Genomic DNA, 71,703 nt, shown 5'->3' on the forward strand with positions numbered 1-71,703 from the left:
TGATTGTTTTCCCTCCAAGTAATTCTTGCACTTCCCAACTAAGGCATAAACTAAATTATATAGTTCAGTTTTTGTTTTTTCAAAAGAGGTTTCTTCTACTTGTCCTTCTCTCTTTGTCCACTTAATAACAAGGTTCACTTTAGGTTCTTATCTGAAGTGCCTGCTTGCACTTTCCCTTTTATGTCTCATATGTTCCTGAATGTATGGGCAACATTAAAAGGCATATATGGCCCTAACATATGAATCTTTACAAATTTAATATTCTAAAGATTGAGTAGTGCAGATTTTAAGAAGCACAAACAATTTTGATTACAAGTTCGCAGAATCATAAACGGCTTAAAAGTAATAATTAAGATTAATGTGTGGTTTATGATTGACTTTGGTATATAGAGCTCGAGTAAACTACTTCCTAAAAGATTAATCAACTCCAACCTGACATAATGTACAATGGTCTAAAACTAAACTTAATTCCCTAACTCTCTTATCCATGAAAAATAGCCATGATATAGTCACGTACACTCAGCCACTCTACAAAAATTTGTAAAAGAATATGAGTTCTTATATCGTGTTCCGCTTAATCAGCTCTTTTCTAGTCTGTCTTTGCTGGTTGCTTTTCAAGACACCACAGTTAAAAAACAATGGCGAAAGTAGAAAAAGAAAGAAATTGAATGGACAAACACTTGAAGGAGGGCTTGTAAAGGACTACATACACTGCACAAATATTATAGTAACATGTCTACATCCAAACAACGATACATATACAGATACATACAGATGTTGAAAGGCAGTAATTCAGAGATAGTTCACTAACTTGTGGATGTTTGCTGGTATTTACATGATGACATCCTTAATCTCAGTACGAGGCTCTTTCACTGTATTTATCACCCTCTAAGCCAGAGGCATCGACATCAACCCAAACTTCATTCACACGCCCAATAAACCGGAACGGGGAGTTATACTGTGCAATCGAGTAAGCATAGCTACTTTCTTCTGATGTCGAGTTTGCCCACGGAGACCTGCCAAGGCTGGTAGCAAGTTTCTGCGCTTCTTGCACAATGTTACTATCTCTTGCGAATCCCGAGAACTTCCGGACGGCAATGTAATGATTGTCCCAGTTATAAGGTTCCAAGTCAAGTTCCGGGAGAGGTGTCGGTGGGGAAGCTTGAAACTTCACAGGCAAATAGAATCTCACAAAGTAAGCGGACGAGTGCAGAGGGCCGGCTCCAGGGACTATGCTTGTCAGCACAGGAGCAGTCATTGCAATCCGAGAGGAATTCAAATTGGCACCTTGAATGTACTGGAACAGCCTGAGTTAATCCAACAACCAGAAAACAAAGTGAATTTAGTATACTCAACGACATTTAAAGAGGCCAAGTATACAAGTTAGCTATAGACTGCGGAAAAAAAAAATAGCTAGATTTCAACAGTGTTAAAAAGGTGTATCGAAAGTCACACACATTAGTAAAGCAAGTATAAAACCTAGGATGTGCACCCTGCAACAATATGAATGCCTCCTGGCTCCCTCTCTGATTTTTTTTTCGCATTTTATTAATGTGATCTCCTCTCACTAGTTTCAAGTACTGACAATTCTTGTTCGGTTACATTCAACAACTGAGTTTTGCATATGAACATCCCCTTGTCACAAATTAAATAACCAGCCGAATTCACATAAACTAATGTACTATTTACAATGAATTACCTCCTCTCTGATTTGATATCTCACTAGAATCAACCACATACCCACAATTCAATGAAAACCCAGAAAGTAAAAAACGAAAATGAAGGTGGGTAGTACCTGTGGAAGCCATTTCTGGTGGCTTTTTCAAAGGAGATGTCTTTGACGGGAGCAGACATCCACGCGGCGTCTCGGTATTGTCTGATCTCGAATTCGGATTCCGTGTGCACCACCGTGTACTGCGGCGACTCAATCGCGTCCAGACACGACGGCAGGATCGCCACCACTGAAAATAGCAGCAGCACCATCGGAGTACTCTTCGTCATCTCCGTAGCTCTCTCACTAAAGCCTCGCCGTCAGTTTTTGCTTCTAATTTCCACCTTTACAGCCCCCTATTTATTTTGTTTCGATTATTAAATTATTTATTTATTGACAGCACTCGTAAAAATAATATTTATTAAACACAAACATGTTTTAATTCAAAATTAAATTTTTATAGTACAGTAAAATTTGTTTTTTTTAAGTCACACCGATACTAAACTAGCCCTTATCAAATTTACTTAGTAATCCTTTAGGCACATTTTGTTACAGGCTGCAAACAGTGGTTAATATCTAGTACTTCAAAGTATATACGCGTCTTTCGTTTTAGTATTTATCAGAGGCCTTGACAGACTCGAATAGAAGAATGCCTTTTGTAGTGACCTCATCCTCCATAATCAGCTCTTCATATATTAACCAATAAGGCGGTTCTAAATTGAGATGTTGTGAGAGTAGTTCTAAAGTTTCATACTTTCCCTTCACTGATTGCAAGTGTCCGTCTTGCATTACTGAGAATATCCATAGTGTTGAGAAAAAAACTCAAATGGTGGTATCTCAACATCCACGGTGATGAATTGCACAAAACCCAACTTTCAATAATTCACTGATGAAGGACACAGTTTTTCTTGATTTGGATGATCAAGGAAATGAAGATGGTGAAGATGTGGATTCACCATGGGAAGGGGGCAGTTGTTTACAAGGGAAAACGCTTTGATAACACATGTCGAGCTTGGGTTGCCATCCTTTCAACAGAGGTCTCCAAGTCTGGGGCTTCAGTGATGGGTTTACGTGTTACTAAAGCTGTGAAGGATTATCCAAACGGCACAGCCAGTTCAGATTTCCATTGACCTCACAAGGAGGAAGCAAAAATTGAGGCTTGATAGGATCATTAGAACTGTCATCACACTGACTTGCAACAGGTATGCACCAATTGCATATTCTCCTGTTATGCAGTAATATTATGTTCAATTTTTCATGCCCATGTTTTTGCACTTGAATTGTTTCGAGCTAATTTTAAGAAGCTGTCAAATTTTCTTTTGCTAGTGCTGTTTTGATGCCCTTATGTTGGTTATATCTGATATGACTATACCTCATTCTGGAAAAAAAATATGTCTTTGTCTAATAACACTGTGTATGAGATGGGAGGTTGTAGTCAAATCCCTGTCTGTTGGATCAATTAAGTTGTCCTTAGGTTGGCTTGTTGGCCATCTGAAACTGCAAGCTGTTTTGATCTGATCAACCTGTCTATTAGGAAAAGAAAATCGCCCCTCTATTAGGTCTGTTGTAGATATATGTGGGTAGGGGGCAGATGCTTTGAGGAAACTAGCAATTTTTACACATGTAACATTGAAATTGGGAAGGGAAAATTAAAGAAAAAAAAAAATAGAAACTACTAAGAGGACATTTATTCTGCTCTCCTCCTCATGATTGTTTGTTGTATTTTTAATCAAGTGAGGCAGGTTGGTGTAAATGTTGTGTTGCATTGAAAACTGATAACTAAAGGGGTAAAAGATGAAAGACAATGTAATGATTTCATGCATTTATGTTTATCCAAATAACATTCCGCGTTTGTGTGGAAGGTGTGGTGATCCAGCAGCTGAGTCCATTTTCTCCAATTTCTAACTTCTCCTAACTGATGAACCCGTTGAAGAACTTGATATCATAAATATGGGAGTGATATATGGAGACAATTTTGACATTCATACGGGATTCGATCAACTTTGAGGATCAGCTGTATTTCCGCCCTGAGGACAAAGAAATAGACATATCCAAGCACATAAGAGACTCGGTGCATCTGGAGATTACCATCTCTGTGTCTCAGTTGTGGTAAAAATTTGAATACTAGCAATTGTATTTGTCCTAAGCAGAAGGTAAAGAAGATTACTTTTGGACCTCTTGGAAATTTAAAGAAGCAAATGCAGCAAAAAGAAGCATTTACCTCAAACTGGAGTTCTGTTTGTAAAATGAGATGACCAACTACCAACTTCAAAACTGGAAGGTACCTTTCACTTGATCAATGTGTTATCTACCTATATTTTGGGTATTTGGCACGCCCCCAAGGATTGTTTCAGGACTCATTTTTTTGAAGTTTCCGGTTCATCATTCGCTTTCACAATTATTATAACAATTCAAACATCAATTATAAAAACAACAACAAGTGTGTCACATGATTTATGTAGAAGCCATTGTTCAAGAAACATGCCAAACGCTAATTCCCTCTTGGGTTCTTCCAGCTAGGTGCCTCATCGGCTTCATCAATGGTGTGGACTTAGGAGTTTCAGACATCAATGTGAGCAAATGGTACAGAGTACAGACTAACAAACTAAACTGACTAAGCTTACGTAAGCTTGGTTAATTTATAGTAAGTGAGCGGATGCAATAATCAAGCTTTAATACTTGTGAGAATTTAGTTGACAGAAAATAATACAAGAAATATTAAAGTGGCACGCTCTTCCCTTGATTGGAATGCTTGGTTTCATGCCCAACTGCATTGTCATACTGTGCTAAAAATGGCATTAAGTGGTGCAACTTATTCATCTTTATATGCTGGTTTGTATGGAAGTGGAGGAATAAATTGTTTTTGATCCGTCATTTTTTATGCCTCACTGTTTTGAGAAGTTAATTTGGGATATTGTCTTGGAATGAAGCTAATATGAAAGCTCATGTCTCTTCCATGAATAGTTCTACTATGCACTTCTGGAAAAAGCCTCTTGTGGATTTTTATAAGTTGAATATTGACGGTACTAGATCTATTACTTTTGGAAAAATTGGAGCTGGAGGAGTAATTAGAGATCATGTTGGTTCTTGGTCTGCCGGTTTCCAAATCAATTTGGGAATTGGCTCTATCCTTGATGCTGAGGCATGGGGCCTTTTTTATGGTTTGAAGCTTGAACTGAATTGGGCATTTCTAAGTTGGAAGTTGAATCTGACTCGTCCATTCTTGTTAACTTGATGCAGAGTTCCAATACTGATTTGCACCCTCTTGGTTCTTTGATAAATGGCTGCAAGTTCTTTATGTTGAAAATGGAGGATGTCAAGATCAGGGACCGAAGTTAGGATTTCGAATCAGCCTGGGCTAAATTTCAATTGATAAAATTTTCATTAACATATTGAAAAATTATACAGTTTAAAGTCCAAACTTAAATATAAGAACTTAAAATTTATATATTTGAGATCAGTTCGTACCTAGTTGATTGCAAATACCATAGTTAGTTAGAATGGGTAGACTTTTTCAATTGAGTTACATAGGTCAACTACTCATTAGGTTAAATTTAAGGAATTTATTTTTACTTTTCCGTTAAAAACACACCATATTAAGATTTTTTTTTGATAATTATTGCATTTTTTTACTTCACTTATATAGTGAACAGAAAAAGTTTATTGACCTTCCTTTGCTTGTTCAACAAAAGACCTGGGCTACCATATATAGGGATGCAAGATTTGCCTAATTAACCCTATAAAATTAGAAGAAAATTAAAAAATTACAAAGTGTACTACTATAATCCGTCCCTGGTCAAGATGGTGCATGTTTTTAGAGATTCTAATATGAGAGCTAATGCTCTTGCTAAGGACATCAACCATGAACTTGATTTAATTACTTTTTAAGACCCTCCCATTCATGCTGCTTCTTCCTTTATTGATGATGATCTATGTACTGTGTCTAGAGCTAGAAGAGCTTGCAAATGTTTCAGCATTTAGTCTTTTCTTTCTCTTTATTTGGGTATTTTCAATTTTATCGGATGTCCCCGAAGGGACCTTTTGTCTGGGTCTTTAGGACCCCGGTTGTAACAAAAAAAAAAACAGAAAAAGAAAAAAGAAAAGTGGCACGCTCTGTAATTTTTGATCAACTAGATGGTCCTTTATAAATAGATAGACAAGCGCGGGAAAAAGAGGTTTTATCCCTCGCTTATTAGGTCCACTCTCTACTGCCGCTTTCAGATCTCGACACCCAAATTCGCCCAGAGCAACCAAAAAACCCTAATACCATGAGCGGCTACGATAGCCGGAAACGTGACCGGCAAAACTCGTGGAGCTCCAAGAAGCAGCAGAAGCTCGCCCGCACCGCCGACGAAGACCTCGAGTCTAGGCTCGGCTTCGATCTATTCTCCCAAGGCGAAACTCGCCTGGGCTGGCTTCTCACTTTTGCTTCGGTGAGTTCGATTCTCTGTTCCCCCAATTGCTTCCTCCATTTCGGCCGTTTCAATTATCGCGCTATGGTTGAAATTGTTAATTTGGGATTCCAATGTGTAATTATCATTTCGGAGAGGTTTTTTTTTTTATAGGAAATTAACATTTTCTAGCTGAGTTAGTGAACGGCAATGTTTTATGTGAGGATTTGATAGTTGGTCTGATTGAGTTTTCGATGAAACAAAGACAAGGTAATGTGAAAAATTGAAGTTTGTTTACATTACGAGTGTTTCGTTGTATGTTGCAGTCATCTTGTGAAGATCAAGACACCCGTAAAGTGTACAGCTGCGTTGATCTGTATTTTGTTACGCAGGTAAGATACACTGAGAACAAGTTTTAGTACAAATAGGCTTTGTTTTATGGTTGGTGGATGTTTCGGCAGTTGTTGTAACTAGTTTACTTGCAGGATGGCTCTTCTTTCAAGTCAAAGTACAAGTTTCGGCCTTATTTCTATGCAGCCACAAAGGTGCCTATTTATATCTTTGAATTTTGCTTACGGCAGAGTTTTATCTCAGTAGCGTTAAGAAGTTAAGTTTTATTTACAGGAAAAATTGGAAATGGATGTTGAGGCATATTTGAGACGGCGCTATGAGGGTCGTATTGCTGATATCGAAATAGTGGGGAAAGAAGACCTTGATCTTGTAAGGAACTTTCTATATCACTGGCTTAATATGGTTATATTTTATTTCATTTTGAAAATGCTGACGGTACCGAGTTACATACTCATATTTAATAAGTGCCTTGTCGAGCCTCAAGACATGCCTTTCTTAGTTAGTTACATAGTCCAGCATGTCTATGTATGGCAATACTCTGTCCACGGAAAGCTTTTCCGTTTCTTACTATGCTGACATGCTCTTGGCTAATTAATCATTACTACACATCTCTTACTTTTAAGGTCCATTTTTTTTTTGCTAGCAACTTCACTTGAGGGTGGATTTGCCGTATCCTTGGGGTTAGATTTGCCCCAAGTATTGGGCATGACTGAACTTTTACTTTTTTTGTTGTTTTCTTCTTTTTCATTAAAGCAAAATGTAAGCGGTCAACATAATAGTTTGTGGTCCTTGAGCATTAATGTACTTTTGGCATAGCCTTTCAAGCATTAGTATACTTATGATAAGCTAACCCACAGTACTGAAATGGCTACCATATGGTAAAATGGATCCATACACCACCACATATGTTCTGTGCACCTCCTCTCAATAAAACTGTGAAACTTCGGCTTTACCTTAATTCATACAGTAATTATATAATAAGATATATTTTGAAAGTACAATGCCAATGGCATATGACTTCTGTTAAATATTTCCAATAACCATGTTGTTTAAGATCATAACTAAATGTAATAGGTTCACTTAGATTTATTATTCATATCTTTTATATTTTCGCATAATGATTCTTCAGTTAATTACTCATTCAAATATATATTTCTTCCAATGTATGCATCTTTCTTATGTTTGCTGATAATTTAAAAGTTTTGATGCTGAATTATTCATTCTTGGACAGAAAAACCATTTGTCAGGCCTACACAAGTCCTATTTGAAGTTATCATTTGATACTGTTCAACAATTAATGAATGTCAAGAGTGAGCTAGTGCAAGTAGTTGAAAGAAACCACACAAAATTTGATGCTGCCGAAGCTTATGAGTCAATACTGTTAGGGAGACGGTAAGCTTTATTTGTTTTAATTCTTGTTTCTCTTGGGTATTGAGCTCCATTGTTTGGCCTCAAAAGTTGGGTAGAAAGTTCATTTGTTAAAAGGCTCTCCCTCTTTCTGTTTGGATTTCTTTGCTTTCTGTCGCATTTGAACTTGTGGTTGTTTTCCTGATTCTGTTTTGGTGATTTTTTTTTTGTAGAGAACAAAGGCCTCAAGATTTCCTAGATTGTATTATTGATCTTCGTGAATATGATGTTCCCTACCATGTTCGCTTTGCTATTGACAATGGTAATCTCTCATTACATTCCAATATAATTACATCCTGCTATTCCCTAGAGGGGTCTTTTCTTATTATTTCCAGCAGTCAAAGTTCATCCTCATCCAAACTTTCTTGTTCGTCAGATGTGCGATGTGGCAAGTGGTACGATGTTAGCGTATCCAGTACAGGTGTTATGCTCGAGAGGAGGACAGATCTTCTGCAACATGCTGAAGTTCACGTTTGTGCATTTGATATTGAGACAACTAAGCTGCCTCTAAAATTTCCAGATGCGGAATATGATCAAATAATGATGATTTCATACATGGTTGATGGACAAGGGTACCTGATTATTAACAGAGAGGTCAGATTTGCCTTTTAATTATCTTTGCTTCGTTATGTTAGGCGTTTGATGTTTGTTTCCTGTTGCCAAATGAGAGAGCGTTTGTTCTTAAAGACTACTAGCTGATCTATTTAGTTATTCTAATGCTCCAGTTTATTGTTATTTTTTGACCTTTTTTGGGTCATTATCATACATACAGTTTATGTTCTCATTTAGAAAGGATGTGAGAGTATATGATATGATTTGCGTTAAGTAAGAAGCCATAAAGGCCTTGTATATCAGATTCTCTCTGTATTGTCATGTATCTCAGCTCTTATTTTTTGTGTGGGTTATATTGTTCGTGATCATCTCGTTAAGGTAGGCATCAGTAGCGCTACTTGTTCACTAATCTTATTAAGCTAAAACTTGATATGTTTTTACATCTCCAATTTTCCATTTCGTATCAGTAAGAAAGATATTGAAGTATGCAACTATGCATTGATCATCTTATAGTTTTCCTTATATTCAGTGTGTTGGAGCTGATATAGAATATTTGGAGTACACCCCAAAAGAAGAATTTGTAGGGCATTTCAAGGTCACAAATATGGAAAATGAGGTAACAGTAACACTGATCATCCCTGCCCCACGCATAAAAGATTCTTTAAATAGTTTTATTACGCAAGGGGTCTGTTAAATGGTAATACATGTCAGCTTTGCAGATAACATTGTCATTTTTGCAGAAGGAGCTTCTAAAATTGTGGTTTGCGCATATGCGGGAGGTGAAGCCTGGAATTTATGTCACGTACAATGGTGATTTTTTCGATTGGCCGTTCCTGGAAACCAGAGCTGCACATCATGGCTTCAAAATGAATGATGTATGTTTCTAAATTCTCATGAGTTGCATCTACTTAAGCAGCAATATGAGCCTAGACATTAGCTTGTATCTTTTTCATAACTACCCGGGACTACAACTAAAATGCTATCATCCTGAGGGCCTCCAGAAAGTGCTTGTAATCTGATTCACATATATACATATTATGTCATTTATATATATGTTTCTTAATATTCATTAACAGAAAAGGGGATGTGAATATTATCACTAAATAAACGCTAACCATTGATCCAGTATTAATTGTTAACCAATTAGAAAACTTATGAACAAGTCTGTCAGACTGATTAAATATCTTTATCAATTTACATTTTTTAACTGTATATTAAGCTTTCTGCTCATTTCTTTTCACCATGATTATGTCCAGTTGATTAAAACATCTGTGTAAAAGTGTTATTTATCTTTCTGCCTTCACAATTTTACATCAAATAATAAATTACAGTATATATGTTTGAGTCATCCCCCGATTCTCATTAATTTAAATTTTATTTCTACAGAATTGAAATTTGTATTCCATAGTTATTACCCTTCGAATTTTCTTCAACACAATTGGCTTGTGGGACATTGATTTTATCAGTGTTCCATAGTTATTTCCCCTTCATGTTCTCTGAGATATTCCTGTATTCAGATTTCGATTAAGTACTGCTCCTCTTACATTCCCATTCTCTCTCGCTGCAGGAGGTTGGATTTTTATGTGACAGAAATCAGGGGGAATGTACAGCTAAATTTGCTTGTCATCTCGATTGCTTTGCTTGGGTCAAACGTGATAGTTATCTACCCCAAGGGAGCCAGGGCCTTAAGGTAAGATTTTTCAATTTGATTTTGTGTTTTTTCATCTAGTGTAATTGGTGTTTTCTGTCATTGGTCTTTCATAAATTCATTTGCTTGCCTTACTGTTTGATTTAAATTTCTCTTAATTTCTGCTTCACAATCTGTGTAGCAATTAATTCTCGTTTTATAGTTATATTGGTGACTGTTTTAGCTGAAGCCCCTTAGAGAATATCCTGTAATGTGGTTTGCTAACAAGATTCTCTGTTGCCACTATGGACTACTTAAACATTTTACCTACTAATATACAGTCAAAATACAAGAAAACACTTTCATTTGAATGCTTCAAATACCAATATCTAAAAATCATGGTTGGCCGGGTGTGTTGGTTCATAACTTCACATTTATGTATGCTTGTAATTGAATCAAACTTACCTATAACTCTATAAGGCTATAATGAATACAGGAATATGACAGGCTGAGAGTAAGTAGGTTAAGGGTTTTATAGTCTGGTGCTCTTCACCTCCACTTAAACAAGATATTTTTAGGATTTGCTAAGTCTGGAATAATCTAGCACATTGGCATAATAACTGTGCTAATACATGTTTTTACCAGATGGAAAGTAATTGTTTCACTTTATCTTATTTCAGGCTGTTACGAAGGCAAAGTTGGGTTATGATCCGATAGAGGTGAATCCTGAGGATATGGTTCGCTATGCTAAAGAAGAACCTCAGGTGTGAATGACAAAAATAATAATTCTGTTGTTTGAAAGAATCTTGCTTGCATGGTGTGGTGTAGAATCAATAATGTTGATAATCAGTGATAAATTTGTTGGCTACAACTGTCATGCACTATGATACACGGATACGTTATAAAAGAGGAATGCCCGTATCGTATCCGTATCGGATTCGGGTACGGGCCGGATACGCTACATACATGTATCCTTGACTGAAAATGGAATAGAAGTTACCGAGACTACCAAAGGGAAGGAGATTGGATCGCCGGAGCTCCAGGAACACGCCAAGAAGCTCACCGGTGTCGCTGTCTTGAATTCGATGTCGCCGGAATGTGGCTCGAATCCGACATCCAAGGACTGGGTTGTGTAGAGCTCGTCGAGGGAGAGAGAATGGCGGTGGTGGCGTGCCCTGACGTGGCTGGAAGGCGGCGGCACAGCCGGTCAAAGACTGCAGCTGTGTTGCTGCGTCGGGAAGAGAGAAGAGATGAAGAAGGAAGAAGAGAAGAAAAAAGAAAGGAAGGAGAAGAAAAAAAAGAAGAAAAGAGGGAGAGAGGAAAGGGCTCGGGTCTTAAGATTAAAAACCCAAACTGAAAACTATTATATATATATAATCAAAATTATTAAAAAACGCATCCAAAACACTACATTTAAAAAAAACACGTATCACGTATCATGCCGTACCCGTATCCCGTGTCCGTACCCGTACTCGTGCATCATAGGTCATGCACTTGTTCTCTACAGGGATGAAAGAGGATTATGTGTGATTCATTTTATTAAGTGACAAGTTCATAAATATCATTTCAACATTTTCCTCCTTTGTCTCTTTGTACAATTTCTCCCTTCAGTTGGTATACAACACAGACTAACCTGATAGCTATTAACATGTGAACCATGTAGTCCATGCTTAATTTATTTTCTGGAGAATTGAGTAGATGTATAAACCCAACTGTGGCCACTTACATTGATGGAGTAAATCGCAAATGTCTGAGTAGGGGTTGTATAAATTCACTACTACCCTTAAAGTTAAATGCCAAAGTGTTTGACTAAAATGCTAAACCTTAGGAAAACACATGTTTCCTGATCAATCTATGTCCATTAACAGTACTACCTTCTTGAGTTCTTGTCTATCCAAATTTACATGTCTTATTCTGCGTGGAATTCATCTTGCATTCTAGGTCATATCAGGAAATTCTGTGAAGCCTGATTACAATTGTAATGGTGCTGTGGTACCATAACACAGAATCAACTTGAGTTCTTACTTTTTATCATATACATTAAACTTTATGGATACATGTGCATCTTTCCCATCAAGTCCATGTTAGTAGGCGTCTGCATTTATTCTCAATTGTGATCTGTTTGTTTTTGTACTGTTATTTTGCATGAACATTCTGATAATTTTTCTATTTGGTGAAATTACAGAGGATGGCATCCTATTCGGTTTCTGATGCTGTTGCAACCTATTATTTGTACATGACATATGTTCATCCATTTATCTTCTCTCTTGCAACTATTATTCCAATGTCTCCAGATGAGGTTTTACGCAAGGGTAGTGGAACCCTTTGTGAAATGCTTTTAATGGTTGAGGTAAGTTGTTTTGTACTTATCAGCTAATGCTTCTTTTCAAGCAAGTTCGATGACTACACCCAAAATAGATCCTTCATTTTATGATATGGTTTTTTTTTCCTCAACCAATGTTGCTATTTATACAGGCATACAAGGCAAACGTCATTTGTCCTAACAAACACCAATCTGAACCGGAAAAGTTCTATAAAAATCACCTTCTGGAAAGTGAGACTTACATAGGTGGCCATGTGGAATGCCTTGAAAGTGGTGTTTTCAGATCTGATCTTCCCACTACTTTTAGGCTTGATGCAACTGCCTATGAGGTATGTCTAAAATTCATTCTCCATAGTGCTTCTTTGCTTCAATATACCGTGCACATATTTTCTGGTATTGGTTAACCACTTTTGTGAATCTATCAGTGATTGTGGACTACGGTTTGTCTGACATCACTTCTTTACAAAGAGTAATCACCCCCCACCCCCCATAGTTTTAATGTTTTGTAATCTATAAGTCTATATTGTAGTGAATCGGTCAACAAGTTAGTCAGAGAAACAGAACAAGCACAACAAACCAAGAGAAACAACCACAAAGAAAAGAACACAAGAACACAGATTTAAAGTGGTTCATCAAATAGCTTTGCCTACATCCACCGGACAGAAACACACACTTCCACTATATTAATAATGGGTACACAAGAAAGACTAAGAAAACATGAACTCTTCTCTTCCTATCTTTCTCCTTTCTGCCCTCTCTCACCCTCTAACCGAGAATGGAACACACTATGCTCTTTGTCTCTGTGATGCCTAAACCTAGAGCATAACCCCTCCTTATATAGCCATAAGGACAAACATATTTCCTCACCAAATAGGAATCCTATTCCTAATAGTGGTAGGCTATAAAGCCTCCTCCTTCTACAAGTAAACCATCATCAATAAGGATTCCCTATCCTTACTGGAACACCATACTCTAAGAAACCATCTTAGGAAAAACACATGGGCTGGAAACCCAACATATATGACATCCATAGCTATCTTGATATGCAGAGGCTTTGTACTCAATTTCTCTGGAAGATTATACACCATCAGGAAAAACCCCAATACCCATTAGACAAAAGCTGGTCATAAATGATAGAATGTCGGATGCTTTACAGAGGACAACATCAAATAGATCTTTTTTCTAGAACTCTTGTTTTTATTTATCCTCCAGGAAACAGGTCGTTCAAATCTGTGTATTTAGTTATTGCATGTAAATCTTGTAGTGAATCGGTCAACAAGTTAGTCAGAGAAACAGAACAAGCACAGCAAATCAAGAGAAACAACCACAAAGAAAAGAACACAAGAACACAGATTTAAGGTGGTTCAGCAAATAGCTTTGCCTACATCCACCGGACAGGAACACACACTTCCACTATATTAATAATGGGTACACAAGAAAGACTAAGAAAACAAGGACTCTTCTCTTCCTATCGTTCTCCTCTCTGCCCTCTCTCACCCTCTAACCGAGAATGGAACACACTATGCTCTTTGTCTCTGTGATGCCTAAACCTAGAGCATAACCCCTCCTTATATATAGCCATAAGGACAAACATGTTTCCTCACCAAATAGGAATCCTATTCCTAATAGTGGTAGGCTATAAAGCCTCCTCCTTCTACAAATAAACCATCATCAATAAGGATTCCCTATCCTTACCGGAACACCATACTCTAAGAAACCATCTTAGGAAAAACACATGGGCTGGAAACCCAACAAATCTAATAATTTCTCCCCTCGTAGTCTAAGTAGTTTGGATCTGTAAGATTCAACTTTTACTGTCACAACATAGTAAGTTGTAGGTAGGTTCTCTACAATTGATCCAAAACATCAGTTACTACACAAGATAGTTTGTCAGCAGAGGCACGGGGCAATCTGGTTAACTGATAAAGTACTTGTTCCTTCTAATAAAGGCCGTATATCTGGGAATTGTCTGGCCTATAATCGATTGAATCCTATCTAATATATCAGGTTGAGATTCTTTTGCTTCGGTACATACATCTAGGCTATTTAAAAAAAAAAACAATTTGATTAATTGCTGTTTGTCATATCTCTGATAATCATACTTTTATCCCCCTTGGACCAAAATTTTGCTACTCAACTGGAGTTGCCACATAATGATATATAATTTATCCTTTTGGAATTTTGATTTCCAGCAATTGATTAACAACCTCGATCGAGATCTTCAATATGCTATCAGAGTAGAGGGAAAGATGGACTTGGAAACTGTGTCCAACTATGATGAAGTGAAGAATTCTATTCTGGAAAAGGTGCTGATAATTTTTTTCATTCACACCTTCTCTAGGTAGTATGTACTGTTTCCCATTCATGACTCCCTTTTCTCAATTGCAGCTTGTGAAATTGCGAGATGAACCAATACGAGAAGAATGCCCACTTATTTATCACCTGGATGTAGCTGCAATGTATCCCAATATAATTTTAACAAACAGACTTCAGGTGGGCTGTTTATCTAGTACTCTCATCTGTGCAGATGACAGCTTCATATGATTCATGTATATCATATTTCTCTTTTCGTAATTGATATAAGCCTTTGAGCCAAGTTCAGTTAGAAAGAGTCGTTCTAGTTGGTGAAAATCGGTTCTGATCTTGTTTAGTGTAGAATCATGTCAATAGTTTTGCTATAGTCCAGCTTTCATGAACTGATTAACAGTCTGATGCTGTCAGCCTAATATACTCATTTGCATTCTTGGATTGTTGTTTTCTATAGTTTGGCTACTTGAAGATTTCATAATATATATTGTTATAACTGATTGTTTATTTTTCAGCCCCCATCAATAGTTACAGATGAAGTCTGCACTGCTTGTGATTTCAACCGTCCAGGAAAAACATGTCTACGAAAGCTGGAATGGGTTTGGCGTGGAGAGATATTCATGGCAAAAAGAAGGTATTCTATACCAGTTAATTTTTCTTTCTTCTTTCCCCACATTGTATTCTTTCTCCGGGGTTGATTTCAGTGGTCTACTTATCGTACACATATGAATATTCATTGAACAACTCCAGCGACTATTATCATTTGAAGAAGCAAATTGAGTCTGAGTCTGTTGATGATGCCAATTCCAAGCAGTCACGGTCTTTTCTTGAATTGCCTAAAATGGAACAGCAAACAAGGCTGAAAGAGCGTTTAAAGAAATACTGTCAGAAGGTGTATATTTCGAAGACTCTGTTTAAATGATTTCGTAAGTACTACCTACACTAATTCTCAGTGTCTTTGGTAGGCTTATAAACGAGTAGTAGACAAGCCAGTCACTGAACTTCGGGAAGCAGGGATTTGTATGAGGGAAAATTCGTTCTACGTTGACACAGTTCGCAGGTGAGCGTTAAGATTATGGTCATTGAATTTTTTTCTCATCTTGATGTAATAAAAGACATAGCCTTTTGTTATACGACCCTTATAATATATGCAAACTAAGAACCAAGACGAAAATGTAAATCGACTGATATGAATTTTTAGTCATAAATGTCTTCTGTTGAGCACCGGCTTATGCCTTTTCTTATTTTTTCTCTGAGCCAATTTTTTTGTATCTACTTTAAGCTTTCGAGATAGAAGGTATGAGTATAAAGGGCTTAATAAGGTCTGGAAGGGCAAGTTGTCTGAAGCAAAGGCTAGTAAAAATTCAATAAAGATCCAGGAAGCACAAGTATGAAGCCCTTATCTCTCTCTCCCCCCTCCCTTTTATTTTATTGTTCTAATCTTTTCATTTAGTGAAGTAAGCTTGTTGAACATCTGGACTTTTATTTATCTTACTGTTCAAACTAACCCACTCTACTGCTGTTGATGAGTATGCTTATTTGTTGTGCCAGAATATGGTGGTGCTTTATGATTCGCTACAACTTGCACATAAGTGTATACTTAACTCTTTTTATGGATACGTCATGCGCAAGTGAGTTTAATTGAAATCACGTTATTATTGATTCTATTGTTAATATAGCTTTTATTCTCTGTTACAATTTAATGTGCTTTTACATGGTAATCCAGGGGTGCAAGGTGGTATTCAATGGAAATGGCTGGTGTAGTTACATATACTGGAGCCAAAATTATTCAGAATGCTCGGTTGCTAGTTGAAAAAATTGGAAAACCTCTTGAGTTAGATACAGATGGTATCTGGTGCGTGCTTCCTGGTTCATTTCCTGAGAACTTTACACTCAAAACAAAGTATGTTTCTTCTATTGATATTCTTTTTTTTATGTTATTTGAAGTAAACAACAGTCGCAGCTACCCTGGTGTTATGTTTGCTACATTTCTTTTGTTTTCTTTTTTCGGAAAGTAACAGCTTCTATCAAAAAGAAAGGCAAGGTACTAGGCGGTGGACTAGATATCTGCTTTGAATAATTAATGAGGGAGGCTAGGGCTAAAGGCTTAGCAGCTAAAAAAGTATTGTTATATCAGAGCTTGGGGAATTACTACAATTGCTTCACAGTTGAGAATAATGGAAGAAAGATTATAATTCTGAAAATCTTAGAACTAAAAGCCCGCAAGGGTGCCCAGAATTTGACCCTCTCCCAGGGCTCTTCTCACCCCAACCCACCATAGGATTTAAATAGTCATCAATTTCTTTCCAACCAAATCGCCCAGACTACAGCTAGCACCCCACAACCCCAAAGGATTCTGGCTGTTTCCCCTTTACCAAAAGCTGAATTTTTTTTAGCAAGCTCCACTCTTGTTTCCTTAAATAACTTCTCCCTAAGAAGATAGGTACTTCAAAGTGCTCAAAGACATGATTAACGCTTTCCCCTTGAGTTATGCATAAAATGCACCAAAGAGGAGAAGTACAACATCCTGGTCACAAGTATTTGAAGAATATCACATGTATTTGTCCTCTCGTGTGCCACGAGGCTTCCCAAAATCTTCACCTTAGTAGGGGCCTTGACATTCTAAATAAGCTTTGCAGGAAAAAGTTTGATCTGAACCACTACTAATTAAAAACCTATGGAAAGATTTGCAAGAGAATTGATTTGGACTTGTAGTGAATTGGTCAACAAGTTAGTCAGAGAAACAGAACAAGCACAGCAAACCAAGAGAAACAACCACAAAGAAAAGAACACAACACAGATTTAAGGTGGTTCAGCAAATAGCTTTGCCTACATCCACCGGACAGGAACACACACTTCCACTATATTAATAATGGGTACACAAGAAAGACTAAGAAAACAAGAACTCTTTTCTTCCTATCTTTCTCCTCTCTGCCCTCTCACCATCTAACCGAGAATGGAACACACTATGCTCTTTGTCTCTGTGATGCCTAAACCTAGAGCATAACCCCTCCTTATATAGCCATAAGGACAAACATATTTCCTCACCAAATAGGAATCCTATTCCTAATAGTGGTAGACTATAAAGCCTCCTCATTCTACAAGTAAACCATCATCAATAAGGATTCCCTATCCTTATTAGAAGACCATATTCTAAGAAACCATCTTACGAAAAACACATGGGCTAGAAACCCAACAATCTCCCCCTCCAGACCATGAGGGAGGTACACCGGCGCGACTCCATCACCGAGGGTCCGCCCAAACTGACTTGATGCAGAATTATGTGGTTGGAGCATGCAGCTCCCCCTGATCAGGCTCCCCCTGATCGAACAACTCATCACCATGTCCCTGTTGGTGGAACAACTCTTGACCATCTTCACCCTGGTCAGAAAACCCATTGGAAAAAGACATTTGGGACCACTTTTCCAGAACGCCTTTCTTCCTTATATGGTCGTCACCATGACGCCGTATGTCCGAAGAAGTATCACCTATTGCACTCAAGTCATCTTTATACACCAAGTTATGTGTCTTGTACAAGGAACGACAAAACTCCACTAGCAACGTCCAACGATCGATTCGTCAGCTTCCACTTCCAATCACCAATAAACTGGTGAAAACCTTGCCTGTCAAGAGCACTTGCAGACAGTATGTTGACACGTAGATCCGGAACGTGCCTCACATCCTTTAATGTCATATGGTAACCCAGATTAGTCTCGATGCAAATATCTCATATTCCCGAAATCTTAGAGTAGCTTGAATTGCCCATCTTTAACATCCCAAAGCCATTTGCCTTGTATGTAGAAAAGAGCTCCAAGTTGGAACTAACATGACAACTTGCACCCGTATCCACTATCCACGAACCAATCATGACTCTTGTCACCCATATATAAATATTCTTGTAAAGTAAGAAGCTCATCCGAAACACAAGCAGAATAACCATTATCTTCATCTTGGTACTTGCTTTTCTTTTTGTTTTGTTTCCACTTTCGACACATCCGCTTCATGTGACCTTTCTCGCCACAATAGTGACAATCGCCACTAAACCTTTGACCCGAATTCTTGCCTTTATCCTTCACATAAAGGGCTCTTGCGTGCTTATTGTCTGTGCCAACACTTTTCCTTCTTTGTTCTTCGTTAAGCATGTTATCCTTAACGGTATCCTTAGACAATACACCATTAGACGCAGAATTACTCAAGGTCACCACGAAAATTTCCCAACTATCCGGCAAAGTTCCTAGCAGCAGCAATGCGAGTAGCTCATCATCAACCTTCATACCCATTGTCGACAACTGGTTGGTCACATCCTGGAAATTGTTCAAGTGCACAGCCACACTAGTATCGTCATCAAACTTCATGTTGACCATCTCTTTGATAAGGAATGCTTTCTTCGCAGCGGTCTTCTTCTCAAAGAGGGACTCCAATATCTTCCAGAGTTCTTCCGCATCAGTTTCTTTCGACACATGGTGAAAGACGCTATCATCAACCCATTGCCTTATTGTACCAACTGCTTTCCGGTGCAACTTTCGCCACTTCTCATCAGTCATATTGGTTGGCTTTGCAGCCACACCCTCTATGGCCTCATGCATATCCCTACAATACAGGATATCCTCCATTCTTGGCTTCCACGTCACCCAATTCTTGTGGGTGAGTTTGATCATTGTGCCTTTCACATCATCATCCATTATGACAATACCGATTCAGCCGAACCCAACCTTCAACCAGGCTCTGGTACCACTTGTAGTGAATCGGTCAACAAGTTAGTCAGAGAAACAGAACAAGCACAACAAACCAAGAGAAACAACCACAAAGAAAAGAACACAAGAACACAGATTTAAGGTGGTTCAGCAAATAGCTTTGCCTACATCCACCAGACAGGAACACACACTTCCACTATATTAATAATGGGTACACAAGAAAGACTAAGAAAACAAGAACTCTTCTCTTCCTATCTTTCTCCTCTCTGCCCTCTCACCCTCTAACCGAGAATGGAACACACTATGCTCTTTGTCTCTGTGATGCCTAAACCTAGAGCATAACCCCTCCTTATATAGCCACTCCTTATATAGCCATAAGGACAAACATATTTCCTCACCAAATAGGAATCCTATTCCTAATAGTGGTAGGCTATAAAGCCTCCTCCTTCTACAAGTAAACCATCATCAATAAGGATTCCCTATCCTTACTAGAACACCATATTCTAAGAAACTATCTTAGGAAAAACACATGGGTTGGAAACCCAACAGGACTCCACTAATCGCATTTTCTAGTTTGGCCATCAGCAAAGCAAACTCCTCAATCTTTTGGTTATTTAAGTTTCTTCTGAACTAGAAGTCCCTAAAATTTGAGAGAAGAGTGAATCTTTCCACCTAAGAATCAGTATCTTAATAGCCTGAACAAGCTTGGGAACAAGACTTTCAAGGGTTGATTTTTTAATCTAGAATCTTCCTAGAACCTCTTTATTTGCCTTTTCCTAGGGAAATTTTTTCTTGTCCGGGCTGATGTATGCTTCCAAGGATTTCGGTTTGATTCGCCCAAAACTCACTGTGTCCCAACTGCTTGCATTATTCCCAAATGTACTTTTCTTTTGTCTGAACAATTGATTTTTACATGGAACGTACTCATAGTTAATTCATCCTGTAGGGGATGCTAGTTTCCATACTAGTTTGTAAAGTATCTGAATTGATCATCACACTATCTCATATCCATCTTTTATTCTCAAACAGAGATTTGAAGAAGAAGCTAACTATCTCATATCCATGTGTCATGCTTAATGTTGATGTGGCAAGAAACAACACAAACGATCAATACCAGGTGAGTTTGGAACTTATTATTATTATTATTTTTGGTTACAGAGTTTGAAACTTATTTTTAATATTGTTGTTTGAATTATCTCCTATGGCTTGTGAACTACAATGTTAAATTCTTTGTATAGTACAATTTGGTTTAACTTGTTTATGATTTTGCAATGGTCAGTTCAAGTTCTTACCACCATATTTATCAGACTCTTACAGATCCGATTGAGAAAACTTATGCAACTCATAGTGAATGTTCAATTGAATTTGAAGTGGATGGCCCATACAAGGTAAGGCATAGTAGTATTTATTTTATATAATCCCAACAATTTTAAATGAAATTTCGTACTATGTTTTACGCAGGCAATGATTCTTCCTGCTTCTAAGGAAGAAGGAATTCTAATTAAGAAGCGCTATGCTGTCTTTAATGATGATGGGACACTTGCTGAACTAAAAGGATTTGAGATCAAACGTAGAGGTGAGCTGAAGCTCATCAAAGTTTTCCAGGTATCTTTTTGTGATAGTTGCACAATCAACAACAACAAAAATAAAATAATAAAGAACATAGAAAAAAAGCAATTTACAATGTTATATAGAGGTCCAAGAAGTCTGGTACTTAGCTATACAGTAGAGCCTCAATTGTTAAGTCATCATCTGACTGACTCCTTGGTGGTTGATGCATTTTTGGAGTGGAAAAAAATACATAATAACAAATCTACTTGATTCGTTATGCGCTTGTGCTTATCAGAATTGTTCAAGAAAACACTGGTCTTATAATGTGTTGGACACACTTGTCTGTAGGCTGAGCTTTTCGATAAGTTCCTTCATGGATCTACATTAGAGGAATGCTATTCAGCCGTTGCCTCTGTTGCCAACCGCTGGCTTGATCTTCTTGATGTATGTGATTGATTCCCTGGCTTATATTATTAAATTTGTTTTTTATAAAACAATGCTTGTATGTTCCATGAGCGGCCCTCCTGCTTCATTTTGTTTTACAAAAAATGTTACCTTTTGAGCTTTTATATGAAGAGTGAACTTCTTATGAAGTTTTGTTGTTTTTGCTTCATCCTTCTTTCAGAATCAAGGAAAGGATATTGCAGACAGTGAGTTGCTTGATTATATATCAGAATCAAGCACCATGAGCAAGTCTTTGGCAGAATATGGAAGCCAAAAGTCATGTGCAGTGACCACTGCACGGCGTCTTGCTGATTTTCTTGGTGATACAATGGTCAAAGATAAAGGACTCCGTTGTCAGTATATAGTTGCATGTGAACCAAAGGTACATAAATTTTTGATCACCATGAAATTTCAACTGTTCATGATTATCATCTTGGGCATCTCATCCTTCCAATAAAACTTTGGATGTGAAGGGGGTCTATGATCTTTCTGTTTATTTTTTTTACTTTCCACTATGTCTGGATAGTTCAAGTTTCGCTATTTTTTTATAACTATTGAAAAAGATGGTTTGGAAGACTGATGAACCTTCAAAAGCTCAACGTTTTGTCTGGTTGGCGAAATGGTGGTTCAATGCAATTACTAATTGCATTGGGCTTCATTAACTCCTATTGGCGCTTTTGTTTTAACATCTGGACAAAAATTGTTGATCTCAATACTTTTGCATCATTCTTACAAAGTTTGGAGTACGTCAAACGTTTCTTATCTACTGTAAGGGTTTGGCCAATACATTAATTCTCTTACTGCAGTGGATAATTTTGAGTGTTCAGGGTAGAGGAAAGCTAATGCCTTTTAGTCACACGCATATTTGGCTTTGGCTCTTTAATTGTTGAAAAATTACAAAATATTGTTTTGCCTAAGGTGGACGATCCTGGAGGTAAACACAACTGGGACAAAATTAGATTTTGACTTCCACTTCCCTATGAATGAGTGTTTTGTAATAATATATTTACGTTTGGTAATTAGTTTTGCTCGATTGAAGTGCTTTGCCATTAAGTTTCTCTTTTCTCTTACTCTATTACTAATATTGGAAGCTCACCTCTTTCTTTGCAATTTGGTTTTCTGTGCTGTCATGGTCTTGCTGTGTTGTCTACTTGTCTTAATTAGGATCATCACTGTATTAATTAGAGAGGAAGATGGTATCACTAGTGTAGTGGTTTTTGAATTTCCTCTCAACTTAGGATCATGCAAATCTGACTGCCCTTTCTTCTCTGGATATTAACGAGTAGGGAACACCTGTTAGTGAGCGTGCTGTACCAGTTGCAATATTTGAGACCGATGCTGGTAAAGTTCTGCTGTTATTTTGTTCTTTTATTAGTTTTTCTTGTTTTTTTATGTTTAACTCTGAAATTGCATTTCAACTTTATCAGAAATTATGAAGTTTTATGTACGAAAGTGGTGCAAGGTCTCAGATATTGACATCAGGTCCATTATAGACTGGTCCTATTACAAACAACGTTTAGGATCAGCAATTCAGAAAATCGTCACCATTCCTGCTGCAATGCAAAAGGTTTTTATTATTCTACCCCCCCCCCTCCCTCCTCTTTCCCTCATCTCTCTCTCTCTCTCTCTCTCTCTATTCATTCTGTACACAACCTTTTCAAATAGATGTACTTAAATCAGCTAAATTTACTTCAGGTTGCGAATCCTGTACCTAGGGTAGTTCATCCTGATTGGCTACATAAGAAGGTTCGTGAGAAGGAAGATAAATTTCGACAACGAAAATTGGTTGACATGTTCAGGTCAGTGAACAAGGATCAATTGGTGGAAAGCAATGATGCTATTGGCTCTAATCATGTGGTAGATGAAGATATGGTTGAAGATTTGGAGGACTTCAAAAGCAAAAGCAGTTCTGTAAGTAGACCGAGACCCATTGTTCACTGTTATGAAGGTAATAGCAAGAAAAAATCAGCCAAGGCAAGTGGTGAAAGAGATCAACAGCTACAACAAACAAATCATATAGAAAATCAAGAGCAAAATACTGTCACTTTGGAAGAAATTGACAAATATGTAGATTATCAAGGATGGCTTGCAATGAAGAAAAGGAAATGGAAAGATACTCTTGACAAGAGGAAGAAACAACGGTACTTTCTTCACTTATCTTAACTGAAGAACCCCTAAGTTCAGATTAACACCTAACAATTTTTCAGCGGGAAGCTACCAAAAGGATATTTGGTTTTCAGGGGTGTCCTTTAAATATTGGTTTACTTTAATTCATAATTGGGTGGAGTGGGGGCGCATTGGAGTTGCCGGGATCAGAAGAAGTTTTCAGTGCTGGTGTGAGGTCGTGCGGATATTCCTGGGGTGGGGCATAACTTCTGCCATAAGGGGGTTATGTTGTGTTTGTGTGTGTGTATAAATATGTGTGTGTGTGTGTGTGTGTTTTTCTATAGGGTAATATTGGATTTCTTGATGGGAGGTCACTTTGGAGAATTCGGAGGTCCGTATAATCTTGTGTCTCGATTCGGTGATGCTAGAATAGTATTTGGTTTCCCAATCAAGATAAAGGATTTGTAACGTGCGCTTGTATATGAGCATAGACACTCAAAATTCATGGGAAACCTGAAACAATGATTTCAATTTTGATTTCCTTTATAAGTAACTTAAAACATTATTTCACTGCCTGTAGATATACCAATTGAATATACCCCTCAAGCTTAGATTATTATTATAATTATTATCATTTTCCGTGAGTGTAGATTGCAATTTTGTGACCTTGGGTCTGTTATATGGAGTTGATTATTTAACTCTTAGCCATTGCCATCTAATTTGACAGATTGAATAATTCAAGGTCTGTTCATAACGCTAATGACAAGCTGCATGGTGGAAGGAGAAGTCTCGAAGGAGGTCAGGGGAAAACAGGTGTAAATTCATATTTTAGGAGTCATGAAGAAGCCCTAACTCGCTGTCATTGGCAGGTAATGTCTTCCTCGGTCAATTTATGCATTTTGTTTGATTGCCTGGAGTATTTAATTTATGATTTCTTAACATCGACTTTATGATCCAGATATTACAACTAGTTTCAAGTTCTGAAAGTGGCCAAATTTTGGCTTGGGTTGTTGTTGAAGGAATGATGCTTAAGATTCCCCTGAATGTTAAAAGAAATTTTTACATCAATTCGACATCACCTGTTAAAGAAGAATTGAAAGAAGACTTACCAGGGAAGTATGTCAACAAGACTCTTCCACATGGAAGACATAGCTATTACCTATATGAGGTACTACTGGTGTAAATCTTATCAAGAATAATGTAGTTCATAACCTGTTTTCTTGTCTGGGAAGCTTCAAACCCAACATTTACCTAATTTGTATGGTTGAAAATAGGTCTCAGTTGATGAGAAGAGGTATAAGACAGTGAGGAAAAAGCTTGCAACTCTTATCGCTGATCCAGATATTGAGGTCAGTACATGCTTTAACCCCTCCATGTTCTTTTGTCACTTATTCGAATGATTCTTGATAGTGATCATTATTTACTTTGTTCATAGGATGAATTGCTAAACCTTTCTAGTTTGTTCTATTGGTACAATTAAGTTATAATGTTGCTGCACTATTTAACCGTCTGTTAAGATTGTACTTCTGCAGTTCTCAATCTATTCTTGTTAATAATTAAAGTTGATACATGGTACTCTATCATAGCAAGGTTTGTAGTGAAATCACTTGATGGCTTGTTGCATTCAGCTTGACTCGATGAATTTCTTTGTTAGGGAATATATGAGACAAAGGTGCCGTTGGAGTTTAATATAATCACACAGATTGGTTGTGTCTGTAAACTAGACAAAAAAGCTCAGGGTGATGCCAAAAATGGCTGGAGCATTAGTGCACTGGACATGAAGAATACAACAGAGTGCTCTTATCTAGCCCAATCCATAGCTTTCTTCTACTTGTATCACAGGTAGTTTACAGTACTGTTTCCCAGCGTGATTAAATAAACAACTATGCATCTTCAACTTCGGCCTAGGAAGAAATTTATGCATCCCCTCTGTGGTGTGCTATCTTTCCAATTCCACTTTGTGTGTGTGTGTGCACGCGTGCACTTGTGTGTGTCTGTGTTGGCCTGGGAGGTTGTGTTGGTTCTGGTTTTGGCATTATAGTAAGCATCACATCTTTTTTTTTTCCTATGTAAAAGATGAAGTTGACCTTTTATTTTGCTTCGTTATCTTTCTTGTTGCGGCATAGTTTCTTTTTATAAATGGAGGCCCAATCAACCATATAGACGAAGTTCTCTTTACACAATTCTGTTTTTTATGTTCGTTATCATCCAAATGGGGTGTGAACTATCACCCATTTGCAGAACGTGTACGTAGAATGATAGGGGTTGTATTTCTTTTTTAGGTTTATATACAAAATTTTGAAATTCTTCTGAATGTTATATATATATATATATATATATATATATATATATAAATATACATATATAATGGTTATCAGGTGCGGACGTCAGCACGGTGCCGATTCGTCCGTTCCGGTGACCGGCAACGCGCAACAACGGCGCGGATGGTGCCGGCCGTGCTCCCCCTGGCGCTCATGTCTGTGCTGGCCGGAGCTCCAGTGCTAGTCCATGGTGGCTGGAATCTGGAAATTTCCGACATATGCACAGAAACTTCAAATTTTCAAAAATTTCAAGATTCCGGCCGCTGTGGGCTGTCGCTGCAACTCCGGCCGGCACTAACAGGAGCGCCGGGAGGGGAGAGCACGGCCGGCACCATCATTGCGCGTCGCCGGTCGCTGGAACGGATGAATCCGCACCGTGCAGTCGTCCGCACCTGAAACTCTGTGTGTGTGTTCAAAATGAATTCATTGCTGCTTGTAAGCATGTGGCTGATATTACCCTACATATATACTGGCTCTTCCAAAAATTTGTTTGATTTGTATTGTGTAAGCGGGGAAAATTAACAGCCTAAATTAATCTTTCACATATAAGGGCAGCACCCATCAAAAATTTGAAAAACTTCAGCGAACATTTTAAATTAAATTTCCAATTATTCAACAGGAATTTGATTACTTAGACTTCGTAATTTTTGGAAATTTAAAAGTTTCATGTATACTTACTAATTACATTAAGTTCTTCCTATTACCATATAAGCTGTCACAGATACCATCAACTTATTATGTCCCATGTGATGTTGGGATTATGGACTTATGATGTAGTAATAAATATCAATGTTTTTCTTAATCTCAGAGACACACATTACAGTAAATTTTGCTTCTGATCACAAGAAATATGATTTACCTTTTGTTTCAAATCATTTTCTTTTTCTAGGCTCATTTATGTTTTCTACTTGTTTTATTGACATGAAACATATAGCACTTGTAATGTTAAGTTATTAATGTCAGCATCGCTGAAGGATCAGAAGGGCGTGGAATTTATGTTGCTTATTTTCCTGCATCAAGAGCAATAAGTGTTGTAGTGGTCAATCCTTATCAAAATAAAGATTTGTCACCATCTTTTCTCGAGAAACTATTCCGGGAAGCTTGTCAGGCATTATCACTTGAGCTGCCTCCTAGGAACGGAATCATTATCAAGGTAAACTAGTTCGTTTATATGGGTGAAGGATTTATTGATTGTTTCTTGTACTTTTAGTGAATCTTATCTTCTTCTTTTTTTTTTAATTTATCTTATGTGATTGTACTAATTTTAGGTTGACTACGTTGGAATTGTAAAGGATGCTGAAAAGATTTTGCAGCAAGCAATTAATGAGCACAGGTTTGGCTACACATTGGTTCTCCCTAAAATGGCGAAGTCATATTTGTGCTCCAAGTTAACAACCATGTGTCTGATTCATACAGACATCTTTCACAGAAATATGTCCATCTATCTTAAGTAACTGCATGCTTACCACTGATATTCCTCAAATGTCTTTTGTTTTGCTGTGAGGGGTGTACTCATTTCTTCACTAAATTACTTGGCAACTTTATTTTAAACTCATCACTTGAGATTACTAATTTCCAGGGAATGTCTTTTTCATATTTTGTCACCTATTGAGAGCTGCATTTATTAATTATCTTTCACCAACAATTCTAAAAGTTGATTTTCAAAAGTTCACTCAGTGTGATGTTTGACCGGGTAATGTTGTGGCACTGTAATGCTTATCTATGTGTTTGGATGTCGGTTAATCACCTATATAAATTTTATGTATAACAGACATGATCATCATGGACCTGCTATTGCTGTTATCGAATGCCCAAACCTGCAATTAATGAGGTCAGGTATATGCGCTCTCGATGATTTTCCTTGCGTGAGCATTCCATTTAATGCTCGAGATAGTCAATATCAGGTAGTTTATAAAGACCTCATAGATCTTCACTCTTCACATGATTGCCTCTTGCTTTGTACCTAATTATATGTATTATTCTGCTTCATACAGGTACTTGGGTGGCAACAAGTGGCTGCAAAAATTGGCATGCAACGATGTGCTGCATCATCTCAGTGGTTGAGTGATAGAATCTCTCTCTCAAGATATGCACACGTAATAATTGTTTCTTTTTATACCAGCATATTTTCCTGTTATTGGTTATCTGCAGTTAATGATCATACAGTTTGTTAAATTTCGGGGCAGGTGCCATTGGGCAATTTCGAAGTTGACTCCCTTATGCATACAGCAGATATCTTCTTTTCAAGAGCATTACGTGATAGCCAGCAGGTTCTCTATGATCCTATATCTTGCATATTCTCTCTAAGGCTTCAGAAATAAATGACTTTGTAGAACTGATGCTCTTTAACAGTATGCAAGCCCCAGTCAGTTTTTATGTGTTGTAGTAGTGTCAATTTTAAAGAATGATTTAGTTTAGCTTGATATATGTTCTTGATACATTCCTAAAAGCTTAATCTTCTGGCATCCAGTATGTAAGGTGTTCTGTGCTGTAGTGTAATGTAGACCAATATAGAAGAATGGGTTAAAATCCACATAGTTATCTTGATTGTTGATCTGGTCCCAAATAAAATAACTTTATCTTTTGGAATCCAGTATATAAGGTACTTTGGATTTTATCACACTTGTCTTATTGGATGTTAATTCTTACAGGTACTTTGGATATCTGATGATGGTATTCCAGATCTAGGAGGCATTAATGAAGAAGTTGGATTTTTCGCAGATGAGGTTAGTCTCAAACTGACATGTGGATGTAACGATGTGCATGGGTTTTATCTCTACTGACCAAATAGTATTTAGGTTTTAATTGCTATGTAATGCAAATACTTCATACTATGCTTTTCCTTAAACACTAACTTCATGAAACAGGTCCATCAACCATTTGTAATCATTAAACCTGGAGCATATAGAAAGGTCACTGTGGAACTAAAGGTTCTAAAATATTCTCAACTACATGTTTCCCAGTTATCTTTTTTATATTTCAGATATATTAAAAGATGTGTCATGATTTTATGTAGATACACCATCTTGCTGTAGATGCTCTTCTAAAAAGCAACCAAGTAAATGAAATGGAAGGAGGTGCTTTGCTGGGATATGAAACAGACATGAACTCCGGATCACATACTTTTAATATCCAGGCTGCCTTTGATGAAGCTACTTCATCTGCACCTGCATTCCGAGTTTTGAAGCAGTTGATCCACCGGTGTCTTGCAGATGCACATACATCTGGAAATGTGTATGCTGATGCGTTACTGCAACATCTGTATCGGTGGCTTTGCAGGTTACGATCTCTTGCTTACCATGCATCCTGATTATCTGATGCTTGTTTACCAGATATACCTTCTCGCTTGGATCTGTATAATTTCCAGTTTGCCGTTATTTACTTATTTTCATTGGCCCGTAGTTTGACTCATATATTTACCAATTCCTTTATGATGCAGCCCCCAGTCTAAACTTCATGATCCAGCACTTCAACGCCTACTTCACAAGGTAAATGTTGTTTCTCATAGCATCACTTTCTGGAGTTTCTGCAGATTTCATAATTTGTATTCTTTCCATAGTGCACTAAATAATTTTCTCTAGTCTTATGGTTTCTTTTGTTTTCAATTTCTTTAGGTCATGAAAAAGGTGCTCTTGATTTTATTAGATGAGTTCCGCAAATTGGGTGCAAATATCATATTTGCAAATTTCTACAAGGTTATTATAGACACGGGAAAATTTGATATATCAGCAGCCAAAGCTTATTGTGATAGCATGCTTAAAACTCTCCAGAAAAGGTTATTATCTGATAGCTTTTTAGAAGTTCCTGCAAATTATACTGTGATAGTTTCTTCTAGTAATTCCATGTCTTTCCATCTGCAGAGAACTATTTGAGTGGATTGAACTTGAACCGTTGCAGTTCTGGCATTCTTTGCTGTTCATGGATCAGGTTGATTAATGCTCTCTCTGACTTCTTATTTTTTGAAGTTATAAGTTATATGAAATTAAATTATATAGAAACTGTGATAGTTCGAACATCTGTATATGAATTGTAAACTTAAGCATATCATTGCTTTTTTGCTCCTCAATAGTGATAGGGAATTTGTATTAATTTAAGAATATCAATTATTCAAGGGTATGCTGGTTGCTCTATTTTACCAGATTTTAACCCCTCGGGTTTTGTGCTATGAGAGAGCTTTACCTGGCTGCTTTCATTATAATTAGCTGTATCCATAGTTCCCTAGATAGCTTTTAATATATAATCTAATGACACAGGCCAACTGATAAGTTCTAACCATTATGTAGTCATCATTATTTTCATCTGAGTCAGTATATTTTTTCCATGGTAGTATAATTATGGTGGAATTCCAATTAAAGCTGATGAAAGCATGTCTGGTGAATCTCAAGTGGATATTATATCAAGCTGGAACATTGCGGAATACTTACCCAAGAAAATTCAGGTTAGTCAATGAGGATAAAATCTTCGCCACATGGGCATTAAAAGAACTTGTTAGTCCACTGCTGCTATTGTTTTTAGCAGTAATAATGAGATCTTAGAACAAAGATACTCTTCAGGCTTCTGTAATTCTAATGGTTCAATTATCTTCTGGCATTTTGCAGGATCATTTTATTTTTATTGTGTCCCAGTTTCTGTATATTCCCTGGAATTATGCACAGAAGCAGTCAGCCATTAGAGCAACTTTACAGGATGGCAGCAGTTGCACACCATCAATTACAGTTGCAGCTGCTGAGACTTTGGAAGCTCACATGACCGATTTTCTTAAAGGACAGGTTTAAATGTTAAACAATATTTGCAAAAGATAGTACAGCTTTCTGTCTTCTTATTTAATGTTGGTTCTGGATATTATTCAAATTATTCTGGTTTCTCAACAGATCAGCTCATACTTTACTGAAAAGCTTCTGGGAATTGTTCGTGATACAATACTTCATATGAAGGAACTGAACAAGTCTGAGTATGACTATCGGACATCTACTGGGCTGCCGCAACTTGCTGCTAATATCCGCAAAGGAGATGTGGCGCTTGAGTTCATTAAGAATGTCTGCGGTGTTTTGCTCATTGATCAAAGTGTTGAACATGATGTTATGGTATTTACTTATTTTAAGTGAAGATACCAAAAGAGTGGCCTCATATTTGTTCTTGTCAGCTAATTAATGTTTTATTCCTGCACCCTGATTCTACAGGTTATGAGAAGTAATCTATTAAAATATATGCATGTGAGGGAGTCTGCTCCTGAAGCTCAGTTTTGCGATCCCTGCCCATCTCTGTTCTTACGAAATGTCATTTGCAGGTACAACAGTTAATTTACCTTGTTAATATTTCACTTTTAGAAAGGGTTTATGATAGGGCTAATTTATTTCCTAGACATGAAGAAATTGCATGAACATAATGTCTTGGTAAGTAAACAGATAATGGAGGTTCATAATATTCTATGAAAGGCCTGTAAATCTGTAATTATATGGAGGTTCTTAAGTATGTCCTCGCAATGGTTCTTTCCCATTACTTTTCTTTCAAGTATAAAAGTTGCTCATCATTGTGTGAATTTCCACTAGTTATCGAATCTGTTTGCGCTCACCTACACACTGTTCAGAGAGAATTAGTAGTAAGAAGCGTAAGATATATGGTCAAAGAAAGAATTATATTTCTTATTAAATATTCTCCTTGGAATCAGAAATCCAAGAGATTTAACATGTGGTCCTCTTAGGTTTCACTAATTGGGGTTTTTTTTTTCTTTTGTACTCGTGGTGCATCTTGATCTTAGATGTCCGGTAAACTTTAGGGTTTCAAAATTGAACATGAGCTTAATATTGTGAACTCCTAATATCTGTTAGTTTTTCCACTAATTCGATGTCCTTTAAAATGTGGTGTTTTGGGAAGCCATCTTTTTCCATTATCTAAATTTCAACTTGCTTGCTCATTACTCTCTTTTTTCCTTGATTGACAGCTACTGCAATGACTGTAGAGACCTGGACATCTGCCGTGATTCAGCTCTACTAGGTGGAGAGTGGCGCTGTGCTGTGCCCCAATGCGGGCAGCCTTATGACAGAGAGCTGATGGAGAATACCCTTCTTCAGATTGTACAGCAGAGAGAGCGTCTCTACCACCTACAAGACCTTGTGTGTCTCCGATGTAACCAAGTCAAAGCCGCACATTTAGCAGAACAATGTGGATGTGCCGGCTCTTTTAGCTGCAAGGAAGATGCTGCTCAGTTTTGTGAAAGGATGCAGTTAATCTTGAAAATCGCCATTCATCAAAAATTTCTACTTCTACAAGAGTGCACTGAGTGGATTTTAGAAGTTGAGCGAGATTGATCTGGTGGTGTTCACTTCATTTAGATGAACAGCCAAAGCGTACAGATGACAGCATTCATGAGGTTTTAGAGCAAGTCAAATTCCAAAATTTTGCCCTCGTTAATTCCTTGACTTGTACATGATAAACCCCAATGTATCCCCACTCCGCTCTGTGGGAGCTTTGTAAAATAGTGTAAATAATGCTACGTCTTGTAGTACAATTCTGAATGATTAAATCTCATAACCACGTTAGCTTATCGCCTTTGTTATTGCTTATAAAATGTATACGACATTTGTTTTTTTTCAAATTTGAAGTGTTTTGTTATCATTGCTTCTTAGTCAAGTTTTCAAAATCATTCATTTCTGAAACTAAAAGGAGACGCATGTCTTGGATGCTAGCCTGGTCAAATTTGCTGAGGTCTAGAAGTGATGAAGTTTTCACTTCTAAGAGCTATTCAAATAGGCTGGTCCCGATTTAGCTCGTAGCACCACCTTAATCAGTTATCCGCATTTACTTTGATCCTAACTCTTTAGGAGCTCTTGGTGATTTCCTTATTTTAGGAGCAAAGTTCTATGAACTTTGGTCTACCTAGAAAAGAAGGGAAGGATAAAAGATCCATGATGTTGAGGGCGGGAACAACACACGCTAGCATTGGTTCTAGTATAGAAACGCCAGATGAGGAGGAAAAATTTGAAGAGCATTGCGGGTTTAAGAGTGCGTTGGAAGAAAGTCGAGCTCCCTGAGTTTAGGCTTCCCAACTCACTGAAGCTCGGGAGACGCCTGATGGCACCATGGTACAAGCAAACCTAAGGGAAAACCAAGTGATTAAGAAAACATGGACAACTTTTGGAAGCTCGGAACAGATACTGAAAATGATGCAGTGTTTCTGAGGTTTGCTTACTCTTCCCTCACTCCCTTTTTTTTTAGATCAAAGTACTTGCATAATTAAGTCGTGAATGTAAGTAGGAGCCTAGGAGGTAAGATTTCCCCAAGTTTTATGATGTGCTTCAGAGCATAACTAGCTAGACTGCAATAGCACGTTGTGGGCGCAAAAGAGAGCTTCACAACTTGCAATGAACAAAGTTAAAATCGAATGTCTAGAACCGTGTTACTGTGTTCTGACTTATGTGAGGTCAACAGTACCATCATTGATGCCCTGGACTGCCAAGAGGCAATCAAGTTCTACGTTCATAGCGGTAGTTGCATTTGCTCCACAAACTTTAGAGTTTAGACCATCCAGAAACATTTCAACTTGTCTTGCAGAGTTGGCAATAACTTAGCATGAAGCATAGGCTGTGCAAATGCTGCAAGCAAGAGACCAATAGAGTTTCGAATCACTCCACCACGCCTGCTCACTCTAATGATAAAAGGAGAAACTTACTCTCTAATTGTAGGTTTTTCTTTGCAGGACTGCATACTATGGGGTTTCGTACATTTGTTTACATCGAAATTCTCAGCGCACCAGACTCTGGCATTGTAGGGAGATTCAGACTTTTCTATCTTGTGTAGGATGACTTGACGGTCGTGTAGGCTCTAGGAATAATGAAGTATTTTCCACGTAAGGATCTCTTGTAGTTTAATATGAGCCTGAACTTGCTGCCAAAACATATGTACTGAATGAGAACTATCATATCAGAAGCGTAAGCAACAGTGCACAAATTGATATATTCCAATAAGGTATTCCAACTCTTAATCCCATACAATTAGATGTGTAGCAAAGAATCTACAACAAAACTAGCATAAACTTTGATGGAAATAAATTAAATATATCTCTCAACTAAGTTAATTAGCAAGAACTTATATGTAAGACGGTGCAACTATCTCTTTCCAGAGGGGACTATATATAAACTTCGTATCTCAGAAGCTTACAGATATAGATTAGATGGGATGCAGATACAGATACAGAAAAAAGATACCTCGTCAGGTCTTGTAACCCCGGTATGTAATATGCAGTATGCACAGTTAAGATGAAGAGTTTAACTCAGTCCACGGTAACTACATACCTGAAAAGACAATCATTTTATCATAGTTCAATTGGTTGATGGATAACTGGCATAACCAGATTGTTGGCCATGACGTGAAATACAAATGGTAGTCAAGTTTACTGTGGATGTTAATGTATAGGGTTCCCCTTCTGCATGTATATATATGCTATATGATGCACATGTGGGTCAAAAACAAATTAATTATCTTGGTTGTTAAACTTCATATTAGTAAACTGATCCTTCATTGAGGAAATAGATTCAGTTAGCAACTTAACATATGGAAACCAAAGCTTGGCAATGCAGGATGCAAATAAACAGCAATAAGCCAAATATAAGTCTCAAGCTGCAAGGGTGCATGAGTCGTTGAGCCAAATATAAGTCTCAAGCTGTAAGGGTGCATGAGTCGTTGTTCGAAATTCCTCCAGAATGAGGAACTGGAAAAATAACTAAACATGCACAATCACATGTAAATTACAAAAGGGGGAATACATGACCAACTTTTTTGGTGAAAGTGATCTAATGAAATTCCTATCGCCTTTCCCAAGTGACAGAATGACATACATCCATACAGAAATATGATTATGTGACATCTCAAAAGCTACTTGTTTGCTCATCTGCTAGTTAGAATCCAGTATAAATCTTTTCCAAATTCTGAGGTAGTCAATTGATTACATCCCATGGATTAAAGTATACTTTTTCCTTTCTGCCACTTACATCTATCTTCATAAAATTGTTTTGAGGAATAAGAAGAAGCTTTGTACTGTGCATCCAAGAACATATTTTTATATATCAATAAAGAATAATGAAATGCAAGATTGCTGAATAAGAAAGTCATAACTGTTGCAGTAACAAAGGAAACTCGTCAAAATTAATTAATGAACAACTTACCTCTTTAGAGCCATATGCTATGTCATGATGTCCTTGGCTGGGTCTCACAAGTATCAGCATCATATGCTGCAGATCATACTGGTGAGTTTTGAGCCAAATGAAACTGATGCGAGGAGTAATGTCAAAGATGGAGGGCACATATGTATTTAGCATGAGGTCAGCATTGGTTGGGATTTTAGTTGGGATCTTGAACCTGATAAAAATGTATACAATCTTTGATCAACCTCAACAAAACTTTGCCCTGGTAATTTTTTCAACTCCTTCTGTCTCATCAAGTTTCTCAACCTAGCTTCATCTTCCCACCTACCAGCTTCAGCATAAATTATTAACATAAGTACATAGGGAGTAGTAATTTGAGGCTCTAGTTCAGACAAATGGGCTGCCACAAGTTCACCAAGCTCAACATTGCCATATGTCCTGCAAGCACCAAGTAAAGCTCCCCAAACACCAGTGTCTGGCTCAACCGGCATCCTCTCAATAAATTTATAAGCTTCTAACAAACAACCAGCTCGCCCAAGAAGATCAACCATACAGGAATAGTGCTCTACACCAGGGACAAGGGAGTAATCTTTCATCATGCCCTCAAAATGCTTTCTCCCTTCATCTACTAGCCCTGAGTGCCTACAAGCGGTCAAAACAGCTGTAAAAGTGAAACTGTTTGGTTTTATACCCTTTTCTTTCATCATTGAGAAAAGCATGAGAGCATCATCTCCATGACCATGAGATGCACAAGCCCCTATTATAGATGTCCAGGATACAACACTTTTTTGTGACAATTTCTCAAAAACATCCTTGGCCAGATCAATATTCCCACACTTTGCATACATGTCAATGAGTGCATTTGTGATTGAAATATTGGTTCCAAATCCGTTCCTTTCTACAATCTCATGCAAACGTTTCCCAATGTCCAATGCACCCAAGCTAGCACAGGCTGAAATAACACTGACTATTGTGATATAGTCATACTCCACATTTTCATTTTGCATCCTACAAAAGAGCTTTATTGCGGCTGTTCCTGCATTGTTCTGTTCAAAAGCAGCAATCATGGCATTCCACGTGACTAGGTTTCTTACTACCATCCCATCGAATAAAGATATTGATGTTTCAAGATTCCCACACTTGCCATAAAATGCAATCAAAGCATTCATGAGTGACATATCTGAGTCAAATCCTACTTTAACTCCATGACAATGAATCAGTTTTCCTAAATCCAAATATGCTAAACTAGCACAAGCAGGGAGGATGCTCACCAGTGTAACCACATTTGGCCGGGAACCTGAAGCCAACATGTCTTGCAAAACTCTCAACCCTTCTCTATAGAACCCATTTTTTACATAGCCTGCTACCATTGCAGTCCAGGAAACTATGTTCTTCACAACGATCTCATTAAAAACAAACTCAGAGTTCAAAGTTTCACCGTTCTGCGCATACATACTCACCAAGGAGCTCTGAACATATAGATCAGAACTAAATCCATTTTTAGTTATGTTACAATGCACTTCTTTCCCTTCTGTCAAAGCCGACTGCACCGCACAAGACCGAACTACAAAGGGAAAAGTATATTTATCGGGTGAAAAACCACTTCGATGCATTTCCCTGTACAAAACTATGGCTTCATGACAAGGTCCCCGATCAGCATAGCCCCTGATCAGGGTGTTCCAGAGAAAAACATCCCTTTCTGGCATTGCATCAAACAGGTTCCTTGCATAATCCATGGTAGGCGCCGTAGAGGAAGCCAAAGATACAAGCTTGGTTATAATGGGGAGGTTTTGACAATACCCAGTTTCAATAATTTTCGCATGGATGCATTTAAGGTCTGAAAGAGAAGCGCAAGACTGTAAAATGGGGTTCAAGGGGAGTGAATGGTAGTTATTAGGACTGAAATGAAATGGGAGGGATATGATGTGTTTGAGTTCTCTCCGGAATGCAAGGACAGACCACATGAACTGTTTGGGATCGGTTTTGTGTTTTGCATTAGGAATGGTTGTGCCACAGAGTCGCTGTCATAGCTCTAGTTTGGGACATCCTTAAAACCTTGAAAAGCAAATTCAATGATGTAGAGACAAGTTAAAAATCAACCAAAAATTCACAAGTTAGAGCAAAGGAAACTTCTAAACGATTTCCAGTGGCATAAGTCGCATAAATTTTCACGATAACAATTAATAGCATTCTCGAATATGAATCTGATCAATAAAACGAAACCAGTTCAACAACAACTGAAATCTCAAAAGCATACATATATTATCAAAGCTTATTCAAGCAATGGGATTTACTGTAATTCAAATTCCATTGTATTGATAGAACAAATTCTAAAATCTTCCAACTTGATAGAAAACAATATATGAATTGAGAGTTGATAATAGAACCCAGGTAAATCAAAGTATTAGTTTCAGCAGACAATACCAAAGAAACATTGATTACCTTAAACATCGAGTTGCTGGAACAACTGAAGCATCAAGTTTGGACTGAAGCGGGTTCAGCTCCAGAAAAACAGGGGAGAAGTAGCCAGTTGAGATTGGTGGTGGTCAGATGATTTAGACGGTGGAGTTGAGCAGTGAGGTTGGGTTTTCTAGACAACTGGATTACGGGGAAGCTAGAGTTGAAGTCTGAGGAGGAAATGCTTTCAGTGGCAAACCAAACAACCCTTGAACGGTTACAATTGAGCGAGCGTGGTTGTATGTTAACCCTTCCACAATGACCTATTACTTTGTGGGCTGTTTATTTATGTTCGGCTAATTATTTTGCATGCTATCTTAGTATGTTTACTACTACTGGAAACAATACACAAGCCAATGTGTGGAGAAAAAACTTGGGTGCAAGAGGAAAAGGTGAGAGTGAGAAGTTACAAAGAGATTTTTGGGGGAAAAAATATTAGAATTGATTTTTACATTATTTTATCTTATTTATTACTACATTATCTTTTGTTTATTAAAATGTATTTTAATATAATCTATGGTATAATTGTTAGATCGTGATTTCACACTAATTTTAGTTGATAAGCTGAGTTCCGGTTATAAGAGTATAGATAAAATGGACACCAAAAATCTTCATTAAAATGAGAACTTCCGAAAATATCCATGTCTACTACATTGACAAACAAATAGGGATATTATGGTCCGATAAAACATAAAATTTTATCCCCAAAATCCCAAATTATCAGATAGATAATTCGATAACTACCCACTCGTCCACCCCTGAGGTGTGATCGGTTTTTAGTAATCTATAAAGCAAACAAGCTTTCTTAGTCAAAAGATGCGTGAAAACACATTAATAACCCTAGATTATAGGTTAATTTAAATCAGTTTTCAATATATGTAGGATACATCAGTAATTAATAAAATGATAAACATAAATAACAAAAACACAAAAGATAGTGGTAGAAATTATTTGCAGTAACTTTCTATATCCCCACTTCCTATCCTCATTACTTTCATGCTTTTGAAAAAGAGAAAAATCCTCAAATGGTACTTGAATTATGTCTCAATGCACATTTTGGTACTTGAACTAAATGGTACCTCTAAACTAATGTTATATCAGCTATTACAGTATAGAGACCAAAAACCTATTCTGGGTTTTGGTGAATGCTCAATTACTATTGTTTATATCCTTTTTTTAATCTCCTCTCTGAAGAACTGGTGATGGTGCATTATTATTATTGTCATTATTATTTCAAGCATTAAGTCATCAAGTTATCATCATAATTCATCTTTCATACCATCTGTCGTGAACTGAATAAGAGAAAAACTGTCGTGTGGAGCTACCCAAGGGTCCGTATTGCGTGTCCGACACGGACACGTTCGGGCTCAGACACGCGAGTGTCCGATTGGATACGCACCAACTCATAATAAAAGTGAAAGTGCTTATGGTGAGAATCGAACCTTGGTCATCCAAGTCACCCAACAACTCCTCAACAATTCCAACAAATTCAGTTTTTGTTATATTTATGCATATTTTAATATATATAAGGAGAGAAACTCATGATAAAAATAAGAATGCTTGTGGTGGGATTCGAACCTTGGTCATCCAAAGGATCTAACAAATCCTCAACCATTCCAACATATTCAGTTTTTGTTATATTTATGCACACTTTAATATATATACATCTAAATACTTTCAAAATTTTAAATTAATTTTTTAATATATATATTAAAATAATTTTAATTGACGTGTCCACCACGTGTCTGTGTCCAAAAAAAATTTTATATGCCGTGTCTACATATTGAATCGTGTACGTGTCCGTGTCCATGCTACATAGGGAGCTACTGACCTGTGTTTTGCCATGTGGTTTTGACACTACAAGAGGTAACAGAAGCATAACTTTATCAGTTGTTAAAAGGACACCAACCCCTATGCCATTCAATATTATGTGGGAGGGCTTAAACAAATGAATAGAAGTTGATCCTGGTGGGATTTCATTGAAGTGAAATAATTTATCTTATTTTCCATAAAAAATAAATAAATTTGGCAATCACTTTTTTACCCATGTCTTTACTTGGCAGCAGGGCCATTTAGGTGCTAGATGAGCATTTTAACAACAAATTTAATAGAAGTATCATACTGGCTAACAGAGCATTAATTTGGGTACTGTTAGGCTAGTTTTGAAAGTTTATATCAAAATGTGCATTGAGGAAAATATCATTTGAGGATTTTGTTTTCCCTTGGAAAAAGATAAACAAAATACTACACACATTGTGTGTAGGTGAGTGCTGGTTTATGTTTACAAGAACCACTCTAATCATGGCCATGTTATATGTGCCTTATCGGTAGTAATTAAACAAATAATATTTATGTAAATGTCATTCACTTAATTCCTATTCATTTACCTGAGTATATAGTTTATATTATAATTACTATTCCTATTTCTAGTTGTGATTCTCCTGATAAAATCATTTGGAGAGGAAATGCTTCTGGGATTTTTTTTATGTGAAATATGCTTACCAAGTCATGTGTGAGGATATAAACTTTCAAAAGTATCCTTGGTTGAAGATTTGGTCTCTAAATATTCCTCCTAATCTTAAAATCTTCTTATGGACCTTTGTTTCAAGCAAGATTCTTACTAATGTCCAAAGATTCAAGAGAAAGCTCACTGGTAACCCTTCTTGTATTCATTGCAATGATATTCCTGAAACTATGATTCACTTATTCCATGATTGTCCTAAAGCTATGCTGGTTTGGAAGTCTTTCAATATCCCCACCAACATGTTAGCTACTTTTTCTTTGAATTGGGAAGATTGGTTGTATGCTAACTTGATGCAGAATGATTGTCATATCAATAACTTGAACTTGAATGCCTTCTTTGTATTTTGGTGCTGGTATATTTGGAAATAGAGATGCAAAAATATTTTTGAAGAAAATTACAAGTACCCTATTAACCCTGCAGATTTTATTCTCATCTATGCTTTTGAATGGTCTAAGGCAATGGCTAAATCTACTGTTCAAATAGTAAGACATGTGGAATTATTATCTTGGATTAAACCTGCTTGTGGATTTATGAAACTGAATGTGGATGGCTCAAGGAATAGAAATGGAGAAATTGGTGCTTGAGGTGTGTTGAGGGATAGCAGTGGTGCTTGGATGGGTGGTTTTATGATTAATATCGAAACTGGTAAAGTTTTGCAGGCTGAGGCATGAGGTTTCTTTTATGGCCTACAATTAGTCTTGAGTCAGCAAATTGCTAAAGTTGAAGTGGAATCTGATTCAACCATTATGATAAATTTGTTAAAAGATTATGATGTTGACCTGCACCCCTTGGGCACAATTGTGCTGAATTGAGCTATGATGCAACACTTTGAATCTATTCACATTAGACATATCCATCGTGAAAGAAATACAGTAGCAGACCTATTGGCCAAGAACATCAACCTTAATGCTAAAGGAATTTGTCTTTTACATGAGCCACCAGTCTTAGTTACACAAGCTTTGCTTGATGACATTGTGAGAATTCAAAGGAGTAGAAGTTTTAGAACCAGCAATGCTGGTTAAGTTCTTTTAGTTTTCTTTGTTCTGGACTTCTAGCCTCATCTGTACCAAAAACAAAATTCCTACGATAGCCTTTCCTTATATAACTTTGAAAATCAATCATCTAATATTCAAAGGATAGAATAGTAAATTAATATAGCCACCGATGATATATAAAAAGAAAGTGCATATTGCAGTTTCTTTCTTCTTCATTTTTTGGGATATATGACCAGTTTGAGAGCAATAAAAAAGTTGAAATTTGCTTTGGGTTTTTTTTTTACTTCAGCCCGTGCCAGTAAGAATTATATATCATGTGATCGTTTTCTTCGGATTGTATTTTCATGTTAATTTTAAGAGCCAATTATAATATAATCGTGGTTTTGCAGTTGCATGGCGCGTGTATAAACGCTAGTATATTGATTTTAAAAACAGAAGCCCGAATTTCATCTTGTGAGAGATGAGGTTTTTAGTGTTGCATGCCTGAAACTTAAATCTTTATTTTTCTTTGAAAAGGGGAATCTTGAATCTTTAGAATATGAGGTCTCACAACTGATTTAGTCGTTTTATACTTTGTTTTTGGTCAATAATAGTCGTTTTATACTATTGCATTGTTTTGCATTACATGTTTGTTTAATTGTTGAGTGTATGTAATCATTGTAATGTATTACACTACAGGCTCAAACGCAATGCATTACCAAAAATAAAATTTCCAATCATTACCATAATCTGACTTATCAAATTCAGTTATTTCCAAATGATACTCATTTAACCATAACTGAAGTAAATTTGCCAAAATTACACATGCACCCTTCGACAAAGACACTATTCTTACACCCTTTTCCTGCTCTCCATTCCCTGCTTCAAGGACTCCAACCTTTTCCTGCATAAAATGGATGCAAGTCAGATCATCTGTGCTAGGGAAGATACAAATTCCATGATTTTCTTACTTTGTTCTAACATATATTAATTTTATCTTAGGTTATTATTTTTTATGATTAAATGAATGATTGTTGTAAGTTGTAAATCAAACGGAATAGGTAAAGTCCTTTTTGTTAATGGTTCAAGACTTCAAGTGAAATGTAAAGACAAATGGATGATTAATCAAACCCCTTGCTCCATCAAATTAAATCCCATGTATAGAACCTACTTGGTATCTGTAAGGCGACCATGCAAACTCCATCTCTGGCGAAAGCCGTCTATGCCTTCAAGTCCACTAGCAAGAATGAACCGCCTGCATAAGCAGTATAATAGAAATTTAGATGACATCAACCATCATACAGATGATACAAAAGGTGCAAAGAAAGGACGATTATAGACATGAAACAAAACAATCCACCAAAACACTATTCCCTGGGTTTTATACATATGAGGGGATCAACATTTAATATAAGAAAACAGAAAGGGGAGTCCGTAACCTAAAAGTCAGGTCATTATCTCCTCAAAGAACATGAATAAGGTATAGCTTGCAGCCTTGCACAAACAACTAGCAAACGTTTTCGATTCAAAACAATTTTATTCTGAAACTGCAGTGCACAATTTCAAGAAGCTAAACAACAGTTGCACTGCAATTTCCAGAACAGATAAAAACAAAAACAGGGAACTGCCCCTACACCTTATATGAAAATTTTGAAAGATAATAAATCAGGACTTGGAGAAAACAAAAAATTGCAGGGAACTGCCCTTAAAGTCAGAGAATTTTAATTGCAGTAATTGGTTTCTGATGAGTTATAGGAAAAGGGTTTTAGTGCTGGTATGCCAGAAAATCCAGTTGTCATACCTTTCCAAGGCTATTTAGATGAGAGGTAGAGATGGGTAAGTCCAATGTGTGTGCGTGTTTCTTTCATTCCAATAAATTGTAAACAGTATAGTGCAGAAGATGCTCAAAACTGGAATCTGCCGGCTCTTAAAACATGATAAGACCAATGCACCAAGTACTCAAACAAAACAACAGAAATAGTAAATTAAACAAACATTCGCTGACCGGTGAACACCAACCACGTTAAATCAGGCCAATTTTCTGGTGTTAGGCTGAAGGACTGAAGATGCCCTCATGAATGCAGTGTAAACTTGGTATAAGAAGTTAGGATGCAATGAATTATCCCTATATTTGAAGAAAAATTTCTATAGGAAATCTAGAATAAGAAACCATAAGAATGGTTGACAGCTTGAACACTTGAATTAACATATGACATGAAAGTTTAAAAATCAAGCAAAGCTCTTCAGGCAATTCATGGCTACATTCATCAGTTGTACCAATTTTGGTACGCACCTATCCAACAATGTGACCTCTTTTTCAAGCTGAGAAGCTCTTTCCTTGGCATCATTCAAAGGCATCGACAAACCTAATTTGTGCTCACTGTCCTGAAGTCGTTTCCTCAGTTCCCGATCCTTAAAATCAAAGCATCAGACTCCATCTAGGACATAAACATTGAATAGAGACATAAAACAAGATCCATAGTAAAAATCTCACTCTTTTTTCAGCACACTGTTTATACATAGCAAGCTCATCTTGACAGAATGGCTCAATATCATTGATTTGCAGACCTGAAATGAAACGACTCAGTTTAAACAATTCCAACTAGCAAAAGCTCTGGTCCAACCCATCATGAAGCCAACCATACATAGAGAGAGGTTGTTTGAACTAAAAAAAAATACTATTTAATCAAGCAAACCACTAAATGTTTTTTAAATGCCAAGGAAGCTGGAAAATATCTTTTCTACTTATTATTATTTTATGGTTTCTGTTCTTTAGGGAAACAATAAATGTGTATCCAAGTCAACTTTTAGCATGTCGATGTGAAGGTGTACTTTGACAAGAGCTACATCTCATAACTTTGGGGTTATTTACGGATATTACGGATTTCCCCATTTCCAGTTATTTTATAAATATAACTCAAAGACCTATATAGTCAGTCTATTACAACTACAACAACACACAAATATAGAGTGCATAGAAATGAGTAAAATTCCTTAAAAAGTACAGAGCTTACATAGAAATAGATTCTTCAAAATCCCATCACATAAATCAACACCTTCAAGCACATGAGAAGCGATTTCTGGTGGAATTATTGGTGATGGAGGGCCCGTCATTAGATCATCTCCCACCAAAATGGTTTCCTCCATAGTTGGTTGTGAATCAACTGAAGCCCAAATAGGTAACATCAAAATGTTGATTATAATAGTTACAAGTCAAACAGTAAGTCTTCCGGGCTAAATAATTTCTGACATTTTAATGAACATTAGAGAAAAGAACAAGGGAGAGAAGTTGGAAGGGCTGTCGAAAGGAGCTTATGCAGGCAACAATGGAATCAGATAGTATTAAAAACTGCACTATAGAATTTAATATAATGAATGAGCCCTAAAAATGATGACTCCAAAACCAATTATCGATAGATTACTTACAGAAGAAGGCACCACAGAACATTATCGTTTTTTTTTTGCTTGCTAAGTTACCACAGAACAAAATCGTTTACCATCATCAAATAACTCATGGAAACCACAGTAAATGCTACAAGGTAAAGCGAATGAAATCAAAATGATTGTCTAGATAGTGAGACAATCTGGTGAACAACACCGTTACACCAGTAGCCACAGTTCCAGTTTGCACGACCATACGAATAAACATTAAAGCACATATCTATGCACATACCATCCATGATTGCTTCTCGTTAACCTTCCACAATCAAACGCAAAGGTAGCCAATGAAGACGTCACACTACTCAAGGACAGAACAACCTGGAGCTTATCAAAGCAAAACAAGTATAAGATATACAATAGAATTGAGAGAACAAACTGAACCCAGTAGCTGTAAAAGCATTTCACTTTTTAAAAACATGGGTGCAAACAATGAGTGCTCTATTGGTTACGAAGATTCATGAAACATGAAGAATCTTTAAAAAACGAGGATTCTATGAAACCATATGTAAACTAGACTAGGATTAAAAGTAATAGAGCAGTTCAGCTTAGGGGGTTGCCTTTGAAGCATTTTATCAAACACTTGGTGGGCACCATTTGAGACACGAGTTCTTAGCCCAAAGTATGTTCGGATGGCCTAAGAGCTACTCAAAGTGTATTCCATGGTCGATATTGAAAAAAGTAACAGACAGAAGTCAACAGAATGGAAGAACTTTCTGACCCAAGTGAGAGCGTTTGAGATGAAGGTAAAAATGTGGGGAATTATTGAAGATCAAAGATGGAGTACATTGGGTCTTACCTTGTGATATGAATTGATGAGAAAACCCAAAGACAGGTTGGGTTTGGTTTATATGGAAAAGCTTAGATAATTGAGGACTGCTGATTGTTGTTGTTGTAAAGGTGACTGTGTAGTGTAGAGGTCAAGCGAAATGAAATGTCCAGACGGTTCCTATGCAGATAAAAACGTACAGCTAGCTGTAAGTTTCATAATACTTGTTTCGAATTTTAATTAAGAATTTCTCCAACAGTTTTGACATTTTAGAACAAAAAAAATGGGATTTTATAGAATATTAGGTTTTTTCCCACTCCAACGGTTTATGCATCATCTTCTCCAAAATAGAGAAAGAGATAGAAAGAATGAGAAAATTTTCAATTTGTAGCAACTTGCAAAATTTTGCATAAGCAACATTTAATACTCATACATTTTATTCAATAACTCAAGCTTTAATAACAACAAATTAAAACAATAAATAATTAGAATCATTTATTTTAAACTAGAAAATTATATATATATAATAATTTATGGTTAAAAAAAGATTATATAATATTATATTCACATGTAATAAATACATAAATATATAATATTGAGAAACTGTTGGAGTTTAAGCATAATTTTTTTTGGAGATTTTGTTATTTGCTTTTCCATTTTAAAGAAATTTCGTCAAAGTTGTTGAAGATGCTCTAATAAATGTTCTAACATATATATTATAATTAAATTAGAGACGCAGTATTATTATCTATACTCTTATAACTCAAACACATTTTGTCAACCAAATAGCCTGTGAAGTTACGCATATATCATTTTACCATATATTAATCTAAAATTCTACTTAATGATTCATGGATGGAAAGGTAAATAACAAAATTAGAACACAAAAAACTAGAATAGTTATCTTCTATTCTATAAGGAAATTGCAAACCACTACACAAGATGTGAGAGGTTATTAATACCTATAAGGTGTGTTGATGACTAGTTTTCTGTAGGGGTGGGCATAAAAAACGAAAATCCCGATCCCGTCCCGTTTCATAATAGTGGGATGGGACGTGAGACGAATAATTTCTATCCCGCTTCGTCCCGTCCTATCCCACCTTTAATGAAAACTTAAAAATTCTTATATATTTGTATCAAAATGAAACTAATTTATGTTCTTAATAACTCCAAAATTATATCAATTCAAATAATAATGGTAAATTATAATATTTTGAACATAATATGTATTTTTTTTGTTAAAATTTCATTATTAAATGTTATTTTGTTAATAAAAAAGTAAAAATATAGGTTTTTATTTAACTTTATAAGAAGGTGAGATTTGTCCCGTTCCGTCCCGATCTCGTCCCGTCCCAACCGGGATAAATCCCGAGTGGGATGCATTTTTAAAAACCCTCGTCCCGTCCCGATTCAAAAGAGTGGGACGGGACGTGGGATGAGCCATGTCCCGTCCCATCCCGTCCCGTGCCCACCCCTAGTTTTCTGTATACTGTATTGGGTCTATTAAGAGTACGTGATGGTAAGGATCGAACATGAACTCGACCATCATTATTTCAAAGAGGATTACGTATGAGTCTAGCTAGCATAGTACGAACAACTGATTTGTGCTTAGTTTGCTATATTCTAATTTATCTAGCTAACTTTTTCAAAAAAAAAAAATATCTAGCTAACTGAGCTAGAGAAACATATAATGTAATAACCCGAATTTTTAGAAACTAAATGTCGAGTATTTTTTTTAAGTGTTAAACTTGTGAAATTAATTCAAGACGACAATTGGAGGTTTGCGACATTTCAAAACAAAAACGGAAACGTTCTCGGATCGTTTAATTAGAAAACGTAACGTTACCGCAACGTATAGATCGACTTTTATTCCGTCGCTCGGTTGCAAAAACTTCCTTCACGAAAGTCGTAGAGTTCATCGATACGAATTCGTGGACACATCATGCGTTCGAATCGGATGTCGGATGCAAAAGTTATTAACGTCGGAAGTTCGTTTCCGATTTTGGAAATAGTATAAAAGGAAGGAGAGGAGATTAAAAATCAGAAAATCAGATTTTTTCTAAAAATCAGATCGGGGTACTGTTCACCCGACCCAAAAACCTTCTCCGGCCGATTTCTCCACCATCCGACGTCGCCTCGTGTCGTGCCACCTATCAAACTGACGGGCTCGACGAGCTCCATCTTTTGGGCTACGCCTTGCACTCCGGCGACAACCACACACGGTGTAGCAACCGCCGGAAGTTACTGCTGTGGCGGCGCCGCCTCCTCCGGCCACCATGGCTCAAGATTCTTGGGGGGTTTTACTTGTCTCAGTCCCAGCAACATTCCCACAAAAGGAATCGAGCCAAATCGAAGTGTAAGTACCCGAATCAAAATTTCAATTTCTAGGGTTTGTGAATAGTGCCGATTTCATGTTCTTCGTTGTTTGGACTCGGATTTAGACCTTGGTGTCAACTAGGAAGTTGTTGGAAATGTTGTTTAGGTTGTGGTGGTGAAATTTGGTGATGATTGGTGGCGGTCGGTGAACAGTAACGCCGAATGAATAGTAACTGCAAATAGTAACTCCGCAAGAATAGTGATCTGTAACAGTAAATGTGAACAGTGTCATGGTAAAACAGTAACTTTGAACAGTGTTTTGGTAAAAACAGTAACTGTGAACAGTGGTTTGACATTTGTGGGTTCATTCGTAGACCCAGGAAACCAGAGTTTCGTATCTTTGACTCGAGGCGGATAATGCCATGAGAGCTTGAGTCATGGCATATGTTGAGTATGTGGATCTGAAGTAGCTATAACAGACATCGTTGTGATATCAGAGTAAAGTGAGACGTTTTAGGAGATACTGTGTTATAGCCCCTATAACGAAGACGCCGTATGGATGGGACAAATGAATTCAAAGACTTAATGACTGGTACGATCAGCTTAGAGAGACTACAATACTCTCTGAGTTTGACATGCGATCCAGATACTGGAATGCTAACAGGTTTGAGTATATAATTTCCTATCAGGGCAGAGAACTATCAAGGAGTGTTGATAGAGAGCGTTGACCCTATATTGAGGGATGTTCAGTGTTTAAATGTTAAGGACTAGATTTTAGTTATGCAACTAATCTAAGTTGAAGCCTAACAAGGTTGTGATATTATGTTCAGGTAAGAGATGTGTAGACCATAGGTTGGAGGTGGTTAACGAAAATTTTCGTGACTAACATCTCTAACGCTATTAGTGGTAGGGCGTATGATACGTCCATAAAGTGGTAATACAATTATTGAATTGAGATTCACATTTTATCGACGTGACATTCCAAACTTGTTTTGGTTCGGCTATAGACAATTGATGTTACGCATTGATCTTGGCTGAGCAAGAAATATAAGGTGATAGAGAAATCTCAAGGTGGCGATATGAATTAATTATTTGCTAGATGAACATTTAAATGAGAACGTTGGTCTTTCAGGATTTATTTATTTTGGTGTTAGGGATTGGAACTTCACAATGCCACTGGTCCAAATGAGACGCAATGGCGGTGAAGTAACTCTATTGAAGGTAAGGTATGAGATGACCTTAGCTTAGTGGTGTTTTAACGAATTGGTCGTGACAAGTACCTTCTAACTGGTAAAGAAATGGTTGAGGACTAAATCTTCTTTTCAAGTGCAAGCGGTGTTAGTGTTGGAGACTTAGAGTTTTTTTCCCTCTATGCATCAGATTGTTTATTGTTGGATAAGGCGAAGTTGACTGAAGTGTTCAACAAGGGATAAATTTTACGATAAAGAGTAATCAATTATATTACTGCTTGCAGAGAAGTTATTTTGACCGAATGCGTTGGCCATGAGGGTTCTTAATGAAAGTAAAGAAACAACTGTTTAGAGTGGTGGTATAGCGATCATTTTGGGTTAGTTTTGAGGAGATGGTGGACCTAATATCGGGTTCTGTTGAAGTAATTACTAAACTTATTAGTACTACAACGGTGGGAGGAACCAATATCTTAGATGATGCACTGGGGCATTTGTGTGGGACCGTATGTCATGCATTTGAGGCATGTATGAACCAGGGGTAAAGTATATCTCGGTTGTGGTCGTGTTGGATTTTGCGCTGTAAAGTTCACCTAATTTTTCATGTTCCACCGTTGGGAGATAAATACATTCTTTGTTTGAACCCCAAATTGTGGCATACCACTCATGGAAGCAGGAAGCTGTAATTAATTTTTGACGGTAAGTTTTGGTGAGTGTGATGGGATGCGTGATGCGTCACTCTTGTGGTGGCGGTAGAGGTTCTCTACTGCCTTGTGCGTATATTAGTCGATTCTCTGGTGAATTTTTTTTAGAGTAATTCTTAATCCAAGGTGGTGTTCTGTGGTGGTTGTGAACTCAATGAGTTAAGATTTCTTTATCGTGTTGCCGATACAAATATGGTACTTGAGTGGGTATCATGCACGACAACTTTTTATGGTTATAATAAGATGATCATGAAAGGAGATTATTTTGTTGATTGGAAGGAATGGTAGGTTCGTTATTCTAGCGATGCATTGTGGTGAAGTCATGAAGGTATTGTCGTGATAAAGCACGTTTATTTGAAAACCACTATGTGTGATGAAAGTAGTAGGCATGTGTTAATCATTGATTTGACTCATGTTAGATGTTGAGAGTTTTGACCATGCTTAGTGGTAGGAGCTAACTCATGACGTGAGGATAGTCTGTCAAATCGCAAGAGAGTGGTGAACTAGACAAAAGAGGGCGTCGACGCCTCCATGCTGAAAACATCATTATGTTTCGGGGGGATTATTATATTTTGAGTAGCTCACATTCGACTATTATTGTTAGGACATGTGACAGATTGTCTGATGGAGGAAGTTTGAGGTAACGAAAGATAGGTTGAGAGCTTATATGCTGGATTTTAAGGTAGCTGTGAAATCATTTGAGATTGATTGAGTTCGCCTACAACGACAGTTACCCTTCCAGCATCGGCATCGTACCCTATGAGGCACTTAAGGTAGACCATGTCGATCACCTATCTGTTGGGCCAAAGTTGGGTGTAGTGAGATTTGACAAGAAAGAAAAGTTGGCCGAGGTATGTTGGGCCTTTGAGATTCTCGAGAAGGTGGGAAAACTAGCCTTGCCTACTAGCATGTCGGACGTTCACAACGTCTTCTACATTTCCATGTTGAGGAAGTATGATCCTGATGTGTCGCATATGTGATCGATCATAACACCATTGAGGTGAAGGAAAATACCACTTTTGTTTTGAGCCGGTTTGTATTTTGAATAGATCCACAAATAAGCTTTGGAGGAAGGAAGTGGAGCTAGTCAAGGTATTGTAGAGCCATCATGATGAAGGTGATGCATCATGGAAGCTAGGGTCGAATATGAAGACGGGATACCCACAGTTGTTTATTGAGTGAATTTAAATTTCGGGACGAAATTCCTTTTAAGGGGGGTAGAATGTAATAACCCGAATTTTTAGAAACTAAATGTCGAGTATTTTTTTTAAGTGTTAAACTTGTGAAATTAATTCAAGACGACAATTGGAGGTTTGCGACATTTCAAAACAAAAACGGAAACGTTCTCGGATCGTTTAATTAGAAAACGTAACGTTACCGCAACGTATAGATCGACTTTTATTCCGTCGCTCGGTTGCAAAAACTTCCTTCACGAAAGTCGTAGAGCTCATCGATACGAATTCGTGGACACGTCATGCGTTCGAATCGGATGTCGGATGCAAAAGTTATTAACGTCGGAAGTTCGTTTCCGATTTTGGAAATAGTATAAAAGGAAGGAGAGGAGATTAAAAATCAGAAAATCAGATTTTTTCTAAAAATCAGATCGGGGTACTATTCACCCGAGCTCGGGTACTGTTCACCCGACCCAAAAACCTTCTCCGGCCGATTTCTCCACCATCCGACGTCGCCTCGTGTCGTGCCACCTATCAAACTGACGGGCTCGACGAGCTCCATCTTTTGGGCTACGCCTTGCACTCCGGCGACAACCACACACGGTGTAGCAACCGCCGGAAGTTACTGCTGTGGCGGCGCCGCCTCCTCCGGCCACCATGGCTCGAGATTCTTGGGGGGTTTTACTTGTCTCAGTCCCAGCAACATTCCCACAAAAGGAATCGAGCCAAATCGAAGTGTAAGTACCCGAATCAAAATTTCAATTTCTAGGGTTTGTGAATAGTGCCGATTTCATGTTTTTCGTTGTTTGAACTGTTTAGACTCGGATTTAGACCTTGGTGTCAACTAGGAAGTTGTTGGAAATGTTGTTTAGGTTGTGGTGGTGAAATTTGGTGATGATTGGTGGCGGTCGGTGAACAGTAACGCCGAATGAATAGTAACTGTAAATAGTAACTCCGCAAGAATAGTGATCTGTAACAGTAAATGTGAACAGTGTCATGGTAAAACAGTAACTTTGAACAGTGTTTTGGTAAAAACAGTAACTGTGAACAGTGGTTTAGTAAAAACAGTGATTAGTAAACATGAACAGTGTTCCGTGAACAATGTTTTATGAACAACATTTAGCTGTGGTGAACTCGTCACCTGATATTTTAAGTATCATTTTCTAAGTATTTATCGTGCTATTAGGTGACTGACGAAACGAGTGAGGAAATTACTTTCAGGGTCGTGGAAGTTGCACGCAGGAAAGAAGGTGAGTAAAATCTCACTTATTTACGAATCTACCATTGCGGTGATTCTAAGATTTTTGTAAGAGTTTTTAATATTGAATTACGACACGTATACAATATAGTGGATTACGTATATATCGTATAAATGGTAATAAGTACATATATATATAGTTTGCTATATTATATACTGTTATGAATTCATTGGAATTGGTCATTTCGAATGACGAGAATTAAATGTTGAGCATGTGATGTGATTTTTGTACAATATGTGGTGTGATTATTGTACGTGGTTTTAACATGAGTTTGTTAAAATGTTTTGTCTTCGGACGAGTTTTGTCTTCGGACGAGTTTTTGTCTTCGGACGTGTTTATGAAATATGACATGTATACGATATAATGGATTATATATATATATTGTATAAATGGTAAATATGTACATATATATATATAGTTTGCTATATAATATACTGTTATGATTTTATCGTGATTTATGTCATTTCGATGACGAGATTTAAATATCGAGCATGTGATTTTGATTTGTACAATATGATGTGAGATTATTGTACGTGATTTTAACATTGAGTTTGTTAAAATGTTGATTTGTCTTCGGACATGATTTTTGGTACAATATGATGTGAGATTATTGTACGTGATTTTAACATTGAGATTGTTAAAATGTTGATTTGTCTTCGGACATGATTTTTGGTACAATATGATGTGAGATTATTGTACGTGATTTTTAACATTGAGATTGTTAAAATGTTGATTTGTCTTCGGACGTGATTGGTACAATATGATGTGAGATTATTGTACGTGTTTGGCAAGTCGGAACCTAGCCTTTGGCCGGGCGAAAGTTACGATACAGTTAGAGCTCTAGTCTGTCTGCCTTAGTACTGCATGTGAGGTAACGGGTGGTTATCTGCTCATGGGTACTCAGATTGTTTTGGATGTTGGGTAGCGGGTGGCTATCCAACGTCGGCGGTGTATTACGAGAGGGGTAACAGATGTGTACCAGCGTTCTTGGTACCCGTAATATAAATGCATTTGGGTAACCAGAAGGGTTACTTAATTTCTCATGAGCGTTTTATTTCATATTTCTTTGGGACAACCAGATGGGCCGTCCACTGACTCATGAGTGCATTTATATTTGTTTGATTTGTGAATTTTCGTATATATTGATATGCGAGTTATATATTTTCATTTTACTCATACGAGCTGTAAAGCTTACCGGGTTTGTGTTTACAATCCCGGTGCACCAATTCGATGGTGTAATGGATAACTCCACAGGTGGGGATTAGCGGGAATTGACGGACCACTCAGAGGACTTGAAGTTATTTATCTCCAGCTTATGTGAGGATTTTGTGTGACTATCTTGTGAGGTTGTTGTGAGGATTATACATTTCCATTTGTTATAATGTTGAATTATAATTTGGTTGTAATAATCGGTTTGACTGAGTTGTATTTTGAACTCAGAGATGATCCGCTGTGGCATTTTAAATGATTTCGATTTCATCGAGATTGTTTGGTGTTTAACGACTTTGAAATTTTGAGTTTTTATACTCGAAATTTTGGGGTCGTTACATATAAGGATTTTGACGGATGAATATTTCAAAAGATTGTGCTTGCCCTTTTGACGGATGGTAAATGTGCTTGCCTTTTTGTATGTTGATATTATTACAGGCTGAAATCCTAATATATATACAATAGAATTTATGATCTATATATATGGAATTAGTTGACAACTCCCTACTTTAATTTATTTAATCCTCAAGACATTCACTATCAAAAATTTTAGTACGCTGATAGATCTCCTGCTTTGGATCAATGTTGAATCGACTGTCTACTATTTAGCAAAATTTGAGTTTTACAGTAATTTCTGAAGCCATAGAGTTGATGAGTATAGTATTTGTCCTAGAAGATAATAGGAAAGGAACTGAATAAAATTCGAATTTAACTTATTCAAGCGAAGCTCATATTTATGAAAAAGATGAAGCACCGGAAGACCAAAAGTTGTTTGTCTGAACTATATCTTAAAAGGAAACAATAAAAGGAAAGGTCTTGATCATTGAATTATAAAAACGTTAACCATGTAAGAAAAGCCATGGCCTTCTTGCGTGCAGCATGCCTAGTGGATTCTCTCAGAGAAACCTCCCGCCTCCTGCGTATGTTTTACTCAAACGTGTTGAAGAGGCCGGCGCGAGTTCCACTAGGTTTACTCGGACCAGAGTCACCAGAATGGCCAGCGGATGAGGAATTGTGATAAGCCATAGAGTCAGACGAGTGAGGAGGGCTAGGATCAGGAGAGATACCAGGAGGAGGGGCTTGATCACCTTGAGCCAAGATAGTCTCCATCATAATATGCATGGTGTGTTCTATCCTGTCCATATCACTAGCACGCTGTCTCTCCATCACAGCAAGCATGCCAATGATCCTGTCAGTTTGAATGACCTGAGACTATTGAGCACGTTGAATCGCGGCCGCCAGAGGGTCAGCAGGTACATCAGTAGGGAGCACATGTTCAGGATAGGGTAGCAAAGGGGCATGAGGAGGCGGTGGTGGAGGAAACGGTGCGCCAGTGATCCTAGGAAAACGGTGAGTGACTCCCATGCGAGTAGTCTGCTTAGAGCGAGCCATTGGTCTGCACACTGGAACAAACAGGTAAAACAACCAAGTACACAAAGGAAAGAACATGAGAAATATTGAGCCGACTGTACACATAACAGGTGTTTAAGTAGAGAACGAGAGAAACCCTAGCATGTAAGAGAAACACAGAATAAGGAAAGAACACAAAACGATCCAATAATAAAATGAGGAAACGAAAAGACTCCTAGAAATAAGAGAATTGATTACACATGCAAAGACTAACACGAAGAACAAGCTAAACGATTCGTATCTTTTGAGCCGTAAAACAAACTGAGCTTTTTGGGATAACAACCATAATCATAGAAGAAACAAAAAGAAAGGAACCAGATAAGGGTGGAAGCAACCAAAATCTGCAAAGCAAATTGCAAATCAGTTGAACATTCTTGTATACTTAGATGTAAATCATACCACCAAATCTGCCAAGCCATTTAGGATTCTATTAACTCCTGCCAGAAGACTAAATCCTTTAGTGATCAATGCAAAAACTGTGTGAAAGGTTTAAAGACCGCATATGGGGTTAAACACTAAAGCAAATAAGCTGGCATCTGTATGTAAATCACAACTCTCCCCCATAACGCCTGGAATCATTTTTTTTGAAATACAACTCTCCCCCTTATGACTCCCAAGATCAAATTTTGACCGTTGGAATATATATATATTTTTTCTTTGGCACAGAAGATAGGAACAACAGCTTATGTAACGAGTGTTCAATGACAATAGCTCCCATATCAGTTGATATTAGGGTATTAGGCAGAAGAGAGTACCCCCATGGTCACACACTCAAGCGAGCTTCCATTATTGCAACCTCCATTGGGACCAAACCATTCATGTTTCTATCCCACCACCCCGATTAGGTCATAACCAAAGCAGTGATTACTTTAGGAATAGTCTGGCCAATCCTCATACACAAAACATTATTTTTACTTCGAGGAATGAAATAACAGAAAGTAAATCTTCAACTCACTCCAGATGCACAAGCATATTAGCAAAAGATGATTTTACCACCACAAAGCAGTACTCGTGTGTAGTGTGAGAAATTGCATTGACATAAAAGAAATAGCATCTTACAAGGCAGTATGTCCAGAATATGGCCTGAAGACACAGGAAGCAGGAATAACGCCATAAAAACATGAATTTTGTTCAGTGAGAGCAAGCTAAGATCATAATTTTGAGAGGACCCCTTACTCAATTCCAGCCTCTTTAAACCTTCATGACCTGGAGCATATCCCTAAAGCATTTCGCAGACTCACGAACCGTTCAGTGTCTAAAGGTTTAGTGAAAATATCTGCAAGTTGACGCTCAGAGGGAACAAAGCTGATTTCTAACATTTATTTTTCAACCAAGTCACGAATAAAATGATAACGTAAATCAATATGTTTTGTGCGGGAATGCTGAACAGGATTTTTTAGCAATGTTCATGGCGCTAGTGTTATCACAAAAAAGAGTAAGAATTTTTTGTTCAAACCCGTAATCATGCAGCATGTGTTGCATCCACAGTAGTTGTGTGTAACAACTACCAGCTGCTACATACTCAGCTTCGGCTGTGGACAAGGAAATGCAATTCTGTTTTTTGCTGTGCCACAAAACCAAGTTGTTGCCAATGTAAAAGCAACCTCCAAATGTGCTCTTTCCATCTTGAAGATTACCTCCCCAGTCAGCATCTGAGAACCCTGCAACTTCAACATTAGTTTCAGAGGTATAATGAACACCACAATTTATTGTTCCAAACACATAACAAATAATTCTTTTGACTGCATCCATATGAGATTCCTTTGGATTGGCCTGAAACCTAGCACACACACCAACACTGTAGGTAATATCAGGTCTACTTGTAGTTAGATAAAGTAGGCTCCCTATCATGCTTCTATATAATGTCTGCTCAACACTTTTACCATCTTTATCTTCATGAAGTTTAGTGGCAGTGCTCATTGGATTAACAACATGTTTTTTAGATTCAAGACCAATTGTTTTACAAGAGAAGTAGCATATTTTGATTGTGAGAGAAACATTCCTGTATTCGTTTGAACCACTTGCAAAGCAAGAAAATAGGTTAGTTCTCCACACATTGACATTTCAAACTCTTTAGCCATAATATTTTGAAATTCTTTTACCAGCCTATCGGAAGTGCCTCCAAAATCAATATCATCTACATATACTTGAGCTATTATTAGCTGTGAATCAATCCGTTTAACAAATAAGGTTTTATCAATGTTACCTCGGACATAACCACATTTTAACAGGTAAGTAGATAATCGTTCATACCAGGCTCTTGGTGCTTGTTTCAGGCCATAGAGAGCCTTTTTTAACCTGTAAACATGGTAGGTTTAAAAGGATCAGTGAATCCTTGTGACTGAGACACATACACCTCTTCTTTGAGATATCCATTGAGAAATGCAGTTTTAACATCCATCTGAAAAAGCTTAAACTGTAAGTGACAAGCAATTGATAGAAGTAATCGTATAGACTCTAGACGAGCAACTGGAGCAAAAGTTTCATCATAGTCAAGTCCTTCTACTTGAGCATAACCCTGTGCCACCAGCCGTGCCTTGTTTCTTGTCACTACTCCTTTCTCATCTGTTTTATTTCGAAAAATCCACTTCGTCCCAATGATATTAGCATTTCTTGGTACCTCATTTCATTCAAATTGGCCAAGTTCATCCTGCATGGCACTAATCCATTCCTCATATGCAAGAGCTTCCTTTACATCCTTTGGTTCAATCAGAGAAACAAAACCATAGTGTTGAATAATCACAATATCATGTCTATTTGTTTCAAAAAAACACAGAAGATTGTTATTCTCACTTACACCTTCATTTTTGCTAGCCATATCTCTTACTATGTCTCCAGTTTATCTCCTTGTCTGAATAAGATCTTTTACGGATCCTATGATATCTGTAGCAGAATGGTCCTTGCGTACCTGGCGATATCCAGGTCTTATGACTTCCTGTGCACCATATATTTCTTTATCGTTTTGATGTTCATCTATATCCTGCACTTCAGTGTTAGCATCCTTCAAAATAAGTGGAAATAAATCCATATCTTCAGCAACATGTCTAATGTAGTTGTCATCTATAGCAACATTAATAGTTTCAACAACTGATTTAGTTTCCTTGTTAAACACCCTATACGCTCGACTATTCACTGAATAACCCAAGAAAACACCAGGCACACTTCGAGGTTCAAATTTAGATAGGTAGTCACGATCTTTATAAATAAAACAAGGACTACCGAAAACATGAAAATACTTTATATTGGGTTGTTTTCCTTTCCACAGCTCATAAGGTGTTTTAGCAGTACCTGTTCTCAAGATGACTCGATTTATGGTATGACAAGCAGTACTTACCGCCTCAGCCCAAAACGTGGTCTTTATACCGGCATAATGTAACATGACTTTGGCCATTTCAAGCAGAGATCTATTTTTTCTTTCCACTACACCGTTCTGTTGTGGTGTGATAGGTGCTGAGTACTCATGGAAAATTCCTTGTTCAGAACAAAACAAATCAAACATAGAATTCTTGAATTCTGTACCATTATCAGTCCTGATTCTAATAATTTTCACATTATCTTTGCTTTTCTCATTTGTCACTGTCTTGCTTAATGTTTGAAACACATCAAAAGTTTCAGTTTTATCTTTAAGAAAATTGACCCAGGTATATCTGGAAAAATCATCTACTACTACTAATATATAGCTCTTACCTCCATTGCTCTCCGGCTGAGCTGGTCCAATAAGGTCCATGTGAAGAAGTTCGAGAACCTTAGTAGTGATAGCTGAGTTGATCACTTTGTGAGGAGTTTTTATTTGCTTACCTAGTTTGCATCCTTTGCACATTAAAGTAGTAGTTCCTTTGAGTTTAGGAATGCCTTTGATGCACTCCTTGTTTGAAATATTTATCAAATCCTGGAAATTCACATGTCCAAGCCTTCTATGCCACAAGTTCAACTCCTCTTCATTTGTAGAACCTGTAAAACAGTTGGTTGGTGTAACTTCATGATTAGCATAGATATGATAACAATTATCTTGTTCCCTTACTCCCTTCATGACACACATTTTTCCATTATCTAGAACAACACACTGTTTTCTGTTGAACCAAACATCTGCATGTCCATCAGCAAGCTGACTAACACTCATCAAATTTGCTGTTAGACCCTCTACATAATAAACATTGGTGAGAGTTGGAATATTAGAAGCAGTAACAGTCCCTTGACCAAGAACCTTGGCTTTTCTTCCATCACCAAAAATGACCTTCCCTGTTGTGAACTAGTCATCAAATTTAGAAAACCAGTTCTTGTTACCTGTCATATGTCTCGAGCAACCACTGTCTACATACCACATATCCTCTTTTCTATCAGCAAGTGCAGTAAGTGCGACATTACAAATAGCAATAGTGGAAAGCAAATCAAGTTCTTCATGATTATCAGAAATGTCAAGACAAATAGATAAGCAAGAAGCATCATAATAGCTTTCCCTATTCTGATTCCTTTTAGAATATTTAGTTTCTTTAACCAGGTTGGTTAGTTCCTGTATCATTTTCATGTGCTCATTTAAAGTTGTCTCAAGTAAGGTGAATCTATCTTCAGAACGATTTCTTCTTAGCTTGCTACATTTTGATTTATAATGTCCAATCTGACCACAAAAGTGACAGGTAGGTATAAATTTAGAGCCATACTTGTCATTATTTTCCTTCATATCTGAAGGGGTTGCAAAATTAACCTTACCGGTATACTTGCTTTGAGTGGCAATCTCCTCAACATCCTTGTTTTCTCTTACAAAAGTGTCTTTCAACTTGGAATATCCAAGTCCTTCTGTGCTGCCAAACGGTCTTACATTTTTGATTATTTTAGATACTGTGTCTGAGCTGAATTGAAACTTCTTAAGCTTATCTTCACTGCTACACAGCTTTTCCTGTAAAGTAATATTTTTATTTTTTAGATCAGATATGTTTTCATTTAGTAAGCTTACCTGTTGTTTGAGAGATTCCATCTCTAAATCCATGACTCTTTTTAAGTTTATTTGCCTCTTTCATCATTTCCTCCTTTTCTTGTATCCACAGTTTTTGCAATACTTTGAATTGCTTTTCCATATCCGTACAATCAACTTTCTGCTTTTCAACCTGTTCTTCAAGAGCATTTGCTTTATTAACCATAAATACTAAGGCATTATATAACTTAGTATACCTGTTTACCACTTCTTCGTCTTCATCATCAGATAATTCGTCACTGGTGCTATCACCATATCTGACAGAACTAATGAAGGCTACATTCTGTTCTTCCTCATCATCATCGCTACATGACGACTTCAAAGCCTTCTTCTCTTCATCCTTTTGCTTCCTGTTTCCACAGTTAACAGCAATATGGCCTATTCCACCACATTCAAAACATTGTGTTTTAATAAAGTTTTTCTTTAGTGAGGAGTTAGCACCATTAGTCTTATCAAGTTTATTGTCAAACCATTTGTTTTTATTTCTAGAACTCTTTTTGCTATTTAAAAAAATTTTAAATTATTTAGTCATCAAAGCAAACTCGGCTGTAGAGAGATCTTGAGTTTCAGAAGGCTCTACCTTTTTTGTAACTTTGAACGCAACAGTCTTTACCTTCTTCTGATCTTTTGCCATTAGGTCAGCTTCATAGATTCTAAGGTTCCCAATCAACTCCACCAGAGTATACTCATCAAGATCATATGCATCTGAGATTGTGATGGCTTTTGTCTCAAACCTCGAAGGAAGCGACCTTAGAACCTTTAGAACAATTTCATCCTCAGGAATAGTTTTTCAAACACTTAATGAACGAATGGCTCCAGTAATGGTGATCACCCTTTTGTGATATTGATCGATCGTTTCATCGTCTTTCATCTGCAAATTTTCAAATTCCTTTAGTAATAATTGCAATTTATGTTTTTTAACTTTCTTATTACCTTCATAATTTGTCTGCAGCGCATCCCACACTTCTTTTGAATTTTTACAATGCTTGATTTGCTGACGTTCATCTCTGGACAGTGCATCATATAGAGCATTCTTAGCTTTATTTTCAGCCTCGCTATATGCAATTTCCTCTAGAGTCCATTTGGAGAAGTCTTTGATCCTTTGTTTCTCTATTGATTTAGAGTCACCATCATCAGACGAATCTACCGTAGCTTTAGCCTTTGCATCTTCCTCTAACGGTGGATACCAGCTTACTACGATACATCGCCAGGATTTGCTATCATGTGCACTAATAAACGCTTGCATCATCAATTTCCAATCCTCATAACCAGTTCCATCGAATGGTGGAGGAGTGTTGACAGAAATTCTCTCCATCTCCTTGATCTCACTAGTTACGTTTAGTGACCTGCTCTGGTACCAATTAAAAGTATAGGAGAGTAATAACAGTAGGCAATCACACAGAAACAATCACACACATACAGTATTTTTTCACTACAGTGGAAACCAAACTCTTGGTAAAAACCATTGCGGGACTTTCACGCAGTCCACACGAAACTTTCACTATGAATGAGATTTACAATAATCTTCCTCAAGTAGAGTCTCCCAAGAGATCTCTTTACAAGCCAACAAGACTAACTTGATTCACAGAATTATATCCTAAACTTCATTCATAGGTCAGCAACCCTTTGCTGCAGAAAGTACTACATGCACCTGCATAAACCAGTTGATCTCAATGAGATAAATACACAGGTGATTCTCAATCTAAGATTGAAGAGAAGAATTATACTAATTCTCATAAGTGTATTCAGTCGACATATATGCAGATATCTTGCACTATCAAACCTGTATACCAAGAACAATATTCTTGTTTTCCCCACTTCATCAGTTACAGCAATGCCGTATATATAGGCAGAAAACATATCAGTTTAGATCTTATTTAACGCCATAAAACATGGATCGGTATACATATATGGCATGATATAAAGTCAAACAGATTGTTTCAAAAAACAGCACATACTGATTGAAAAGATATCAATGCAGAAATTCAAATATATGCAGTAGACGATCTTACCAAACCAAGTCTCCTATTTCGACTAGGAGAACCAAGTCTTCTAATTCGACTAGGAGATATTTGTGGAATTGACAAATGCTATCAATATTGTTGTTTCAGAGTTCAGACTATCAGTTTTGTTTCATTACACCCAGATAAATAAATAAACTTCTTCGACTTCTTTCGAGTCCCCAATTATCTGTGCCAGCAATTTTCGCAGAATTAAACCCAATTTGAATAAAATGTTTCTCAACAGAGCCTTTGTATAGAAGTATAGAACAATAGATACCTATGGAATATATGCAATGTTTTTTTCACTCAGTCCGTTATGTTTCTCAATGTTCTAAAAACTGGTAGATTTAGCAGGGCCTATGTAGATTTCAACATGATTATTGAACGAGCATTTTTATCTGCACAGGGAATAGGGTTCAGAACCTTATATTATTAGATCAATTTGATTGAGAGTACAACGACAATTTACGTGACGAAATACAAGCAACGTACAAGTAAAGATATCATGGCAGACTTGCGATTATTTGATGATTATGCCTACTGGATCCCTAGCTTGTTGGAAGTTCTTTGGATAGAGTAGCAATTTCCGTAAGAGGATACTTTCTATTTACGACTACACCAGTTGATTCAGACATGTCTAAGTCTTCCCCGCTCACGCCATCCGGCAAAGCCCAGTCGAACTTGTGCACAATATTTGCCAAAACAAGCCCTTCGATGGCCATAGCAAATTGAATCCCAGGCTAGGCTGCATGGAATCGGATGCGGGTACGTGGAAGCGAAGCGTTTGGAAACGCGGAAGCGTTTTTTTTTCAAAAATTAAGGAAGCGGGTGCGTTTTGGAAGCGTCAGAAAAAAAATATTATATACTATTTTTATATTTTATTTTTTTAAATTATTTTATCTAGTATTAAAATATCTGGATAACTATTAATAACTTATTTTCTAAACCATGATTATCTTTAATTATAGCAATATTAAAGCTTCATTTCAAAATTCAAACAAAAGAATGTCCAGCATAGTGTAAAGGTGTTGGGCACGTGCAAGTTAAAGAGACATTACTAGATGAAATTGATAAAAAAAGATTCGTCTTCTCTCTATCTCTCTCTCATCTAGATTTTTTTTCATATCTCTCCCCAACTCTCCGTCTTCTCTCTTTGTCTCTCTCTCATCTAGATTTTCTTAATATCTCTCCCCCTTCTTTCTGACACATATTAGATCGATTGATGCTATTCATCTTTAACCGCTTAACAAAATTGAAAGAAGATGAGACGACAAGAAGAGACTGAAGACATTAATTGATGAAATAGATGTAGGGAAGGAATCACGCTTCAAATTTGGAAGTCAACGCTTCCGCCGCGCTTCCAATTCAGAAGTCAACACTTCTGCCGCGCTTCCAATTCGGAAGCCAACGCTTCCGCCGCGCTTCCATTTTGGAAGCCAACGCTTCCGCCGCGCTCCCAAACCCACCTTTTCCGGAATCGCGCTTCCGTCGCGCTTCCCCGCGCTTCCGAGCGCTTCCGCTCCCTCTTCCGCTTCCGAAGCGGGAATCGATCGTCCAATCAAGCTTCCGTGCTATGTAGATCCCAGGGCAACCTCGTCTGCCGGCACCAAATGGAATTAACTCGTAGTCTTTCCCTTTATAATCTATGCCATTGTTCACAAACCTTTCTGGCTCATATAGCTCTGGATTGACGTATGATTACGTTCGTGCAACACAACGACACTATTCTCCTTTCTAGCCCACGTAAATCTGGGCCCTCTAAATTCCACATCCAGCAGTGAATTTGAATATAAGAATTTCTCCATAAAACGGTGTCTCATAGGATTCCATGGGGCATCACCCTCTCTTTCCATCTGACTGATTGTCTCGTTAAGGTCTCCAATAACAAGCCAAGGAGTGTCGTCATTCCGAGAACTGAAATTCCAATCACTCCAAAACTTGTCCTTTTCCCCATAGTAGGGAGGACCATACATCCAAGTGATCCTCACTACTTAATTTGTTTCCTTGCAAGTGACAGTAGTGTCAATTGATACAAAGGAGACAGTACAACAAGATTTTGAAGATTCAGAGAGAGGATGGGATTTGGATTACTGGGGATGACTCTATTAGGTTGGAGTTTGAATCTCAATTTGGGAAGGTTTTCTCTTGTTCAGGTCAGAGAGAGTGGGGGCGGTGCTCTTGATGGTGTGGAAGCAGTGGTAACTGAAGAAGAGAATTGTGATTTGTTGGCCAGTATTACGGTGGATGAGGTGAGTGCTGCTGCGAATCAATTGGGGGCTTTAAAAGCCCCGGGTCCTGATGGCTTCCCAGGTCTTTTTTACCATAAGTACTGGAATATTGTGAATCAAGTTGTCCGGCTTACTGCTATGGATTTCTTTGCTGAATTAACACAATTGAGAGACTTGAATCGGACTCACATTGTCCTTATTCCAAAGGTGCCTAATCCTGAGAAGACGGGTCAGTTCCGACCTATCAGTCTATGTAATAATTCTTATAAGATTTTATCCAAGATCTTGGCAAATCGTCTTAAGGAAATACTTCCCCGGATTATCTCCCCCAACCAAAATGCATTTGTTCCGGGAAGGCAAATTCAAGACAATCTTCTTGTGGCACATGAAGCTTACCATTATTTGAAGTTGAAGAGGGATGGTGGTAAGCATGAGTTTGGTCTCAAGCTAGACATGAACAAGGCATATGATAGAGTGGAATGAGATTTTCTAGAGGCAGCTCTTGCTCGGTTTGGTTTTTCTAGAAGATGGATCAATCTGATGATGGGATGTGTGAGAACTGTTTCCTTTGCTGTGGTTCTCAATGGTAAAGCTGGCAGGTTTTTTAATCCTACCAGGGGTCTAAGACAAGGGGACCCTCTCTCCCCTTATCTTTTCCTAATTGTCAGCGAAGTTCTATCTTTGCGGATCACTCGTGCAGTACAGGTTGGTGGTCTTTTGGGGGTTAGATTGAGTACGGGTTGCCCAATTCTTTCCCATTTATTTTTTGCGGATGATGCTTTGTTTTTCATGAGGGGTACTTTATCTAATTGTGAACAGCTATGCTTGATTTTTAATGAGTATTGCATTGCGTTCGGGCAATTGATTAACAAGGAGAAGACTAGTATTTACTTTTCTCCTAATACCCCAAGGCAAATGTCTCTACTTATGTGTGAACTAATGGATTTTGCTGAAGTTTCTAATCCGGGTACTTACCTTGGCTTGCCTACGATATGGGGTAGATCGAAGAAGAGTGCTTTATCTTATGTTAAGGAGCGGATTGTTAGAAAGGTGGATGGATGGAAGCAAAGTCTGTTGTCGACAGCGGGGAAAGAGGTCTTACTCAAATCAGTGGCTTTATCTGTTCCGGCTTATCCTATGAATTGCTTTCTTTTTCCCCAAAATGTGTGCTTTGAGATAAACTCTATTTTGAGTAATTTCTGGTGGGGAATGGGACATAATGGAAAGAAGATACATTGGAAGAATTGGGAGGGTTTGGGTCTTTCTAAGAAGGAAGGGGGATTGGGTTTTAGGGACTTGCACCATTTTAATCTTGCCTTGTTGGCCAAGCAATGTTGGCGTTTGATCATGAATCCAAATAGTTTGTCGGTGAGATTGTTAAAAGGGCGCTACTTCCCGAAGTGTGATTTCTTACAAGCCAAAAGGGGTCATCGTGCCTCTTGGAGTTGGGCTAGTTTGTTGGAAGCTAGGGATATTTTTTTACAGGAAGGTTTCTGGCAGGTCAATGGAGGTGCAGGACTCAATATTTGGCATGATAAATGGTTGCCTCACCCTGAAGCATCTAAGATCCGAGTCATTGGGGATATTCCTACAGCTGGACTTGTTCTAGTCTAAGAGATTATAGATTGGGACACTAGAGCTTGGAATATTAATAATGTCTCTCATCTTATTCATCCGGAGGATATCAACCGTATTTTTAATATTCCAATTGGTGTTAAGGAGGGTGGTGATAAGTTTATTTGGCCTTGGAACAAGACATGCGACAACTCTGTTAGGTCTGGTTATTTCTGGTATCATCAAAAAAATTTCATTCCTAAAATCCCTGCTACTGGATCCTCTCATTCTATCTCCTCTCGCATTTGGAGGTATGTTTGGAATATAAAGACTCTGCCTAAGGTTAAGTTTTTCTTGTGGAAGGTCATCAACAACATTTGCTCTACAATGTATAATCTTTTCAAGAGAATGGTCTTGTCTAATCCTACATGTCCTATTTGCGGGGCTACAAATGAGACATTTGAGCACATACTTCTACTGTCTACTTGGGTCGAACCAATGTGGTTTCGATCACCTCTGGGAATCAGAATTGACAAGAACAAAATAACAACTTTTGATATATGGCTCGTTGAGTATATCAATCATGTACATAAGGATAGGAGAGACTTGCTACTTACCTTGATTAGCTCTATCTGCTGGTCCATATGAAAGGCTCGGTGTAGTTTTGTTTATCAACACAAAGCTATATATCCTGGTTGTTACGACCCGAATCTTTTACGATTCGTGGAAAGAATAATTTAATCTTTTCCTCGGAACGAGAGTCGTACTACGTGTGACGACTTTAAAAGTTGACTTTTTGACGCGTAAGTTTTCGGGGAAAACTTCTTTCATAAAAGTCGTAGAGCTCGTCGATATGAATTCGTGGACACGTGGCACGCCTAAATCGGAGTTCGTATGAAGAAGTTACGAATCAAAATGTATTTGGGCCATTTTTGGAATTTAGTATAAATAGGGGGTGAAAAACCGAAAAATCAGAAAACCCCGAAAAATTCAAAATCACGCGCCACTGTTCACGCACGGACCGAAAATCTTCGCCGGCGCCGTTCTCCGTCGTCCGGCCACCGATCGGGGCGCCACCGATCTCATTCGCTCGGCCTTGTCATTTCCCGTTGATTGGTACCAGCCCCGACACCTGCCGACCGCCGTGCACGGCGCAGCAACGCCCGAAAGATCCGGCCAAAGTCAACGCCGCCGTGCGGCCGTTTTCCGGTGACTCCGGAGCTCGGGGTTAGCATTGTTTGACTTGGTTTTCCATTATGGGCACGAATCGACCGGAGTTAGGCGAGGAATCGAGCTAGATCGTGATCTTGGAATCGGGGGCACTGTTCCGACCTTCATCTGCAGTTTCCGGCCACTTCCCGGCTGATCTGGGGTTCGACGCCGTTGTGAAAAAGGTATGGTTTCTTGTGATCTACAACTTTGATGTTGGAGTCGAGTCGATTTGGTGAGGTCGGAGAAGGGTGGCGCGTGGGGCCCACGCACAGCCACTGTGGCGGCGCGTGCGAGGTGACCTTTTTGGAGCAGTAGGTTACCCCTTTGTGTAGCATTCGTCGATACGAACTTATCGACATATTAATTGATGTAGTTAGTCGTTGTATGTTGTTGGTAATGTAGATTACCGTATAAGAGGATAAATGTGATTGTTGTGATTGTGGTATACATATTTGGTGTATGATGATTATGATGATGGTTGTGTTGATGTGTGTTTGTTGGGTAAGGTTTATGATATTAATTGTGCAAGGGTGTATGGGCTTAGAAATGCCGAAAGGAGTGATTTGGTGAATTCGGTGTGTTGGGTATCCATAGTAATTTTAGTTAAATTTTAGGGGGTACTACGAATGGCTTGATCTCTCGAAAAAAGGTACGTAGGCAGCCCAAACAAGGTTTGGGTGCAGCCACAATTATTTTAGATTAAATATCGGTTTACGTTTGCAAGTATCCAATTTTGATGCTAGGTTTCTGGCTACGAGTAGACGTTAATTTAAATATTTGCATGCATGAATAATTATTTATGTGATTTCGGGCGTTATATGATTTAATTGTTTTGCGATGATATTTGGTTGACTTGGAAATATATATGAGATATATATATATATATATATTTATAACGCCTTACTTGATTTAATCGGAAAGTGTGGATTTTTATTCGGGAACGGGGTTCTCGGGATTTGTTATATTCATATTGAGATTTATACATACGGTTGGGAACCGTACTCGTTCTAATTATTCTTATCCGGTATCCTCTCCTCTAACTTGTTAAGTTAAAGGGGGCACGATCAACGGATAAGAATGATTTTCTATCTTATTCCGGTATCCTCTCCTTTAATCCTATAAAGGAGGTACGATCAACGGAATCATATTCCATTCTATCTGGTATCCTCTCCTTAGCAACATCAAAAAGGGGACATGATTAACGGATATGAATGATATTTATTTTGTGACTATGTTAGCATACTGATCTACTTTTCCGCCTGAGAGGCGATGCCGCCTGGAGGACGATGCCGCCCGGGGGGCGAGGTTATGTGATATCACTATTCCGCCTGGAGGGCGATGCCGCCCGAGGGGCGAGGTTACTCGATAGCACTTTTCCGCCTGAGGGCGATGCCGCCCGAGGGGAGAGATTACTCGATAGCACTTTTCCGCCTGAGGGCGATGCCGGCCGAGGGGCGAGGTTACGTGATATCACTTTTCCGCCGGGAGGGCGATGCTGCCCGAGGGGCGAGGTTACATGATATCATTTTTCCGCCTAGAGGGCGATGCCGCCTGAGAGGCGAGGATATATAGCCAGCTAGGATAGGATGTTTCAATACCCTCTCCGTGAACGTGACGTGACGGTATTGAAAACTTGAGATTTGATAGGTATATATATATTTTTTGGCTGGGGGCCTATGGTACGATATTGTTATATTGTTGCGACTAGCGGGGCTAGTCAGCTTCTAGCTATTTGTAATTATTTATGTAGACTAGCGGGGCTAGTCGGGTCTCTAGAATGATCGGATAGTATTAATTTGACTAGCGGGGCTAGTCCAGTTTTATTTATGAGTTATTAGTTTGACTAGCGGGGCTAGTCTATTTTTATATTTGCCGAATGATTATTCGAGATTGGGAAATCTCCTAAATTGATTAGATAGTTCCGGGATTTTAGTAATTATTCGGGAATTATATATTACGTTAAATAACGACTTTGGTGGTCGTAACGTGAGTTGGGAGGTTGTGGTAAGAGGAGCGGAAAGCTCCAGGGATCGATCGAGGTTTGTGTCCTAACGTCTCATAGCGTAATGGACGTCTTTATGAATGTTATAGGTTGATAATTTTTATTGTTGATATATTTGTGATTTGTGTTTGAGGAGAATGTGAAATTATGGGGAGCAGATGGCTCCAGGTGTCAGGGTGGTTTTGAGATATTAGAAGTGTCGTTTTCGTGTAGGTAGGGTTGACTACTTTCAGGGGAGACTGTGCGAAATTTTGGTAATTCTCCTTTGATAGTGGTCCCCGCACGATCTATCTCGAAAGTAGGGTACATTTTGGGGCGGGTCGTGTCACTGGTCTTGTGATTGGATCAGCATTGAGGTTGGTGGCTGAGTTTATGATTGCAATTAAGGTGAAAACTGGTGGGATCAAATGGATGCCTCCCCCTGCTAACTGCTGGAAGGTGAATGTTGATGCTTCTTGGCGGCCGCCGGATATTGCCGGAATTGGGGTTATTATTCGGAATGCGTCCGGTGATTTGGTGGAGGGTCTTAGTTCTCCGGCGCGTTGCACGTCTATCGCAGAGGCTGAAGCAATGGCTTTGCTGACTGGTCTGGATTTAGTGACTACTCATCTAACTAGTGATGTTATTTTCAAATCTGATTTGAAAGAGGTAATTGATGAGTTACTTTTGAGACACAAGAAGCTAAATTGGAGGGCTATGCTTTTGATTCATCAGATTAGAAATCGAAAGGGTTCTTTTGGGAATGTTACCTGAAATTGGATTCTAAGAGAAGCGAATGTTGCAGCTCATCACGCTGCTTCGCTTGCTGATGGGATTGTGGATCCGTTGAGATGGGCTTCCCAGCCACCACCTTCCCTCGTTCATGTACTGAGGAATGACGGATTGCCTTGTCCACATGCTCTCTAGGTCTTGCTCGGTCTGTTACCTGACTGGAGCTGTTTTTTGTGAAGGAATTGTCGTTATCTATCTCTACTGGGATAGCCGATTAGTTTACTTCTTTGTATTGCTGGGCTATTTGCCTGTTTTGATTTTTCCCTCAATGAAAGGGTTTTTTTCATCATCAAAAAAAAGTGTCAATGACATGCTTAGAGAAATCATCAATACTCACTACATGACCATCCTTCCACCAAAGACTAAGCCCACCAGCCAATCCAACCGGGCTTTTGACATTAAAACTGTAAATAACCCAAGCTATCACGAATACGTGTTTCTGAAAGAAAAATGAAATCCGGCTTGTGGGAATGGGAGAGTTCCCTTAGTGTTTGCACTGTCACGGATTTCCCAAGTCCTTGACAATTCCATTAGTTGTAACTCATTGACCCCTTGCAGCTGATTTCGGCTAGCCACCACAACCCGGAGGGTGGGTTAAATCCCCCATACCTATAGAAGAACTTCGATCCATAGACTCCAACTCCTTTGATGAAATAGTAGGGCAATCCACCAGTTCCGAATCAATCAATCTCAGTCCCTCCCCAACAGTGCTCCCTATGATGCACTAGTACGGGTACGGGACACGGATACGGGGATTCGTTTTTTCTAATATGTAGCGTTTTGGATACGTTTTGTAAATTATTATTATTATTATTATTATTATTATTATTATTATTATTATTATTATTATTATTATTATTATTATTATTATTCTAGATTTTGGTCAAACATGAAAATTCTACTTATATGATCATAATGAATCGATGAATATCTCTTCTTCATTGTTGGCAGGTATAAACACGCATTAGGAGGCCTATGGGTGGTCATGGTTCTATTTACATGTTATACACTAACAGAAGTTCTTCGAGTTTCAAGCAGCACGTGGTTAAGTTTTTGGACAGACCAAAGCACATCAAAGAGTTATGCACCTGGGTTCTACGTTCTTATATATGCAATTCTATCAGTTGGTCAGGTATGACATGAGTTAGTATATGCATTTTATATCATTCTTTGAAATATGTTATTGCAGTTGTGAGTCATTACAGATTGGAAGATTGAAAGAACCCAGATTTTATACTTTGTCTACATAAACATAACGATGGAGTTGAATGAATCAACAAAACTTACCGGAAAAGAGGTCACTTGCGTTAGTCCGTCGTTGTGGCCTTCTGGCGAGGGTTTTTCAGTTTTTTTTCTGGGTTTGCGGTTCACCTCCCTCGGTCTCTCTTCGAAGAGAACAAAACAGTGTGACTAACTCTAGATTTTAGGTTTTATCTCATTTTTAACGTGAAAATGACAATTTTACCCTAAAATGTATCTAGAATCGTATCCTGACCGTATTTTTTGGGTTGACTTTGTACTACATAGTTTGGATACGATTTTTCATGCATGGATACGTATATGCAGCGTATCCGGACCGTACCCGTATCCGACACGGGTGCGATACGGACATACTTATTTTTTGCCGTATCCATGTTATATAGAGTGCTCCTACCCCTACCTCTCTTCTCCCGTCCCCGTCCTCGTCCTCTACCATATAAACGAAGTCCAGGAGATAGAGCAGGAGTACCTCTCTTCTTCTGTGCCGAAACCTCCCCACCGGTCTTTCTGTCTTTCCTTGCTAAGGCTGGGTTTAATCAGCTCCCCTATCATTACTATTTGGTAATTCCACAATTTTCAGCTTGGGCTTTTGGAAAGTTGGCCCATCATCCACCTAACTAGGGATAAGGAAGAACAGATTCCTGTGGAAGTATTCAGTCAATGATCACACCATGCAAAGCACGTGTCAAGCTACCATTACGGTAAACCGCTCCATGCGCACACGGGTCAAACCTGTTGGACGGTAGAATTACCATAATAACTTCACGGCCGATTAGTGAAAGTCACCAGCGGACGGTAAGAATCAAAATCGACCCTGATTCGGAGATAACCTCGATTATATGATCGTTATCTATGGGGTTGTGGAATTATTTATATTTTGTCCTTATATTTCACATTGAATTATATATATATATGGGCCGCTTCTGGTGCGGACGTCTACACTGTGCGGCTTCGGCGATAGTAGGCCGCAACGGTAGGGTGGACCACGACAACCACACTCCTCACCTCCTGGCGGTCCGTCTGTGCTGGTTGGAATCGTGAACCTGCCCAGAAACTCAAATTTTGCAGATTCCAACCACCATGGAGTTTCGGTCGGCACAGACGGGAGGTGGGGAGTGTGGTTGTTGTGGTCCGCCTCGCCATTGTGGCCTACCGGTGCCGGAATCGGGACATTTGCTCGATGCGGACGTCCGCACCTGAAAATCCTATATATATAGGAATTCTCAGATGCAAAGGTGCAGATTCGCCGTTTTCAGCAACGGCAGACCGCAACGACGGGGCGAACCACGATAGCCACACTCCCCACCTCCCAACGGTCCCGTCTGTGTCGGCTGAAGCTCCATCGGCGACTCACGTCGGC

The 71,703-nt window shown here is 38.0% G+C and overlaps 5 protein-coding genes across 9 annotated transcripts in view; 2 read left to right on the top strand and 3 right to left on the bottom strand.

Moving 5' to 3' along the window:
* Positions 1 to 2,035, bottom strand: part of LOC126788052 (uncharacterized) — a 3,417-nt gene extending 1,382 nt beyond the window's left edge. Inside the window, exons 1-3 of one of the 3 annotated variants that reach the window (XM_050514009.1) lie at positions 1,796 to 2,035; positions 812 to 1,307; positions 120 to 195 (exon numbers count right to left, since the gene is read on the bottom strand). In XM_050514009.1, the coding sequence (XP_050369966.1) occupies positions 854 to 1,307; positions 1,796 to 2,001 (660 nt within the window). In that variant the 5' untranslated portion in view covers positions 2,002 to 2,035 and the 3' untranslated portion in view covers positions 120 to 195; positions 812 to 853. Of the gene's footprint in view, positions 1 to 119; positions 196 to 567; positions 1,308 to 1,795 lie in introns of those variants that run through there. The other 2 variants (XM_050514008.1, XM_050514007.1) reach the window with 2 other exon arrangements.
* A 565-nt stretch (positions 2,036 to 2,600) lies between these two features.
* On the top strand, positions 2,601 to 3,966 carry LOC126787287 (large ribosomal RNA subunit accumulation protein YCED homolog 1, chloroplastic-like). Its single transcript, XM_050513197.1, is given in 7 exon segments — positions 2,601 to 2,675; positions 2,678 to 2,732; positions 2,735 to 2,820; positions 2,822 to 2,913; positions 3,574 to 3,691; positions 3,693 to 3,802; positions 3,804 to 3,966. Coding segments are annotated over 7 exon segments (699 nt in total).
* A 1,961-nt stretch (positions 3,967 to 5,927) lies between these two features.
* Positions 5,928 to 32,329, top strand: LOC126788042 (DNA polymerase epsilon catalytic subunit A-like). The gene is made up of 49 exons (XM_050513994.1): positions 5,928 to 6,144; positions 6,429 to 6,494; positions 6,588 to 6,647; positions 6,727 to 6,822; positions 7,685 to 7,845; positions 8,034 to 8,122; positions 8,237 to 8,454; positions 8,942 to 9,028; positions 9,153 to 9,287; positions 9,980 to 10,102; positions 10,720 to 10,803; positions 12,225 to 12,389; positions 12,515 to 12,691; positions 14,555 to 14,668; positions 14,751 to 14,855; positions 15,185 to 15,303; positions 15,420 to 15,561; positions 15,635 to 15,729; positions 15,952 to 16,057; positions 16,221 to 16,300; positions 16,396 to 16,572; positions 20,393 to 20,480; positions 20,671 to 20,751; positions 20,825 to 20,968; positions 21,263 to 21,358; positions 21,540 to 21,740; positions 22,645 to 22,699; positions 22,786 to 22,925; positions 23,054 to 23,499; positions 24,192 to 24,333; positions 24,423 to 24,632; positions 24,739 to 24,813; positions 25,119 to 25,306; positions 26,749 to 26,938; positions 27,054 to 27,118; positions 27,557 to 27,689; positions 27,780 to 27,881; positions 27,972 to 28,055; positions 28,437 to 28,511; positions 28,653 to 28,715; positions 28,802 to 29,064; positions 29,225 to 29,273; positions 29,400 to 29,560; positions 29,646 to 29,712; positions 30,113 to 30,223; positions 30,384 to 30,554; positions 30,657 to 30,869; positions 30,966 to 31,072; positions 31,727 to 32,329. The coding sequence occupies exons 1-49, from the start codon at positions 5,980 to 5,982 to the stop codon at positions 32,091 to 32,093; spliced, it is 6,651 nt and encodes a 2,216-aa protein (XP_050369951.1). The 5' UTR covers positions 5,928 to 5,979; the 3' UTR covers positions 32,094 to 32,329.
* Positions 32,330 to 33,705: 1,376 nt separating this feature from the next.
* Positions 33,706 to 37,588, bottom strand: LOC126788044 (pentatricopeptide repeat-containing protein At1g08070, chloroplastic-like). 2 transcript variants are annotated; one of them, XR_007671325.1, is made up of 3 exons: positions 37,368 to 37,588; positions 34,947 to 36,980; positions 33,706 to 34,076 (listed from the first exon to the last, which is right to left on the bottom strand). XR_007671325.1 is itself a non-coding variant. In XM_050513996.1 (2 exons), the coding sequence occupies exon 2, from the start codon at positions 36,887 to 36,889 to the stop codon at positions 35,093 to 35,095; it is 1,797 nt and encodes a 598-aa protein (XP_050369953.1). In that variant the 5' UTR covers positions 36,890 to 36,980; positions 37,368 to 37,588; the 3' UTR covers positions 34,859 to 35,092. The 2 variants fall into 2 exon arrangements, 1 of the variants encoding a protein (XP_050369953.1); XM_050513996.1 differs by lacking the exon at positions 33,706 to 34,076 and having other exon boundaries at positions 34,859 to 36,980.
* A 3,995-nt stretch (positions 37,589 to 41,583) lies between these two features.
* On the bottom strand, positions 41,584 to 45,258 carry LOC126788055 (uncharacterized). 2 transcript variants are annotated; one of them, XM_050514013.1, is made up of 7 exons: positions 45,118 to 45,258; positions 44,554 to 44,639; positions 43,895 to 44,044; positions 43,375 to 43,448; positions 43,174 to 43,292; positions 42,052 to 42,135; positions 41,584 to 41,784 (listed from the first exon to the last, which is right to left on the bottom strand). In XM_050514013.1, exons 2-7 carry the CDS (start codon positions 44,558 to 44,560, stop codon positions 41,733 to 41,735), a joined length of 486 nt encoding a protein of 161 aa, XP_050369970.1. In that variant the 5' UTR covers positions 44,561 to 44,639; positions 45,118 to 45,258; the 3' UTR covers positions 41,584 to 41,732. The 2 variants fall into 2 exon arrangements, with proteins under 2 accessions (XP_050369970.1, XP_050369972.1); XM_050514015.1 differs by lacking the exon at positions 45,118 to 45,258 and adding an exon at positions 44,879 to 45,049.
* Between the last annotated feature and the right edge of the window lie 26,445 nt (positions 45,259 to 71,703).

This window comes from Argentina anserina, chromosome 3, assembly GCF_933775445.1.
Source record: "Argentina anserina chromosome 3, drPotAnse1.1, whole genome shotgun sequence".
NCBI classification, from domain to species: Eukaryota; Viridiplantae; Streptophyta; class Magnoliopsida; order Rosales; family Rosaceae; genus Argentina; species Argentina anserina.

Coding starts and splice junctions, on each gene's coding strand:
- LOC126788042 (XM_050513994.1), top strand. CDS start 5,980: ATGAGCGGCTACGATAGCCGGAAACGTGACCGGCAAAACTCGTGGAGC. Junction 16,301..16,395: donor TATGGATACGTCATGCGCAA/GTGAGTTTAATT, acceptor ATGGTAATCCAG/GGGTGCAAGGTGGTATTCAA. Junction 29,713..30,112: donor CTTTGCTGTTCATGGATCAG/GTTGATTAATGC, acceptor TTTCCATGGTAG/TATAATTATGGTGGAATTCC.
- LOC126788055 (XM_050514013.1), bottom strand. Junction 43,449..43,894: donor TTTGAAGAATCTATTTCTAT/GTAAGCTCTGTA, acceptor GTTTCATTTCAG/GTCTGCAAATCAATGATATT. Junction 41,785..42,051: donor GGTCGCCTTACAGATACCAA/GTAGGTTCTATA, acceptor CATTTTATGCAG/GAAAAGGTTGGAGTCCTTGA.
- LOC126788044 (XM_050513996.1), bottom strand. CDS start 36,889: ATGTGGTCTGTCCTTGCATTCCGGAGAGAACTCAAACACATCATATCC.